At 41.9% G+C, this 72,089-nt stretch overlaps 1 protein-coding gene across 1 annotated transcript; it reads left to right on the forward strand.

Moving 5' to 3' along the window:
• The first annotated feature begins 1,904 nt into the window (after window positions 1-1,904).
• Window positions 1,905-52,615, forward strand: LOC110491876 (chemokine-like protein TAFA-5). The gene is made up of 5 exons (XM_021565697.3): window positions 1,905-2,208; window positions 19,172-19,321; window positions 27,957-28,084; window positions 48,306-48,352; window positions 51,284-52,615. Exons 1-4 carry the CDS (start codon window positions 2,124-2,126, stop codon window positions 48,327-48,329), a joined length of 387 nt encoding a protein of 128 aa, XP_021421372.1. The 5' UTR covers window positions 1,905-2,123; the 3' UTR covers window positions 48,330-48,352; window positions 51,284-52,615.
• The last annotated feature ends 19,474 nt before the right edge of the window (window positions 52,616-72,089 follow it).

Below are 72,089 nucleotides of genomic sequence, written 5' to 3' on the forward strand. Positions count from 1 at the left end.
CAAGATCACTTAGTAGCCGTCGCTCCCCACCCAACATTTTTAAAAAGACCCGACGAAGCTCATTGCCTTCTTGAATTATGCAGAGATGGGCATCATGAAGGTCTCGTCATTAATCTTGTTGGAAAGGGGAGAAATTGTGCTTTACATAGGTATTGATATTACAGTTGATCTGGAAGTATTACATTTTTTGGGCGAAAAAATAAGGTCAATTGTACGGACCAAGGCAATGTACAAAAGTGAGTGAGTTTACGTTAGCTAGGTAAACAATGAATCCCAACGCATGATGTAACATTAGTTAGCGAGCCAGCCAGCTATCGTCAGCTAGCTAGCTAACAGCACACTAACTTGAAATGTAAATACCTAGAATACTAGAACCAGGTTCTATGGCTATAACTGGTCAAGCAAATGTGTCTGAGATACGAAGAATAAGATCATACGCATAACATTAGCTAGCTAACAGTCCACTTGAAATTAAACCACTTTCTTTATCAGCCAGCTAACATAGCATCCCTCTGTTTGAGCAGGGTGTTTCAGTAGGCTAAACTAGCTAGCTGCATTTGCTAGCTAAATTAAACTGAAAGTGAAAAATACAATGACGGAATCTGTCTCTCTCTATTTCTCTCTTTCTTCTCCTTCATTTAGGAAGAAATTAATTTGTTCAAAACTGTTCAACTATTTTCTTTCTCTCCCTTTGAGTCAACTACTCACCACGCTTTATGCACTGCAGTGCTAGCTAGCTGTACATTATGCTTTCAGTACTAGATTCATTCATTCATTCATTCTCCGATCCTTTGATTGGGTGGACAGTTCATGCTGCAAGAACTCTGATAGGTTGGAGGACGCTCTCCTGAAGTTGTCAAAATTACTGTGTAAGTCTATGGAAGGGTGTCAGAACGATGAGCCTCCTAGATTTTGTATTGAAGTCAATGTACTCAAAGGACAGAAGCTAGCTGTCCTCCAGCTCTGCTACCCTACAGAGTGCTGTTGAGGCTACTGTAAACCTTCTTTGCAAAATAGTGTGTTTTATCAATTATTTGGTGATGTGATTATATTTAGTAATGTTTTATCTAAAAAGGATCACTTTTTAAATGTTGCATTTTTATTCCCTGAGGAGGATGGACCCCCCCTTCCTCCTCTGACTCTACTGAAATGTGATGATGTTGAATCAACCTGGAAAATGTATTGGATTTGCAAAAAGTAATCAACTTGATTTTTTTTTTTCTGATTTCACGTTGAATTCATGTTAGTTGACAACTCAACCAAATGTAAATAAAAACTAGAAGTTGAACTGATGTCTGTGCCCAGTTGATAGAGATGGAGACACCGATAGCCTAATTTTAATGATCAATCTTGTCCAAATAATTCCAATAACTGACCAATGCAATACGTTTTGTATGTGTACAATACAAAACGAATCCAACAAATGAGCTATTTTATAAGCGGCCTTAATATGTTGAGTTGTGGTGTGCAAGCGACTGCAATTACAAGTTACCTTGCAGAAATGTATATCCTGTTTTGATTTTCACGAGCCTCACTTTTATTTTTATTGTTATTGGGCTGAAGGAACAGTCAGTGGGTACAGGTTCCGTCGTCTTCGGCTATTCACGTTCAAGCGCAAAGTTGCTTACAATTCTTGCGGAGATCTTGGTGTTCGCCTCCGCGTCTTGCAGAAGGCAGATCTTTCCATCGGCAGTCAGTGGATGGATAAACCTTACGGTCTACATGGGATAAACCTGTAACCTCCACCGGGATGAATGGTAGGCTATTTCATATCGCTGATGTTTCATTACAATATTGTCCTGTATTTGAATGTGTTTAGAAACTTGCCAAATTGACATCTAATTTTGATTCAATTTTGGGCTATGACGCTTCTACCGGTGTTCCACTCCCGACAAATCATCGACAGACAGTCACAGGACAAGATAAAAGGGGCATTTTGTAATAAGGGATCCTGTCAATCATAATCTTTTGGATTTTCCTCCATTAATTTACCGCGCAAGATGGATGCCAGCGACGGGCTATCAGAACACCACATGAATAAGTATTCACCCATTTGAACGCCACCTTAAAAGTGGGAATAAAGAGGGGGACACGTCGAGACGGGGCTGCGGTCGGGAAAGGGAATGAAGAAGCTCTCGGCAGGTGGAGGAGCGTCACTCTGCTGTCTGCTGCTCCTGTGGGTCATCCACTCCCATCGCCTGAGAGAGGGTAAGTGCATAGCCTACATGCATGCCACGGTTACTCTACTTACTTACATGCCACGGTTACTCTACTTACTCTACTTTATTCATGCAAGGAGATGGATCATTGTCTTGATACTGCTATACTGATATCTCAGTGTATAATTATAATTACAGAATAATGTTGTTTTGCTATGTTTTATTGGTTTTTACATAAAAATTACCCTCTCTTAGGGTTGGTATTGTAGACCAATTGTATGGGTTTGTTAGGGATTATTTAAGCAGTAAAACCCGAGAAGGTGGTATATGGCCAATATACCACAGCTAAGGGCTGTTCTTTCACAAGACCCAACGCTAGTGTCTGGATTCAGCTAGTGTCTGGATTCAGCCCTTAGCCGTGGTATATTGGCCATCTTCACTCTTTGAAAAAAAGGTGGTATTTAGAACCTAAAAGGGTTCTTCGGCTGTCCCCATAGGTAGAACCCTTTGAAGAACCCTTTTTGGTTCCAGGTAGAATCTTTTTGGGTTCCATCTAGGACCCTTTCCACAGAGGGTTCTGCATGGAACCCAAAAGGTTTCTACGTGGAACCAAAAAGGGATTTCCCTTGAACCAAAAAGGGTTCTCCTATGGGGACAGCCGAAGAACCCTTTTGGAACCCTTTTTTCTAAGAGTATATCACAAACCTAGAGGTGCCAGTAAATAAGTAAATAAGTAAATAACAGTAAATAAGTCATTTTGCATCATACCTGTGGTATATTGTCTGATATACCATGGCTTTTAGCGAAATCAGCATCCAGGACCCAAACTACCCAGTTTATAATTGTTGTTAGGCTACTCAAAAGATGAATATGGGAAGCACTACTACTGTCATGTATGCTTTGGACTATCCTTGGCTATGATGTAGCCTTTTCATTTTGCTATTAGGCCTACACTATTATTCTTCATCATGTGCCTTGTGATTTCATACTGGTTTGTACTCATTCCTTGCCATTCCATGACAGTAGTAGTCTTCTGTGTTGAATTATGTATGCACTAGTGCAATTACACCTTCACTCGTCCACAGAATGGAAAGCAAAACCATGTTTCTCTCCGTTACCTCGGCAACGATTTGGAACTCCATAGTCATGTCTAACGGAGAAGGACACCAACGCTTAGGAACTTGGTTATTCACTTATTACTACTGTGTTCATTTTCTTCTCTCTTCTCACAAGGCAAATGCATACTATGTCCTCCTCAGCTCCTCGTCTCTCAAACCAACAATATTTTATCCCTATATTCATTTCTTTGACCCGAAACGATTGACAAAAGGATGCTGTGTATGAGTCTGTTACAATCCTATTGTTCATTCATTTCCTTGTTACGGGCTGTAGAAACGAACCGATCAATTGAGTTTATTCTTTCACAACCCACTCTAAAGACTTTATAGAGTATAGGCCTACATAAAGTCTGCATATAAACTATTATAATACTATATGCCATTTAGCAGATGCTTTTATCCAAAGCAATTTACAGTCATGCGTGCATACATTTTATGAATGGGTGGCCCCAGCAGTGGTCGAACACACAACATTTGCCATTGCAAGCGTGCTCTACCAACTAAACCACACAAGACCACCACATAGATCCTTCACAAATAATCTATATACTTTATTCAGACTCTATAAAGCCCTGAACTATGGAATACTATGCCCTACGATGCTGATCAAACCTGCAACTTGACCTTTTCTCTATGTAGCCCACAGTAGTTCAGTTTTGGGATAAATTACTAGAATTCTATTCTCAACCAAACAAGAAGGATCCATAGTCACAAAGATGAGGACATCCTTGGGCAGCCATGTTGATCTTTTGGAAACATTCTTTAGAATAAAGGTAGACAAACATTTTATGCCCACTGACTTCTCTTTCCTTTGATCCCAAGTCAACCACTTGCCTCTATCTCCTATGCACTTGTGGAGATCTGAAAGGATTAGATATGATATGGTAGTAGCTCCTAGCCTGGCTCACGTGGTACACAGCGAGGGAGGGCCGTGACACACTGGACAGGAGTCCGTTTGTTGGTGCAATATTCCCACAAAAAACTGTCTTGAACTTTGATTGGTTCTCAAAAAAAAATATCCTGGGGGGTTGAGACTAGAGGTCGACCGATTAATCCGAATGGCCGATTAATTAAGGCCGATTTCAAGTTATAACAATCGGTAATCAGCATTTTTGGACACCGATTATGGCCGATTACATTGCACTCCACGAGGAGACTGTGTGGTAGGCTGGCTACCTGTTATGCGACTGCAGCAAGGAGCCAAGGTAATGTGAAATTAATAATGAAAAAACAATAAATCTTAACATAATCACTAGTTAACTACACATGGTTGATGATATTACAAGTTTATCTAGCTTGTCCTGCGTTGCATATAATCGATGCGGTGCCTGTTAATTTGTCATTGAATCACAGCCTTCTTCGCCAAACGGGTTATTTAACAAGCGCATTCGTGAAAAAAAGCACTGTTGTTGCACCAATGTGTACCTAACCATAACCATCAATGCCTTTCTTAAAATCAATACACAAGTATATATTTTTAAACCTGCATATTTAGTTAATATTGTCTGCTAACATGAATTTCTTTTAACTAGGAAAATTGTGTCACTTCTCTTGCGTTCTGTGCACGCAGAGTCAGGATACATGCAGCAGTTTGGGCCGCCTGGCTCGTTGCGAACTGTGTGAAGACCATTTCTTCCTAACAAAGACTGTTATTAATTTGCCAGAATTTGACATAATTATGACATAACGTTGAAGGTTATGCAATGTAACAGCAATATTTAGACGTATGGATGCCACCCGTTAGATAAAATGTGGTTCCGTATTTCACTGAAAGAATATACGTTTTGTTTTCGAAATGATAGTTTCAGGATTTGACCATATTAATGACCTAAGGCTCGTATTTCTGTGTGTTATTATCATTAAGTCTATGATTTGATAGAGCAGTCTGCCATTCAAATAGCACTTTCATGCATTTGCCAGCAGCTCTTCGCTGTGCTTCAAGCATTGCGCTGTTTATGACTTCAAGCCTATCAACTCCCGAGATTAGGCTGGCAATACTAAAGTACCTATTAGAACATCCAATAGTCAAAGGTATATGAAATACAAATGGTATAGAGAGAAATATTCCTATAATAACTACAACCTAAAACTTCTTACCTGGGAATATTGAAGACTCATGTTAAAAGGAACCACCAGCTTTCGTATGTTCTCATGTTCTGAGCAAGGAACTTAAACGTTAGCTTTCTTACATGGCACATATTGCACTTTTACTTTCTTCTCCAACACTTAGTTTTTACATTATTTAAACCAAATTGAACGTTTCATTATTTATTTGAGACTAAATTGATTTTATTGGTGTATTAAATTAAGTTAAAATTAGTGTTCATTCAGTATTGTTGTAATTGTCATTATTACAAATATATATATAAAAATTGGCCGATTAATATCGTATCGGCTTTTTTTGGTCCTCCAATAATCGGTATTGGCGTTGAAAATTCATAATCGGTCAACCTCTAGTTGAGACCTCTCGTTGTTCGAAAATGCAACAGTTGTATTGGAAGGGGGAGGTGCTTGGGGGCTGTGTGTGGTTGTCCATGTGGTTGTTTGAATGAGAGAGACATAGAGGAGAATCAATCAGTAAAAAAGCCCAGCCCCCTTCATTATCGATGCATTATGCCAACAACATCAAGGAGCCTTTCTGGACTCCGAAGTCAGGAAGACTTAAGAGTTTGAAGTCAGCCAGTCTAAGTAGCTCCAACTTGCCCTCTGATTGACTAGAACTCTATCCATATCCAATCCTCTCAGATCATCACACGTCCATAGAGGCTAGTATAGAGGTTGATTTGATTTGGGATTAGGGCGCTCCTCCAGCATTTGAAGTCTTCTGAACTTTCCCATCAGTCAGATACCTCTTAGATAGTGTGGACATGAATTCACCTCCACTTCCCTATTGTTAGAATGTGCACAAACACTACATAACTAAAAGTATGTGGACACCTGCTCGTTAACATCTCATTCCAAAATCATGAGCATTAATATGGACCTCTGGCAGTCTCTATGGGGGTGCCGCAGGGTTCAATTCTTGGACCGACTCTCTTCTCTGTATACATCAATGAGGTCGCTCTTGCTGCTGGTGAGTCTCTGATCCACCTCTACGCAGACGACACCATTCTGTATACTTCCGGCCCTTCTTTGGACACTGTGTTAACAACCCTCCAGGCAAGCTTCAATGCCATACAACTCTCCTTCCGTGGCCTCCAATTGCTCTTAAATACAAGTAAAACTAAATGCATGCTCTTCAACCGATCGCTACCTGCACCTACCCGCCTGTCCAACATCACTACTCTGGACGGCTCTGACTTAGAATACGTGGACAACTACAAATACTTAGGTGTCTGGTTAGACTGTAAACTCTCCTTCCAGACCCATATCAAACATCTCCAATCCAAAGTTAAATCTAGAATTGGCTTCCTATTTCGCAACAAAGCATCCTTCACTCATGCTGCCAAACATACCCTTGTAAAACTGACCATCCTACCAATCCTCGACTTTGGCGATGTAATTTACAAAATAGCCTCCAATACCCTACTCAACAAATTGGATGCAGTCTATCACAGTGCAATCCGTTTTGTCACCAAAGCCCCATATACTACCCACCATTGCGACCTGTACGCTCTCGTTGGCTGGCCCTCGCTTCATACTCGTCGCCAAACCCACTGGCTCCATGTCATCTACAAGACCCTGCTAGGTAAAGTCCCCCCTTATCTCAGCTCGCTGGTCACCATAGCATCTCCCACCTGTAGCACACGCTCCAGCAGGTATATCTCTCTAGTCACCCCCAAAACCAATTCTTTCTTTGGCCGCCTCTCTTTCCAGTTCTCTGCTGCCAATGACTGGAACGAACTACAAAAATCTCTGAAACTGGAAACACTTATCTCCCTCACTAGCTTTAAGCACCAACTGTCAGAGGAGCTCACAGATTACTGCACCTGTACATAGCCCACCTATAATTTAGCCCTATCAACTACCTCTTTCCCAACTGTATTTAATTAATTTATTTATTTTGCTCCTTTGCACCCCATTATTTGTATTTCTACTTTGCACATTCTTCCATTGCAAAACTACCATTCCAGTGTTTTACTTGCTATATTGTATTTACCTTGCCACCAAGGCCTTTTTTGCCTTTACCTCCCTTCTCACCTCATTTGCTCACATTGTATATAGACTTGTTTATACTTTATTATTGACTGTATGTTTGTTTTACTCCATGTGTAACTCTGTGTTGTTGTATCTGTCGAACTGCTTTGCTTTATCTTGGCCAGGTCGCAATTGTAAATGAGAACTTGTTCTCAACTTGCCTACCTGGTTAAATAAAGGTAAAATAAATAAATAAATAAATAAAATAAATAAATATGGATTAATATGGAGATGGTCGCCCCTTTGCTGCTATAACAGCCTCCACCCTTTTGGGAAGACTTTCCTCCACATGTTGAAACATTGCTGCTGGGACATGCTTCCATTCAGCCACAAGAGCTGATGTTGGGAAATTAGGCCTGGCCTGCAGCTGTGTTCCAATTCATCCCAAAGGTGTTTGATGGGGTTGAGGTCAGGGCTCTGTGCAGGCCAAGTTCTTCCACAACAATCTCAACAAGCCATTTCTGTATGGACCTCCCTTTGTGCATTGTCATGCTGAAACAGGAAAGGGCCTTCCCCAAACTGTTGCCACAAAGTTGGAAGAATCATCTAGAATGTCATGCTGTAGCGTTAAGATTTCCCTTCGCTGGAACTAAGGGGCCTAGCCCGAACCATGAAAAAAAAATATATATATTCCTCCTCCACCAAACTTTACAGTTGGCACTATGCATTCGGGCAGGTAGCGTTTTCCTGGCATCCACCAAACCCAGATTAGTCCGTTGGACTGCCAGATTGTGAAGCGTGATTCATCCCTCCGGAGACCATATTTCCACTGCTCCAGAGTCCAATGGCAGCGAGCTTTACACCACTCCAGCTGATGCTTGGCATTGCGCATGGTGATCTTAGGCTTGTGTGCGGCTGCTCGGCCATCGAAACCCATTTCTTGAAGCTCCCGACGAACAGTTCTTGTGCTGACGTTGCTTCCAAAGGCAGTTTGGAACCCGGTAGTTAGTGTTGCAACCGAGGACAGAAAATTATTACTCGCCTCCCACCTTAGCACGTGGCAGTCCCATTCTGTGAGCTTGTGTGGTCTACCACTTCGCAGTTGAGCCGTTGTTGCTCCTAGACAACTTCACAATAACAACACTTAAGGTAGACCGGGCAGCTCTAGCAGGGCAGAAATTTGACGAACTGACTTGTTGGACCGGTGGCATCCTATGATGGTGCCACGTTGAAAGTCACTGAGCTCTTCAGAAAGGCCATTCCACTGCCAATGTTTGTCTATGGAGATTGCATGGAGGTGTGCTCGATTTTATACACCTGTCAGCAATGTATGTGGCTGAAATTTCAGAATCCACTCATTTGAAAGCGTGTCCACATACTTTTATATATACAGTATCTCAACCACACCTGACTTACACAGCTACTCAGTGCTCCTACGGCCCATCTCCAACTCCCCCGGAGGCCCCTGGAAGCCCCTAGATGCCTAACAAAGAGAATGTTAGGGAAAAATGTCATATTCACCTTATTTGTTGGATATGTAACAATTATTTACTTAACGAACAGTAAGATATTTCTGTCCTGCTAATGCTGTGTTTTATGGTCTCCACTCTAGCACCCTGCAGCTAGTCTGTGTGTTGAGGACATGGGTTCTACTAGAGAGCTTGAAGCTGACAATTGACTTGTGTTGGTGATAAAAACCTAAAAGCTAGCATTCTATAGACAAGATGTGGTGTGTGTGACACAAGATAGAGAGAGCCTGTAAGAGTTAAGAACAATGCCTCGTTGTCTCATCTTCCTGGCATCTGGGACACTAAGTAAAATACCATCCTGTGTAGATAACCAAGGTGGCTTATGGGAAGGTTAGAAGTCACTGACGAAACAATCTTGTTATCAGCTATATAAAATCTGTGCATCGTCTGTAAAGGCTAGACTCTCAGCCTAACAGTCAGTCAAGACTGGTGGGCTGACGGTCCCATTATGGCAATAATCAATCAAGATTAAATAAAGATGATTGTTTGAAGAAATGACCAAGACCGAGTCTCTCTCAGTACTGAATTTCCACGACAAGAGGTATTTGGTCTTGGGTGCCGGGCCGGTCATGAATCCTGCCACGACTGGCTGCATTGCCTCCCCTCTATAACGGCGCCATCCGTCACAGTGGCAGCGACAGGAAATCAAAGTGCAGTAGCCTGTCCGGCTCACACGATTGGGCCCCAGCCCCACACTAATGGATTGCCTGTCAAGCCTCTCTCTACCCTCGCCAGTTTATTCAACGATACATTCTGAGATTTCTGTATTTCCGGAGCCAATTCCTCCAGTTGGACCAGCAGCTCCCCTCTCTTCATTTTGTTAACCTCAGCACCTTTGTTTTGGACGTGGGTTCGAGGACAGGGTGGAGATAGAGAGATGTTCTCTGATTAATGAGGTGGAGGTAGTTGTTGTTCTGACTATATCGGCATCGTATGGTGGTGATGATGGAATGGTAAGTTTGTCACTTTAGCTGTGTGCTGTAGCCTACTATGTCCAGCCTACTAAGTCAATGTGAAGCTATCAGCTCAATGGAAAATGGTTGTAAAGTTTATAGAGAGATTTCAGTCTTCTCCGGCAGCTCAGTTCAGTGGTGACAAGTCACAGTGAGGATGATTTTGATGTAAGTAAACCACTTCTCCTGTTTTGAAGTCGTATACCTAGGGGGATGTTTATGGAAAAATGAAAATGTTTTTACAGTAAAATCAATCAAGGCCCATATTTTACAGCTCCCTGAATAGGAATTCTATTTTGCAGCAACTGTTTGCCTCCCTTGCGGTTGAGTTTGTAGTTATTTTCTACGTGGAGTGCATTGGAGTTTAAAATTCTTGATGTTATGTGGGTGGAAAGTGTAAATATTATCAGTAATTGTCCTCATCTTTTCCTTCCATAGTATTTTTTTAATAATTTTATTCCACGAGAGCCACTCCTTCCTGCATTTTAAAGGGTTAGTTTACCCAAATTACTAAATCACAAAAATGCCTCCTTACCTAAGAAAAGTAGTGTATTACAATCCACAATCTGGGCTTAGACTACTTTTCAGAAACAAGCATTGATGACCAAAAACCAAAGAGAATGAATGGCCCCAGCATGCTCTTGGGCGTTATGAGTAGGGGTAAATCCCTTTGAATTTAATCACGTTTTGACAACACTCCTTTTGATTTGAACAAAACCTTTGCCCATTGTAGACGTGCACTTAAAGTTACTTTTTGGACCTGAATGCCAAAACATTCAAGAGATAAATGTACTCAAAGTTGATTCCTTTTATCCATGTCTTCATCACTGGAAAATATAAATGTTGAGATTTATGTTATTTAAAGCTTACAAACAGGGTTGTCAAACTATCTTATAATTTCTTGAAATAAACAGATGTTTTTCATATTTGCATATGTTGTAGCTTGATCCTATTTTATCTGATGTTCTTGACTAAGATGGTTGGAGGTCTAGACATCAGAGAATGTTGACTTGAATGGGAATATCTGTTGTTTTAAAATAAACTGTCAATCCTCTATAGGAAACCTGTTGAAATCACAGAAATATAGATAATAGATAGACATTAACATTTAAGTTGACATTCAGCAATGGATGGACTGATGGCCATCTTTGTGGCAGTAATTAGAAGTTACAATTTCAATGGTGTACCAGCTAAATTGCAGGGATAGGTCCATTCTATGAATTATATTTCTATGATTGAAATGACACATTGCATTCAACAACATGTTGTGTCTCAACCGATGGTGGCAAAACACAAAAACCTCAGATGATGTACATGCTACAACACATGAGAATATGAAAAAATCAAAGCCTGCACATTTTTTTTTATAACTGCCCATACCATAACCCCACCGCCACCATGGGGAATTCTGTTCACAATGTTTACATCAGCAAGCCGCTCGACCACACAACGCCATACACGTGTTCTGCGGTTGTGAGGCTGGTTAGACCTACTGCCAAATTCTCTAAATTACGTTGGAGGCGGCTTAAGGTAGAGAAATTAACATTTAATTATTTGGCAACCACTCTGGTGGACATTCCTGCAGTCAGCATGCCAATTGCACGCTTCCTCAACACTTGAGATTTCTGTGGCATTGTGTTGTGTGATAAAACGGCACAATTAAGCGTCACATTTTATTGTCCCCAGCACAAGGTGCATCTGTGTAATGATCATGCTGTTTAATCAGCTTCTTGATATGCCTGTCAGGTGGATGGATTATCTTAGCAAAGGAGAAAGGCTCACTCACTAACTGGGATGTAAACAAATGTATTCATAACATTTGAGAGAAATAACCTTTTTGTGCAAATGGAACATTTCTGGGATCATTTATTTCAACCGTGGTAGTATGGGGTATGCAAATGGTCAACTTTGAGCACCTTTATCTCCTTAATATTCTGGCATTCAGGTCCAAAAAGTAACTTGCTGACAACTTCTTCTATGGGCAAACAGGTATGGAAAGTTTTGTTTAAAACAAAAGGGATGCTGTCAAAAAGTGATTGACTTCAAATGGATTTACCTGTAGGCTATGAGAACATGCTCTTATTTTCATTCACAAATCACCCCAAAATAAATTCAGTGACCCAGCATCAATCCAGTGACTCCCCAATATCCCAATTTTTGCCACCCATGAGTGAGAAACCTACATACCAAGTATAGGCCATATATTTGTGTTCATTTTGTATAAAATAGCAATAGTGTTGAACATAGCTGTTCAGATCCCAGTCCCAACTACTTACAGGACAATTTGTGATTTTGGTATTTGTCCAGTAGGTTTCCTCGATGAGAAAGCCCAAACAATTCCCAACTCAGCAAGTAGAGCTCTTAGGACCAACTAAAACACTCAAAGATATAGGTTATGCTACGTACTCCAAACTGTATCAGACATGCGTTGTGTCCTGTTCTGGACTATTCAGCAGGAGTGTGGGGTGTTAAGAACAGAGCAGTACGTTACTCTTTAGGTGTCCATAAGTTTGCACCTATTCTTGCAATAACTGGGGACACGGGCTGGGAACCCGGTGAGGTGAGGTGGAACGCATGTATGGCAGACTTTGGTATAGACTGTTGGATATGCCAACTGCCAGAATAGCTAGTAAAGTTTTTCAAAGAAATAGAGAATGAAACACATTTGATCCTCTATTGACCTTTCTACCATGATATACGCTTGCTCTTATTCCAGAAAGCACACCAGATATACCCTAGCATTATGTGGCTCTTGCTCAGCGCAAACGGGCTCTAACCAGAATAGAAAGAGTGGGAGGCCCCGGTGCACAACTGAGCAAGAGGACAAGTACATTTGAGTGTCTAGTTTGAGAAACAGACGACTCACCAGTCCTCAACTGGCAGCTTCATTAAATAGTACCAAAACACCAGTCTCAACGGCAACAGTGAAGAGGCCACTCCAGGATGCTGGCCTTCTAGGCAGCAAATGTACTTGTCCTCTTGCTCAGTTGTGCACCGGGGCCTCCCACTCCTCTTTCTATTCTGGTTAGAGCCAAGTTGTGCTGTTCTGTGAAGGGAGTAGTACACAGCATTGTACCAGATCTTCAGTTTCTTGGCAATTTCTCCCATGGAATAGCCTTCATTTCTCAGAACAAGAATAGACTGATGAGTTTCAGAAGAAAGTCCTTTGTTTCTGGCCATTTTGAGCCTGTAATCAAACCCACAAATGCTGATGCTCTAGATACTCAACTAGTCGAAAGAAGGCACATTTTATCGCTCCTTTAATCAGCACAACAGTTTTCAGCTGTGCTAACATAATTGCGGTTTTCTAACGATCAATTAGCCTTTTAAAATGATAAACTTGGATTAGCTAACACAAGGTGTCATTGGAAAACAGGAGTGATGGTTGCTGATAATGGGCCTGTGTAGATATTCCATAAAAAAATCAGCAGTTTCCAGCTACAATAGTCATTTAAAAAATTAACACTGTAATTCGGATCAATTTGATGTTATTTTAATTGACAAAAAAGTGCTTTTCTTTCAAAAACAAGGACATTTCTAAGTGACCCCAAACTTTTGAACGTTAGTGTAGGTGTATATATACAGTGTGTATGTATGTATATTATTTTACTGCTCTAGGGATGTAATTATTGTTTGGATAACATTATTTACTATTGATTTTTTTGTTTCACTCTATGTGATGTGTAATGCAGAGAAAGCCAGAAGAAGAATGATCATTTAATTACCATAGTGAATTGTAATGTTTGTTTGTGTCAATTAATCCCATAAGGGATGGGTTGCCAAATGGTGATTTGACACGAAAACAAAATGTCATTCATTCATAAAATTTAATTCAGTACAAAATTATAATAATATGTTTTTTTAAGTTTATAAAACAAAAAGACTATTACTAAATACCAAAGGTGAAAGTAAATGTAATGTATTGTGCACCAAAACATTTTATTGGCCTACTCCTAGAATTTCATGTAGAATCCCTATTAGTTCAATAGGAGCTCTTTGGGCATAGTTGTAAAGATTTGCCATTTTACTTTTAAAATGTATTACCTTTTATTGTGGTATAAACACGAGTCATGATGTTTTATATCTGATATAAAACATCCTACCCACACACGTTCATCCACTCACATCCACCAGCCTCCAAACAGTGATGAATGGAAATATCTGTTACACAAAACACCAAAAGGTGCAATGACGTTTGGCAATTGTCATTAGGGCAGAATGTACAATGGCAAGAAAAAGTATGTGAGCCCTTTGCAATACCTGGATTTCTGCATAAATTGGTCATCAAATTTGATCTGATCTTCAAGTCACAACAGACAAACATAGTGTGCTTACACTAATAACACTCAAATTATTGTATTTTTCTTGTCTATATTGAATACATCATTTAAACATTCACAGTGTAGGTTGGAAAAAGTATGTGAACCCCTAGGCTAATGACTTCTCCAAAATCTAATTGGAGTCAGGAGTCAATGAGACAAGATTTTAGTTTTCTAAACACAAGAAGCATTGCCTCATGTGAACCACGCCTCGAACAAAAGAGATCTCAGAAGACCTAAGATTAAGAATTGTTGACTTGTATAAAGCTGAAAAGGGTAAAAAAAAAAAAAAGAATCTCTAAAAGCTTTGATGTTCATCAGTCCATGGAAAGACAAATTGCATATAATTGGAGAAAGTTCAGCACTGTTGCTACTCACCCAAGGAGTGGCCGTCCTGCAAAGATGACTGCAAGAGCACAGTGCAGAATGCTCAATGAGGTTACGAAGAATCCTAGAGTGTCAGCTAAAGACTTACAGAAATCTATTGGAACATGCTAACATCTCTGTTGATGAGTCTATGATACGTTAAACACTAAATAAGAATGGTGTTCATGGGAGGACACCACGGCAGAAGCCACAGCTGTCCAAAAAACAGCAACATTGCTGCACATCTGAAGTTCGCAAAAGAGCACCTGGATGTTCCACAGCGCTTCTGGCAAAATATTCTGTGGACAGATTAAATTAAAGTTGACTTGTTTGGAATGAACACACAAAACTATGTGTGGAGAAAAAAAGGAACAGCACACCAACATCAAAACCTCATCCCAACTGTAAAGTATGGTGGCGGGAGCATCATGGTTGGAAGCTGCTTTGCTGCCTCAGGGCCTGGACAGCTTGCTATCATCGACGGAAAAATGAATTCCCAAGTTTATCAAGACATTTTGCAGGAGAATGTAAGGCTAACTCGAGAGCAGTTCACACCAGACAGCCTAAGAATATTGTTGAACTGAAACAGTTTTGTAAAGAGGAATGGTCCAAAATTCCTCCTAGCCGTTGTACAGGTCTGATCTGCAACTGCAGAACATGTTTGGTTGAGGTTATTGCTGCCAAAGGAGGGTCAACCAGTTATTAAATCCAAGGGTTCACATACTTTTCCCACCCTGCATTGTGAATGTTTACACAGTGTTCAAGAAAGACATGAAGACATATTCTTGTTTGTGTGTTATTAGTTTAATAAGCACACTGTATTTGTCTATTGTTGTGACTTAGATGAAGATCAGATCAAATTTTATGACCAATTTTTGCAGAAATTCAGGTAATTTCAAAGGGTTCACATACTTTTTCTTGCCACTGTATGTGTTCACTGCTGTCTGTGTGCCTCTCGGTGTCGGTCACCTGCCTTGGCAAAATTTCTGTGTTCTCCTCGAACCACATCGCATTTTGGAACCTAAACTATACCACCTGTTTTCAAGTTCATTTGCTCAGTTTTCATGCCTCTGACCTGTGGGAATGATAAATAATGGTGTAATAGACTACACTTTTCTTGATATTTTGTTTTGATTGTTGTAATAGGCTCATGTTTTACCGGTACAGCTTACCCCCACTATTTATTTTGCCGGAACACCATACTGGACCTTACCATCTTACTTTCACACCTGGTAAATAAGTATTTTACAGTAATGTCCAAAAAAACACTACAGTAAACACTACCGTATACTGCAGTAATTTCTGGCAAATAATACAGTCATATCCACAAAAATACAACAGTAAATACTACAGTATTCACTACAGTACCGGTCAAACGTTTTAGAACACCTACTCAAAGATTTTTCTTTATTTTCTACATAACACATATGTAATCATGTAGAAACCAAAAAAAGTGTTACATAAAACAAAATATTTTTTATATTTGAGATACTTCAAATATCCACCCTTTTCCTTGAGGACAGCTTTGCACACTCTTGGCATTCTCTCAATGAGCGTTACCTGCAAAGCTGTCATCAAGGCAAAGGGTGGCTATTTGAAGAATCTCAAATATGAAATATATTTTGATTTATTTAACACTTTTTTGTTTGCTACATGATTCCATATGTGTTATTTCATAGTTTTGATGTTTTCACTATTATTCTACAATGTATAAAATAGTAAAAATAAAGAAAAACCCTTAAATCTTTTGACCGGTAGTGTATATATTTGTTCTGCACAACCACTGCAGTGAATAATAGAGTATCTAAATATAGTAATACTTCTATAGTATTATATAGGTTATTTTCTTCATGTGTGCTGCCCTTCTTTATCAGGCTTTCGGAAAGGTTTGTAGTTGAATCTGTGCTTGAAATTCAATACTTAACTGAGGTATCTTACAGATGTTGTATGTATGGGGGACAGAGGAAGGCTTAGTCATTCAAAAATCATATTTTCTCACAGAGTGAGTCCGTGTAATTTATTATGTGATTTGTTAAGTCACATATTACTCATGAACTAATATAGGCTTGCCTAAAGAAAGGTTCTGAATAATTACTCAATTACTATATTTTAGTTATGAATGTTGTATTTATTAACGAGAAAAAATAGAAGGGTCTAAATACTTTTGAAAGGCACTGTATATTGTCTAAGTTACTGTATTCATCAGCTCAGAAAAAATACTTCTGGTTGTGGGTGTGTGGTTTTGATTGTCTTACTTTTACATAACATCACATATTCATCAACTCAGAAAATGCTTCTGGTTGTGGGTGTGTGGCTTCAATTGCCTCACTCAAATAACATCACTGCAACTACATTGCTGAGTCCCATGATTTCAACATAGGAATGAGAATAAGATATTGTCACACATGCAGATTAAGGTACTTAGTGCTAGTTTGAACTGCAGCCAGCCAGGTCAAAACTAAAATATATGCATTAATTAAAATATCTGAATTTAAGCCATAGTTAAAACATGTTTTTGATCCCATACCTTTTGCTTGGAGTATACAGTATTTACAGAATATTGAATTATTGAAACTTAAAAGTCATACAATAAGTTTACACAAAAATATTGCACATTTGAAATCACACTGCGCTGTGAATTTGCTTTGAGGTTTGTGTGTGTGTGCATGTGTGTGTGTGTGTGTATATGTATCCATGCATCTCTGTAAGTGGGTACGTTTGTTTGTGTGTGACTCAGTGATAAGGTCATTTTCCCGGGAAGAGCTAGTCACTCTACTCGGTAGCGGGTGCCAGCGCCTGTAGATGTCATCTGTGATGGAAACCAGAGCGTGGGCGACCCCCCCCCCCCCCCCCCCCCCCCACCATCCCTCACTCTGTGGCCCACCGTAAGTGCATTTCATAATCTGAAATAGAGGCGAGACCAAGCTTCTCCGTGCCACCGAGTGACGGAAACTCCCTGTCATATGAATTAACTTCTGCTCCTCGTGACGGAATGGGCTGCAGTGGCTTAGGGCACATTAAGAAGCCTGTAATCCTCCGCACTGTCTCCCTCCATCTCTCCCTCCATCTCTCTCTCCCTCCTCCCTCTCTCCTCTAAGCTTATCATGTGGTCCCATTCATCTGGTTGCTGTTGAATCATGGGGAGAACATTGATATCAAATGGCACAGCCGTAACCTCCAGGAGTGGGGGACTTGCTGGATGTGTGTGTGTGGAGGGGGAGGGGGGGGGGGGGGGGGGTGAGACTATTATGTGTCCAAATACTCATACTTGCATCCTAAATAGTAGGCCGTTTTAGTATGCAAAATATTTAGTTTAATAGTATGTGACATTTAGAAAATTAAGTCTACTTTATGTAGTGTTTGAGATATAAGCAGCAAGTTATTATGCACTCCTGGTTAAAATGGTATGCACGTGTTCAGTACGTTATATTGGAAATATGTATCTGATTGGATGCGCATAGTTTTATTGGCAGGCCTCATTGGTTGTTGGCCAAGGTATTCAATTGTGTTTCCTTTGAGCGGGTGCAGATGGACTCGGCCTGGAACCTGCTATGTAGTATCTACTGTCATCTTGGAAATAAACCTCTTCGTGATGTTAATGCTTTTTACTGTCGAGTTCCTCTTTACAACAACTAAAAATAACCCGCTACCATTACCCGGGGATGCAACACTTTAAATGCCCAGATGTCATAATCATTTCGGCTTTGACAACAACTGATCAATTAGATATGGGGGTGCAGCACACTGCATTCCAATGCATTGGAAGAGGGGCTGCGAGTTTTGAAAGCTAGATCTCCAAGTAAACAACAAAACAACTTGGAAGATGGCGAATAGCTTCTGTGGTGGTGTAAGTCGTTTTTATTTGTAACTATTATTTCTTTATTTTTGGTCAAGTCCTTTTTTAAAACCAAAGTGGATTTCTTTTCTAATTGAAAAGTGTTTTTTGTTTACATGATATTTTGTACAAGTTATGTTGGTGTGTGTTTTACATTCTACAATTCAACAACAAAAAATGACACTCGCGCATCTGAGCTATCTTGTTGCAGGTGCATAGTAACAGTTTATATGCATAGATTTTTTTTTTGACCTGCTCTTGCTAGTATCACTTTTTTATTCAAGCTTACGTTTCGGCCTCTTGGCCTTCATCAGAGCTTTCTGCTCTTTGCTCTCTTATGAACGAAATTAACCATCTTTGGTATAGTAATAATATTAACTTTTTACCGGTACCGCATACCCCCACTACCCCTGTTTGAACTGCATTGTGGGATGAGCTGAAATAATGCCTCAAGCCAGGAAGTAGAGCTGGAAGTTAACCTTCATGGAGCAACCTTGTTCATCTTAATATTTCATTTCTGGCAAAGACATAAAGAAGCACCCATGACCTAAAATTTGAGCAAGGGAATATTCCATTGATTCCGCTGTGCCAGGCAGCTCAATCATGCGCAGCTGAAGTATTTTGAAATAAAACAAATGCTATTTGAATGCAGGTCTGGATGAGAGCTTCTGCTGAATGACTGTAACGTAACATAGACGGTGTCTGAAATTGCATCTTATTCCATTCAACAGTGAAAAGTAGTGCACTGCATATGGAGTGTAGGATGCCATTGAAGACAGACCATGTAATGGACTCTTCCTTTGTTGTCTCTGCAGGCCAGTTGGCTGTGGGCACCTGTGAGATTGTGATGCTCAACAGAGACAGCAGCGTGCCAAGATGCACCATTGCCCGTCAGACTGCCCGCTGTGCCTGCAGGAGAGGCCAGATCGCTGGCACCACGAAGGCCAGGCCAGCCTGCGTCGACGGTAAGTGTCAACAATTGCGGTTAGTTTTCAGAAATCCTCATTGGAGGATTTTGGATTTCATGCTTAGTCCCTCCTGGTTCTAGGAATCTACCAACTGGGATTTCTGGAAAAATAGGTAATTTTGCAACCCTAGCTGTATCTCTCCATGGTCATCTTCATCTTACATGGAGATCAACCACACTTGACCACCCCCCTGCCCCAGTCCGCACTGCTCTGCAGTACATAAATAACAGGACATATCTGGCGTATCTGGTACGACACAGTCTTTGTAATACTGTCTCTGGCTCCTGCGATGCTAATTAACTAAGAGAGAACTATGATTATAGAATAAGGAAATTGATTATTATTGGCTGCTAGAGTATTAATGGTTCACCGTGCTGGCGGTGCAGCTGCTCCAGTTTCAACTGTTCTGCCTGTGATTATTATTATTTGATCATGCAGGTCATTTCTGAACATTTGAACATCTTGGCCATGTTCTGTTATAATCTCCACCCGGCACAGCCAGAAGAGGACTGGCCACCCCTCATAGCCTGGTTCCTCTCTATGTTTCTTCCTAGGTTTTGGCCTTCCTAGGGAGTTTTTCCTAGCCACCGTGCTTCTACACCTGCATTGCTTGCTGTTTGGGGTTTTAGGCTGGGTTTCTGTACAGCACTTTGAGATATCAGCTGATGTACGAAGGGCTATTTAAATAAATTTGATTTGATTCAACAAACCCACGGTTTGGTACGTATTGCGGTTTTGGGGTCACGGTTCGGTTTCAGTACAGATGAAAAATTAAATGCCAATGTTCAGCATTCACAATGTTCCTTGCATAGTCTGTTGTGACCAGATTGTTATGTTGGGCCTCACAAGTTTCCACTCTGATGCTGCATTTGTAACAGCATTCACAATGTTCCTTGCATAGTCTGTTGTGACCAGATTGTTATGTTGGGCCTCACAAGTTTCCACTCTGATGCTGCATTTGTAACAATGTGGGAGGTGGGGAATTTACCAGTTGTGAAGTCTTAAATACCAGTTGGATGCATTCATGTGATTTGAACTCTTTGGGAAATGCTGATTGGCTAATTGCCAACAAGCTGTGTCAACCATAAACTAAAAGTACAGCTATCATCCTTGAAAACAATGTCACGTTCTGACCTTTATTTCCTTTGTTTTGTCATTATTTAGTCTGGCCAGTGCCGCCAGTCAGCCAGGGGCCTCCAGTGCCGCCAGTCAGCAAGGGGCCGCCAGTGCCGCCAGTCAGCCAGGGGCCGCCAATGCCGCCAGTCCCCCTCAGCCCAGAGGCGCCAGAGCCCCTCAGCCCAGAGGCGCCAGAGCCCCTCAGTCTAGAGGCTCCCGAGCTGCCCCTCTGTCCCGAGCTGCCCCTCTGTCCCGAGCTGCCCCTCTGTCCAGTGAGGCGGACAATAAGGCGGACTAAGACGATGGGGAAGTGGAGTCTGCGTCCCGCGCCAGAGCCGCCACCGCGGACAGACGCCCACCCAGACCCTCCCCTATAGGTTAAGGTTTTGCGGCCGGAGTCCGCACCTTTGGGGGGGGGGGGGTACTGTCACGTTCAGACCTTTATTTCCTTTGTTTTGTCATTATTTAGTATGGTCAGGGCGTGAGTTGGGGTGGGCAGTCTGTTTGTTTTTCTATGATTTGGGTATTTCTATGTTTCGGCCTAGTATGGTTCTCAATCAGAGGCAGGTGTCATTAGTTGTCTCTGATTGAGAATCATATTTAGGTAGCCTGGGTTTCACTGTGTGTTGGTGGGTGATTGTTCCTGTCTCTGTGTTTGCACCAGATAGGGCTGTTTAGGTTTTCTCACGTTTATTGTTTTGTTTTGTCTATTCATGTATAGTTTTCTTCATTATAGAACCATGAATAGAAACCACGCTGCATTTTGGTCCGGCTCTCCTTCACCTCAAGAAAACCGTTACAAACAAATTATAGAGTTCAAAAACCACATTAATAGATTGCTTTTTATAAATAATGTTTTGTTGCATTTAACTGTCGAAAATGCCGATATCGTGGCCATTTCCTTAGTAGGTGACGTCAGAGGTCACTGTGGGAGAAGTGGATGCTCAGGATGATCGTTTCAAGTTTTAATGTCAGATGCACAAATACAGTGAAATGCCTGTCTTGCAAACTCAAAACCAAACAATTCAATAATCAAATAACAATGGAATACTAGAAAAATGTGGAAGCTCACCCCCTACCCCTTACCCTAACCCCCATCCTTAAACATAACCAGAGACAATCCTAGAGAAATGAACGACACTCGGGTGTGTCCCTTTTACTCTTTGTGATTTCCCTGTTAAAAGAGGTGCGTTTTCTGTTCTACTTTGCAGAAGCTTGACTTGTTTATCGTGTGTGGTTTTTTCCTGAGCGAGTGTTTGAGACTTAGTGTTTGTTGTTTTTCAAGTGTACTGTGATCCTGCAACTACCGTTTCTCAGTAAAGTATTATGTTCATCCTTAACCACTGATTCCTCATCTGGTCTCTCCTCTACTCCCGGGTCCAACCTCACCACATCACAGTAAGCTTCTGCCTCAACATGGTCCCAGCAGAGATCACCCAGATCCAGAATGCTAAAACCCACCAAGGAACACCGCTGGCGCGGCAGCAGGAACAACTCTCCCAAATATCGGAGACCCTTCGGGCACTTACAGATTACCTCTTACAGATTACCTGGCCCAACCCAGGAGGAGCCAATGCCCAAGTCTCATCGCCCAGTGCTAAAAGCGTCGCCGTAGTTCCTCCAGAGAACCTGCACCGGGAACCCAAGATCCCAGCCCCCGAATGCTATGGCGGCCAGCCGGGAGGATGCAAGGGGGTTCCTCACTCAGCGCTCTCTGGTGTTCGAGCTATCGTCTCCTCGTTCCACACCGATCGAGCCATGATCTCCTACATCATCACTCTACTCTCGGGCAAGGCCCTTGCGTGGGCAACGGCGATGTGGGAATAGCAGCCACCATCCCACAGTTCCTATATTAGCCTTCACTGCTGAGCTGCGACGAGTCTTCAACCACTCAGTCGGCGGAAGAGAAGCGGCAAGCAGACTGTTCAACCTCCGCCAAGGGTCCAGACAAGTGGCTCACTTCACCATTGAGTTCTTCACCCTCGCCGCAGAGAGTGGGTGGAATACTGAGGCACCAGGGTCTGTCTAACTCCATCAAGGATGAACTGGCCACTCGGGAAGTGGGAGAGGACCTCGACTCCCTGATAATGCTGAACATCAGGATTGACAACTGCATCCGAGAACGTGTGAGACAGCGCCTTTTTGACACCAAATACTCTGGTTTCCGGAGCACCCCAGCCCAGCATTTAGGAGCCCAGGCACCTGGGACGCACAAGTCTGAGCCAACAGGAACGTGACAGGTGCATGCGAGGCGGCTGCTGCCTCTAATGCGAAGGTCTTGGCCATCTCCGTTCTATATGCCCAGAGTTGACGGAAAATGCCGGGGCTCACCAGGACAAGCTGTGCAGTTAGACCCCAGCTACCCGTTCACCGTCCAACACTACCCACAACCCTCCATTGGGACAACCGTCAGCACCACATTCGAACCTTTGTGGACTCCAGGGACGTGGATAATTTCAATGACCAAGACTTCGCCAGATAATTACAAATCCCCTGCGTGAAATCACCCATCCCTCTGTAGATTCAAGACCTCGATGGATGCCCCATCGGCTCCGGCCAGGTGGAATATCAGACCAAGCCCATTCCACCGCAGTTTAGGGTGAACCACTCTAAGACTCTTAGTTTTCTGTTGATTACTGCTCCCGAGAACCCCCTTATCCTAGGGTACCCCTGGCTAGTGCTACATAACCCACTATTCTCCTGGTCAATGGGACACCTACTAGATGCCTAAGACCCCCACCAAGAGCATCGCTGTGTTCCCCGGCATCCATTGAAGACCAAGACTTTTCCCCTCTCCCTCCCGAGGACTTCGACCTCTGGGTGGCCTTCAGTAAGAGGCAATCCACCACCATCCCTCCTCATCCATATTACCTTCCCCGGGGCCGTCTGTAATCCCTCGCGACCCCTGAAGCAACAGTCATGGACAATTACTTCCGGGAGTCGCTGGAGGCAGGTTTCATTTGATCGTCTACATCCCCAGGTGCTGCAGGCTTCTTCTTCGTGGGAAAGGAGAATGGAGTTCTGCGTTCCTGCATCGATTACAGAGGGCTGAACAGGATTATGATTAATCTTGAAACTCTAGGGGCAGTATTTCATTTTTGGATGAAAAACGTTCCCGTTTTAAACAAGATATTTTGTCACGAAAAGATGCTCGACTATGCATATAATTGACAGCTCTGACGTTTCCAAATCTGCAAAGATATTATCTGTGAGTGCCACGTTCTGTTTGAAATTTCATCTTGGTTTCGCCTGTAGCATCAGTTCTTGATGCTACATGCGAAACCAAGATGAAATTTCAAACAGGAAATGCCCCAGATTTTGGAGGCGCTGTGTTCCAATGTCTCCTTATATGGCTGTGAACGCGCAAGGAATGCGCCTAGACTTTCTGTCGTTTCCCCAAGGTGTTTGCAGCACTGTGACGTATTTGTAGCCATATCATTGGAAAATTGACCATAAGAGACTACATTACCAGGTGTCCGCCTGGTGTCCTCCGTCGAAATTGGTGCGCAATCTCCAGCTGCATGCATTTTTCCACGTCGTTCAGAGGAGAAACCAAACTTCCACAAATGATATATCATCAAATAGATATGTGAAAAACACCTTGAGGATTGATTCTAAACAACGTCTGCCATGTTTCTGTCGATATTCATTTGGAAAAAAGTTTGCCGTTATAATAACAGAATTTTCTTTTTTTTTTCTTAGCCAAACGTGATGAACAAAACGGAGCGATTTCTCCTACACAAATAATATTTTGGGAAAAACTGAACATTTGCTATCTAACTGAGAGTCTCCTCATTGAAAACATCCGAAGTTCTTCAAAGGTAAATGATTTTATTTGAATGCTTTTCTTGTTTTTGTGAAAATGTTGCGTGCTGAATGCTAGGCTTAATGCTATGCTAGCTATCAATTCTCTTAATCAAATGCTTGTTTTGCTATGGGATGAGAAGCATATTTTGAAAATATGAGATGACAGTGTTGTTATCAAAAGGCTAAGCTTGAGAGCCAATATATTTATTTCATTTCTTTTGCGATTTTCATGAATAGTTAACGTTGCGTTATGGTAATGAGCTTGAGGCTATAATTACGCTCCCGGATACGGGATTGCTCGTCGCAACAGGTTAAGAATCGTTACCCCCGTCCCCTGATGTCCACCACCTTGGAGTTGGCCTATGGGGCCCAATTCTTCACCAAACTGGACCTCTGCAACTCTTACAATCTGGTGAGAATCAGGGAGGGAGATGGATGAATGGAAGACTGCCTTTAGCACTCCTTGTAGCCACTATGAGTATTTAGTCATGCCATTCAGATTATCGAACTCACAGGCAGTCTTCCAAGCATTGGTCAATGACACGCTTAGGGATATGTTGAATCGGTTCGTCTTTGTTTACCTCGGCGACATCCTGATTTTCTCCAAGATCCTTTCGGAACACATCCTGCACGTCCACCAAGTCCTCCTGCAGAATCAACTATACATCAAATAGAGAAGTGTGAGTTCCATGTATCCAAAGTTTTTTCCTGGGCCACATTATGTCTTCCTCAGGCATCCAAATGGACCCTGTAAAGGTGAGGCGGTCACAGCCTCACTCAAACAAGTTCAGCGATTCCTCTGGTTTGGCGATTTTTACAGGTGTTTTATACGCAACTTTGGTGCGGTGGCAGCGCCTCTCACGGTCCCAACCCGCCAGTCCCAGACCTGTTTTTGTTGAACCCCCGAGGCTGACAGGGCGTTTGGGGAGCCCAAGGGACATTTCACCTCTGGACCCTTCCTCGTCCATCCTGATCCTACCTGTCCCTTCGTGGTAGAGGTGGACACCTCGGATACCGGAACACGGGCGGTCCTTTCACAGCGGAACGAGGAGGACACGAAAGTGTGCCTTTCTCTCCAAGTGGTTCTCTCCAGAGGACGCAACTACGATGTAGGCAACTGGAAGCTCTTGGCAGTTAAGTGGGCCCTTGAGGGGTCTAGACACTGGTTGGAGGTGGCACCTCATCCTTTCGTGATCTGGATGGACCATAAGAACTTGGTCTCCATTCAAGAAGCCAAGAGGTTGAATCGCAGTAATCAAGATTTGAATGTGCACATAAGATCTAGTTGTTTTACCAGAATAGCCTGAAAAATCAGGCTATAAATTCAGCTGTTTGACTCGAAAGGCATAGGCCTACAACACAGTGTTCATCTAAATATTTGTTTAATGTATTCCTTCAGGTTGACAGTGCAGACTGAACCTGTAAGGTCCTGGGTGTCGTGAGGGTGAAATCAGGCGCAGGAAAGCAGAGAGTTCAATAAAGTGCTCCTTTAATGCACACACGGTGAACCACGGCCACCCCACTTTTGGGTGCTCAAACAAAATGCCCCAGACACAGGGAACGAAAACAGTCTAGCACTAGATACACGAACACGTTCGTCTGTAGCAAACACCAGGGTTACAATAATCAATCCCGCACAAAGAAACGGGCGGGCCGGCTGACTAATAAAGCCCAACTAATTACAACCAACTCAAAACAGGTGTTATCAATAGACACATAAGGAGGGGGAGAAAATAATCAGTGGCAGCTAGTAGGCCGGCGACGACGACCGCCGAGCACCACCCGAGCGGGAAGGGGAGCCACCTTCGGTCGGAGTCGTGACAGAACCAAAGTCCCTGAACCGGACAGTTCGTTACAAATACATTCTATGTCCTTTTTTCTATGTTTTGTATTTCTATGTCTTGGCCTGGTATGGTATGGTTCTCAATCAGGGGCAGCTGTCTATCGTTGTTGATGAATTGAGAACCATACTTAGGTACCCCTTTCCCCCACCTGTTTTGTGGGAAGTTAACTTTGTAGTTACATCTCTTAATGGAATTACAGCATAGAGTTGTAGTGAAGGGTGGTGCTGTCTAAAGGAAATACCCACCACAGCGCAAATGCAATTGATCATTACTTGTGTTACCGTAGTGGGTTTGGGAACTTTGCCTGTAAATATAATTGTGGAGGTAAATGGAAATGTAGAGGACTTCATGGTTATTCAGATTCTCTTTCTATCATTTTCTCCTGCTCCCCCCCACCTCACTGTACTTGTGCCTGTGACATTAAACTTGGAATATCATCTTGAGCACCCACTTCTCCCACATGGTGACCTCTGATGTCACCTACTAAAGAAATGGCCTCTATAATGGCATTCATGACAGTTAAATGCAGTCTGGGTGGGGAGCCATGATGACAGGTGTCACAGCTCTCCCTATGTGACTACTGTACCCCAGGTGATATTCAGTAGGACACAATGTTCGAAAACATTTTAAATGGAAAAAGAAAATGACCGTAGCACCACCCCGTTTCACTCTGTTTAATAACGTTTTTTCCTATTGGACACGACCCAGCTGATTCAGTCCGTCTTCCATCCAGGCTTTGCTATAGCGCTCTGTTGGTCCCTCTGATGCACACTTTTTTAGCCCTTCAGCAGTTGGATTTGGCTGTCACATAATATAATCACATCTACGTTTATGAATGACTGATCAATCTATGCTTTGTTATGTCTGATGGGTCGTGCTGACAATCCAATTCGCAGAGGGAAATTGGAGTGTTGGGCTGGATAGCTGGACTTTTTCAGCAGGTGAAGGAATTGAGCAGTAAGCTAAAGGGAATTTTGAATGCTTTTGTCATTAAAGCTAGGTCTATGTGGTCTTTGAATCCCTCTTTTTACCCTTTTCCATTTCTAATGTGATATTGGAAAACAATTGGTGTTCAGTCAGCCGTTGTTCTGTGTGTGTGTGTGCGTGCTGGTGTGCATACTGGCATGTGTGTCCCATGGAATGACAGATCTATACAGGACAGCAGTATCCAGCTCAAAGGGCCAACCTGACACACCCAATTATTGAAAACATGGACAAGGGGTTATCCTTTACTGACATCATGTCACAATCACTAGGGACACAAACTCATTCACTCTCATGGGGGACATGTGCCACTGTAGTCCATCTCTTTCAATTTGCCCACCATCATAAAGTCAGAAGGACCTTTTGGTAAACCGAAAGGAACAATAGTTCATGCCAGGTCCTGAGAGGACCGATTTAATCTTTGAACAGACTTGAACACACACAAACATACACACACACACACAGACACACACACCCAGTGTGAGGAACAATCAGTGTTAATTAGCGTCAACAAAGACTAATGCTAATTCATTCTTTTCCGGACAGATTATACGGCGAGCACAAGAGTGGCCATCATTACATTACATCTAGACTGATGACATTCAAAGGATCTAATCAAGAACCCCTGATTGTGAAATACTTCTTTCACTCTCTCCTCATCTTTCTCTATCTAGATGTCTATCATCTCTCTCTCTCTTCACTCTCTCATACTCTCCTTGCTCTCTGGTTTTTATTACTGTTAAAATGCACTAAAGTGTGAATTTAAACGTTGATATACAGTAGCTCAATTGAGCTTGGTTCTAACTCTTGGTCCCACCCTCTCTCTCCCTCTTTCTGTCTCGCTGTACCTCTCTCTCTCTCCCTTCTCTCTGTCTCCTTAGTGCGTATCGTAAGGAGTAGACAGTGGTGTGAGATGGCACCCTGCTTGGAGGGAGAGATGTGTGGCCTCCTCTTCAACCGCTCTGGTTGGACCTGTACCAAAGGAAGTGGCCACATCAAGACAGTCACGGTAAGACGTAGCCTTACAGAGTCATGTATGGAGTACACATTGAAACATGCAACTGCCATTAGCATTGTAACAGGAATGGAGATTTACATGGATTTTGAATAATGTGGATCTGTAACTGTGCTGTTATCATTGGTTGTAAATAACTTTGAAACACAATTATGATACAATAAGTGAGAGACAGAGAAAGGGAGTGTGTGAATGTGCATGCATAAATAAATAAATAAATCATATTTCTCCTGTTTCCAAGTCCAAAATGTACCTACATTTGGTGTATCATTTTACTGCCTATTCGCTATTCGCACGGGACTAGTTGGTTATGTAGCCTATTTATTGCCCCAGAATGTCTGTTATTCCAGAGGACGATTTGGATGTGACGCATTTTTTCTGCCCCCTGTAATAAAAAAATATATTTTCTAGATGTGAAGATATTTCAACTAGTCCAGATGATAACAGGCTGCACTGATAACATGAGCTTGTTTCCCAAATGTATATACCGTAGTCTTTGGTATAATGTGGCCATAATCATAATCATTTGGATAGTTTAGCGATCCACCGTAGAAGACGTCCCAAAAACATCCAAGATGGCACAGCAGTCAGACGTCTTTGTCCTTCGTCTTGTCGTGTCCCATGTATATATATATATCTTTATGTTTTTCTTCGCATATCTTTTTTATATTTTTCTAAACCTCAACTTCAAAATACTCTCCTGCAACCCACCTCACCTAATGTGGTGTGGATCTGTTTTTTCTAAAGTATTTTTCTTTACCTCGGAACTGGAATCCCCCAACAGAAGCTAGCCAGCTAACTAGCCACTAGCTAGTAGTCAGCTAACCACTGCTAGCGGTCATCAGCTAACCTTTAGCTCAGAAAGCTCTCACCAGTTTGTACAACGCGACTCAAACCAGAGCGTACCAGACCTATTTTCTCTCCATATCCCCAGATTCCCACCGCAAGCTCTGAACCTTTTCACCGGATCATCACAGCTAGCTAGCTGCAATCCGAGTAGCCCAGGAGTGGCTAACCTAGTCTCGAAGCAAGCACCAATTAGCCTGGAGCTAACCCATGCTAGGTCCATTCTCCCGGCTAGCTGAAGAGGCCCATCAGCCGCTCCTGGGCTACAATACCCGGACCCCTTATACTGCCGGTATGAGGCACGGAACCCCGCCGATCCTTCACGACTGGATTAACGACGTAACCTGCTCGAGGGGGTACTGAACTGGCCCCTATGCAGCGACGTCCCCTGAATGCCCATCTGCTATCCACGGCTCGCTAACTGCTCGTCGAGGACCGCTAGCTGTCTAGAGCATATTGGACTGTTAGCTGAATAGATCCATCAGCCAATTTCTTGGGCCACTATACCTATTTTGCCAATTGGACTTGGACCCCTCTGCTACTCGGAACCCTACTAATCCATCACAATTAGTCTATCGATGTCACCACACGCGGAGGCTAAAACAGACTTTCCTCCTTCGCGACGTCCTTCTAAGGCCCTTCTGCTAGCTTGCTGGCCCCGGCCTGCTAGCTGTCTGAATCGCCGTGTCTTCAGCCAGCCCAACCACTCACTGGACCCCTATGATCACTTGGCTACGCATGCCTTTCCCTAATATCAATTTGCCTTCTCCATTACGGTCCTGGTTAGTGATTATGGTCTTATTTCACTGTAGAGCCTCTAGCCCTGCTCAATTTGCCTTAACCAACCATTTAGTTCCACCTTCCACATATATGGTGACATCACCTGGTTTAAATGTCTCTAGAGACAATATCTCTCTCATCATTACTCAATGCCTAGGTTTACCTCTAATGTACTCACATCCTACCATATCTTTGTCTGTACATCATGCCTTATTCTATCGCACCCAGAAACCTGCTCCTTTTGCTCTCTGTTCCGAACGTACTAGACGACCAGTTCTGTTAGCCTTTAGCCGTACACTTATCCTACTCCTCCTCTGTTTCTCTGGTGATGTAGAGGTTAATCCAGGCCCTGCAGTGCCTAGCTCCACCCCTACTCCCCAGGTGCTCTCATTTGTTGACTTCTGTAACCGTAAAAGCCTTGGTTTCATGCATGTTAACATTAGAAGCCTCCTCCCTAAGTTTAATTTATTCACTGCTTTAGCACACTCTGCCAACCTGGATGTCCTAGTCATGTCTAAATCCTGGCTTAGGAAGACCACCAAAAACCCTGAAATTTCCATCCCTAACTACAACATCTTCCGAAAAGATAGAACTGCCAAAGGGGGCGGTGTTGTAATCTACTGCAGAGATAGCCTGCAGAGTTCTGTCATACTATCCAGGTCTGTACCCAAACAATTCGAGCTTCTACTTTTAAAAATCCTCCTTTCCAGAAACAAGTCTCTCACCGTTGCCGCTTGCTATAGACCACCTTCTGCCCCCAGCTGTGCCCTCGACACCATATGTGATTTGATTGTCCCCCATCTATCTTCAGAGCACGTGCTGCTGGGTGACCTAAACTGGGACATGCTTAACACCCCCGGCCATCCTACATCACTATCAAACGCTCCCTGAAACAGTTCAGCGAGCAGGCCTTTCTAACCGACCTGGCCCGGGTTTCCTGGAAGGATATTGACCTCATCCCGTCAGTAGAGGATGCCTGGTTATTCTTTAGAAGTGTCTTTCTTCATCACCATCTTAAATAAGCATGCCCCATTCCAAAAATGTAGAACCAGGAACAGATATAGCACTTGGTTGTCTACAGACTTGACTGCCCTCGACCATCACAAAAACACGCTGTGGCGTGCTGCACTAGCATCGAATAGCCCCAGTTGATATGCAACTTTTCAGGGAAGTAAGGAACCAATTTACACAGGCAGTTGGGAAAGCTAAGACTAGCTTTTTCAAGCAGAAATTTTCATCCTGTAGCACAAACTCAAAATCGTTCTGGAACTCCGTAAATTCCATGGAGAATAAGAGCACCTCCGCCCAGCTGCACTGAGGCTAGGAAACACTGTCACCACCGATAAATCCACTATAATTGAGAATTTCAAGAAGCATTTTTCTACGGCTGGCAATGCTTTCCGCCTGGCTATCCCTACCCCAAACAACAACCCTGCACCCCCCAAATACACCGGGGCCTCACTGCGGTGGCGGTCGGCACTCGCCTTTTGCCTCCGGGCCGTTGTAGCCGCACATGGGCAGCGTTCCATGTCTCCTCCGAGTGCCGAAACCATTCATCCACCGCAGGAGCCTCGATCTGGCTCTGATGCCATTGTGCCAGGACCAGCTGATAACCCAGCACACGCTGAAACTGTGATAGGTTGGTAGAGGAGTGGCGGAGGGAGTTTTTGGCCATCTCCGCCCAGGGGATGTAAACCGCCCACTCCCCCGGCCGGTCCTGGCAATAGGACCGCAGAAACCTACCCACATCCTGGTTGACTCTTTCCACCTGCCCGTTACTCTCGGGGTGGAAACCTGAGGTAAGGCTGACCGAGACCCCCAGGCGTTCCATAAACGCCTTCTAGACTCTAGACGTGAATTGGGGACCCCGATCAGAAACTATATCCTCAGACACCCCGTAGTGCCGGAATACGTGGGTGAACAGGGCCTCCGCAGTTTGTAGAGCCGTAGGGAGACCGGGCAAAGGAAGGAGACGGCAGAACTTAGAAAACCGATCCCAACGACCAGGATCGTGGTGTTACCCCGCGACAGGGGAAGATCCGTCACGAAATCCACCTATAGGTGTGACCACGGTCGTTGTGGAACGGGAAGGGGTTGTAATCTCCCTCTGGGCAGATGTCTAGGTGCATTGCACTGTGTGCATACAGAACAAACAATTTGAGCTTCTACTTCTAAAAATTCACCTTTCCAGAAACAAGTCTCTCACTGTTGCTGCTTGCTATAGACCACCCTCTGCCCCCAGCTGTGCCCTCGACACCATATGTGAATTGATTGCCCCCATCTATCTTCTGAGCTCATGCTACTAGATGACCCTCAATCTCACACAAATTATCAATGAACCTACCAGGTACAACCCCAAATCCGTAAACACGGACACCCTCATAGATATCATCTAACTAACTCGCCCTCCAAATACACCTCTGCTGTTTTCAATCAAGATCTCAGCGATCACTGCCTCATTGCCTGCATCCGTAATGGGTCTGCGACCAAACGACCACCCCTCATCACTATCAAACTAAAACACTTCTGCGAGCAGGCCTTTCTAATCGACCTGGCCGGGGTATCCTGGAATGACATTGACCTCATCCCGTCAGTAGAGGATGCCTGGTTATTCTTTAAAAGTGCCTTCCTCACCATATTACATAAGCATGCCCCATTCAAAAGAAATTAGAACTAGAAATAGATATAGTGCTTCACTCCAGACCTGGCTGCCCTTGACCAGCACAAAAACATCCTGTGGTGTTCTGCATTAGCATTGAATATCCCCCGTGATATGCAACTTTTCAGGGAAGTTAGGAACAAATATACACAGGCGGTTAGGAGAGCTAAGGCTAGCTTTTTCAAGCAGAAATTTGAATCCTGTTGTTCAAACTCAAAAAAGTTCCGGGACACTGTAAAGTCCATGGAGAATAAGAGCACCTACTCCCAGCTGCCCACTGCTCTGAGGCTAGGAAACACTGTTACCACCGATAAATCCACTTGAATTGCTTTCCACCTGGCTAGCCCTACCCCGGTCAACTGCCAGGCACCCTCCACAGCAACTCGCTCAAGCCTCCCCATTTCTCCTTCACCCAAATCCAGATAGCTGATGTTCTGAAAGAAGTGCAAAATCTGGACCCCTACAAATCTGTCGGGCTAGACAATCTGGACCCTCTCTTTCTAAAATGATCTTCCGAAATGGTTGCCCTAACCCCTATTACTACCCTGTTCAACCTCTCTTTCGTATCGTCTGAGATTCCCAAAGATTGGAAAGCTGCCGCGGTCATCCCCCTCTTCAAAGGGGAGACACTCTAGACCCAAACTGTTATAGACCTATATCTATCCTACCCTGCCTTTCTAAGGTCTTCGAAAGCCAAGTTAACAAACAGATTACCGACCATTTTGAATCCCACCGTACCTTCTCTGCTATGCAATCTGGTTTCAGAGCTGGTCATGGGTGCACCTCGGCCACTCTCAAGGTCCTAAACGATATCATATCCGCCATCGATAAGAGACATTACTGTGCAGCCGTATTCATCGACCTGGCCAATGCATTCGACTCTGTCAATCACCACATTCTTATCGGCAGACTCAACAGCCTTGGTTTCTCAAATTATTGCCACGCCTGGTTCACCAACTACTTCAACTATTCCACCTTTATTTAACAAGGTAACCTGCCGAAATGACTACCGACCCGTAGCACTCACGTCTGTAGCCATGAAGTGGTTTGAAAGGTTGGTCATGGCTCACCATTATCTCAGAAACCCTAGTCCCACTCCAATTTGTGTGCGGCCGCAACAGATCCACAGATGATACAGTCTCTATTGCACTCCACACTGCCCTTTCCGACCTGGACAAAAGGAACACCTACGTGAGAATACTATTCATTGATGACAGCTCAGCATTTAACACCATAGTGACCATGAAGCTCATTACTAAGCTAAGGACCCTGGGACTAAACACCTCCCTCTGCAACTGAATCCTGGACTTCCTGACAGGGTTTGGAAAGGTTTGGCATGGAACCTCAGATCCTCAAAATGTTCTACAGCTACAGACATACCCACTCATTCAAGGGTTTTTCTTTATTTTTTACTATGTTCTACATATAATAATAGTAAAGCCATCTAAACTATTAAATAATACATATTGAATCATGTAAACTCGGCAAAAAAAGAAACATCCTCTCACTGTCAACTGCGTTTATTTTCAGAAAACGTAACGTGTTAAAATTTGTGTGAACATAAGATACAACAACTGAGACATAAACTGAACAAGTTCCACAGACATGTGACTAACAGAAATTGAATAATGTGTCCCTGAACAAAGGGTGGGTCAAAAGTAAACATAACAGTCAGTATCTGGTGTGACCACCAGCTGCATTAAGTACTGCAGTGCATCTCCTCCTCATGGGCTTCACCAGTTTTGCCAGTTCTTGCTGTGAGATGTTACCCCACTCTTCCACCAAGGCACCTGCAAGTTCCCGAACATTTACAGTGCCTTGCGAAAGTATTCGGCCCTGTGAAGTTATTTGGATTTTTTCTAATTATCTTTGAAAGACAGGGTCCTGAAAATGGTTTCTTTTTTTTCTGGGTTTATTTTGATTTGTTTAACACTTTTTTGTTTACTGCATGATGCCATATGTGTCATTTCATAGTTTTGATGTCTTCACTGTTATTCTACAATCTAGAAAATAGTAAAAATAAAGAAAAGCCCTGTTATGAGTAACTGTTCCCAAACTTTTGACTGGTACTGTATATATTACCACAGCGTACCGGTGCCCCCGCACATTGACTCTGCATTAAGTACTGCAGTGCATCTCCTCCTCATGGGCTTCACCAGGTTTGCCAGTTCTTGCTGTGAGATGTTACCCCACTCTTCCACCAAGGCACCTGCAAGTTCCCGAACATTTACAGTGCCTTGCGAAAGTATTCGGCCCTGTGAAGTTATTTGGATTTTTTCTAATTATCTTTGAAAGACAGGGTCCTGAAAATGGTTTCTTTTTTTTCTGGGTTTATTTTGATTTGTTTAACACTTTTTTGTTTACTGCATGATGCCATATGTGTCATTTCATAGTTTTGATGTCTTCACTGTTATTCTACAATCTAGAAAATAGTAAAAATAAAGAAAAGCCCTGTTATGAGTAACTGTTCCCAAACTTTTGACTGGTACTGTATATATTACCACAGCGTACCGGTGCCCCCGCACATTGACTCTGTACCGGAACTCCCTGTATAAAGCTCATCGACTGTTATTTTATCGTTGCTCCTTAATTATTTAATATATTCTTTTTTTCTTAAAACTGCATTGTTGGTTGAGGGCTTGTGAGGTAGCATTTCACTGTAAGGTCTACTCTTGTTTATTTCGGTGCACATGATAAATACAATTTGATTTGATTTGAAATGTGTTTCATGATGTTGCAAGGGCTAGGGGAAGCTGCAGTCATAAAAGGTGAGCCCGTAAAAGGTGAGCGCCTTGAAATAGTGGAGGAGTACAAATTCCTTGGACTAGTCATCGACAACAAGCTATCCTGGGATCAGTGCTCTGACGCTTTTTTTAAGAAAGGCCAACAGAGACTGTATTTCCTACGGAAATGGAACTTTTTAAACGTTGATCTAATGGTTGCTTGACCTGCTGGTTTGGGAACATCAAGGTTGCACAGAAAATTAGGTTGGGCAAGATAGTCAGGTCTTGCGGAAAAATCATCTGGCAGCAACAGCAAGAACAGTCATCTCTCTACCTGGGTAGAGCCCTACATGAGGCAAATAAAGTGGCGGTTGACTCTTCCCGTCCACTCCACCCTAAATTCCAGCTTCTTCCCCCTGGACACAGGTACAGACTACCTGAGGTTAAAAATAATAGGACCAAGTTCTATTTTATTCCTAATTCAATTCTGCAACTTAACAAATGTTGGACTAATCGCACTTGCACTCTGAAATTGCACTTTGCCCTGCTGATTTGTTTGTAAATATCCTCTGCTATTTATTGTACATTTTTAGATGTTATATGTTTTATGACTGCTGCAAGATGAATTGCCTCTTTGAGGACATTCTTAATCTGAATCATGCATTTTGATGAATTGCCTCTTTGAGGACATTCTGAATCTGAATCATGCATTTTGATGAATTGCCTCTTTGAGGACATTCTGAATCTGAATCATGCATTTTGATGAATTGCCTCTTTGAGGACATTCTGAATCTGAATCATGCATTTTGATGAATTGCCTCTTTGAGGACATTCTGAATCTGAATCATGCATTTTGATGAATTGCCTTTTTGAGGACATTCTGAATCTGAATCATGCATTTTGATGAATTGCCTTTTTGAGGACATTCTAAATCTGAATCATACATTTTGGCTGAAATCCTTAGCGCTCTATAAACAGAACAGCACACACAGGACGACTCAATGGGTCACAAACAATTGTATTACAATTCAAAAATGTTTCTCCTGCTGCCCTGATGGCTTTCTGCCAACTGTTCCTTCTCCCTCCAAGTTGTTAGCCAACATAAAATGATTGTAGGACCCATTTTCTGGACCCTGGACTAAAAAGCACTTTCAATGAAGAATCTCCATTGAGTATGTTTTTTTTGTCCAGCAGTTGACTTAATCTTGGTCCGCAAAACCAGCCCTATTTTTACAAGCCTATGCATTGAAAAGCATTGCTTTTGAATTTAAGCCTTCGATCAGTTAATCTGACCAACTAAAATACTGAAGTGTTGATAACGGCATCTTGTAAAATATGTTTTACTGTCGCTGACTATGCAAACCAGCGTGCCTAAGTTCTTAATGCCCAAAGTTATTTTGATATCCCCTGCTCAAAGTTGGAGGAGACAGACTTTGAGCCCAGTGCTCAAATGAAGGAAAAAGACCCTGGATTTCCCTTTAGTTTTCATACAGGATGTAATTGATTGTAATGTATTGACCCCCCCCAGTTGTATAAGGAGTAACAAACTATTTAATTATATATATTAAAAAAAGTATGCTTAAATGAGTACACAGAGAGCAAGAGGAATACTGTGTGTTAACAAGGAAAGAAGGATAGGTTTGGTAGGTATGAAACAGTATGGATAGATGGAAAGTATGAAACAGTATGCTATAGATGGAAACAGATGTAGAAAGAAAGATGACTTAAAACGAAAGAATGAAAGCTGACTGCTGAAATAATTTCAATATGATTCCCCTATTTGTTCCCTCTTCTCTTTGACGTTCCAATGGCCTTTATGTTTTTAGCTCCATTTTAAGAGCTAGTGAATTTCATGACTTTATGTCCCTGGGCACAGCCCCTTGTAGGTATAAATACTCCTCTGGTGCTGCCCCACTCTATTAATTCATCTATGTTTTCCTTTTATATTCTCCTCGGTGTATGTTACCCCTCTCTCGTTCTTGTCAGAGCCCCTCTGAACACAGTCTTTTCCCCTGTCACTTAGCGCACTTTTAGCCCGCTTCGCATTTCAACTTCTGTCATTGACTACTTTTTCAACTGACATTTTTGTTTTACACAGCTCTGTTTTTTTTTCCACAAACCATTGTCTGGTGGAAAAAAAAAGAAGACCTGTGTTCTGTTGGGGTGTAACATTCAGAATGTTACATTGCTCTCGATTCCATGTGTAGGGTATCTTCTATACACCTAATTTTTATCGGCAATGGTCTGGATTGTGCTCCCTACTAAGTATGGAATGAGGCACATCAATTAGTTAAAATTAGTAGGTACGTATTGTGGCAGACGGCAGGGAGAGGTGAGGGGTGATTGAAAGAAGATATCGTGCAGCCCGCTGGCTCCACCCCCAAGCCTTATATGGATTTCCTGCCGATGGATCGTTAAGCCATTGCGTGCTTGAGGATAAAAGAGGAAGCGGGCTGCACAAAGAGGGAGAGGGCCGAGAGGGAAACGCGTATTGTGGAGAGTGTGAGAAGCGTGAGAAATATCTGTACCCTTACCCATTGTGAACTGGTTGCTGGATTCCCCCTTTCCCATGTGTGCAAATATCTCTAATAAACTCATTCATAGATGCTACCTTTATTAATGGGAGTATCTTCTGGCTGGGGGATTTTTGTTAAATTATGTTTAATAATAAACTACATTCCTCAATATGACTCCATTATTATGTGAATAAATACTATAGGCCCATAAGCGTATTCGATGGGTATAGTCAAGGTAGCGAGCCTTTTTTCACCACTCAGATTAATATGTGTCCAAGATAAATGTTATGCAATTATTAAGAGGCTGAAAGACAAAGAGCTAATATCTTGCGATCAATGTCCTAGCATAAAATTATTGAGTTAACCTTAGCTCTGAGCTGCAGAGTTAGAGTCCAAGCATAAATGCTTTGTGTGAATAACATTTACCAATAGACCTACTAAATTATGAACGTAAAGTCAATCAAATAATTAGAAGTGCATTTACTCAATTCAACCAGTACGATTTATTAGTCATGAAAGACTTGACAATTACAGTTGTCTTGTCTTTCCCTCCTGGGTGAGGATCAAAGAGAGCCCCTACCCCCCCTCTCTCTTTCTCTTTCTCTCCCTCTCCCTCTCCCTCTCCCTCTCCCTCTCCCTCCCACCAGAGAGGAAGGGGGGAAAAAATTGGGCCAGTTGATGACTTTAACGACCGGTCGTAAAAAATCTCTCTCTGGCCCTTTGCAGTATGGAATGTCTGAGGGAAATGGTCGGGGGGACTTAAAGAGCAATCATGTCAGATACTTTATTGTTTGGTGATATCATTAAAGGCTTTAAAACGGAAACAATGTAACTTTAAGAGCTTTCACAATGTATATGTCAGAGTTACATCTACATGTTGTAAAACATATAGGAGTAAATATAAAACTATTTGTGAGAAGATTAAATGTGATTTTAGTCTTCTAAATTATAATTGTTTTTCATGTAAAGTTTTACCCAGTCAGTAACCACACCCACGTGAGCACAGACATTATGTGACATTATGCCAAAAGGATGGAACACCCCCTTTGACCAGAGTGCTTAATAAGGACTCCTAACTAAATTTACATCAGACCAGTATACGGACGGTAAGCTGGATGTGACAAATGGTTTAAAACTATAAGACCAGACAATGTGGAGTGGTGGCTACACGTTCAAATGGTTGCGATTTAAAAACTGACCAAAACATGCCGGCTTGCTGCCGGTGTGGAAAGTGGTCTTAGCTGTACCTTGAATAATCAACCACTAGACCAGAAAGCGTGGAGTGGTGGCTACATGTGGAAATGGTTAGACTCCACCAGACCAGAGAATGTGAAGACCAGCTTGACCAACAGCGTGAAGGTGAAGACTAGACATTCACAGTCTACAACCTTGACCAAAGACACGAGGGAGATTCCATAAAATGACCATTGGAACGTCTGAAGGATCCAGTCTAATGGACAACCATAGACTTAAACAAACAGAGACTTTCTGTCGAATTACTTCCCATGTAGACGGACCGGACGATTTCAACAGAGAGATGACAAAGATATCCAGTGGTTGCTCAACTAAAAGTTTTGCGATAAGGCTCCGGGACTTAGAGGTAATTTGTGGTTTAGTAAGGTACCCTGCATCACCACTTCATTGCTCCAGACCATCGCAAGGGGGAGTTAGAGCACTGATTATGCTTTTGGGTCCCAAGGCGCTGGTCTAAGACACTGCATCGCAGTGCAAACTGTGTTGCTACAGATCAATTCAAGTTCAATACCTGTGACTGGGAGACCCATGAGGTGATGGTAGGCTTTTGATTTCTCTCCTTCTAAAACCAGAAATAAATATTTCCAAATAACAAACTTGCTTTATTCACAAATTAGTAACAATGTCTCACCCCATGTTCAAGAAGGGTCTTTTTTCTTGCTCACTTTCCATTATTTGAAAACGAAATCATATCCAAAATATCGTTATTAAAAAAAAGCTATTATTATTATTAGTCATTTAGAATGATATAAAAGCCCCTTAGATATTGTCACAGATATAATATTAACCATGTTTTCCTAGGCGTAGCAGGCTGTGAATTCTGCAAACAACGTTTCTAGCAGGACAATATATATTGAACATATTGGTCATGGCTCGTACAGTGCCTTGCAAAAGTATTTTGTTGCATTACAACCTGTCGTTGAAATTGATTTATATTTGGATTTGATGTAATAGACATACACAACATTTCACAACAAGTGAAATTTAAAAAATTACATATTTAAAAAAAATCTAAAATGGAAAAGTGGTGCTTGCGTATATATTCACCCCCTTTGCTATGAAGCCCCTAAATACGTTCTAGTACCTTCAGAAGTCACATAATTAGTTATATTGCACACAGGTGGACTTTATTTAAGTGTCTCATGATCTCAGTGTATATATACACCTGCACCACCAAGCAAGCGGCACCATGAAGACCAAGGAGCTCGCCAAACAGGGCAAGGATAAAGTTGTGGAGAAGTACAGATCAGGGTTGGGTTATAAAAAAATATCCAAAACTTTTAACATCCACGGAGCACCATTAAATCCATTATTAAAAAATGGAAAGAATATTGCACCACAAAAAATCTACCAAGAGAGGGCCTCCCACCAAAATCTCACAGAACAGGAAAGGAGGGCATTAATCAAAGAGGCAACAGAGAGACCAAAGATAACACTGAAGGAGCTGCAAAGCTCTACAGCAGTGATCGGAGTATCTGTCCATAGGACAACTTTAAGCCGTACACTCCACAGAGCTGGACGTTTGGTGTTCGGCAAAAAGCATGTGGTAGACTCCCCAAACATATGGAAGAAGGTACTCTGGTCAGATGAGACTAAATTTGAGCTGAATGGCCATCAAGGAAAATGCTTTGTCTGGCGCAAACCCAACACCTCTCATCACCCCTAGAACAGCATCCCCACAGTGAAGCATGGTGATGGCAGCATCATGATGTGGGGATATTTTTCATCGGCAGGGACTGGGAAACTGGTCAGAATTGAATAAATGATGGATGGCGCTAAATACAGGGAAATTCTTGAGGGAAACCTGTTTCAGTCTTCCAGAGATTGCAGACTGGGACGAAGCTTCACCTTCCATCAGGACAATGACCCTAAGCATACTGCTAAAGCATCACTTGAGTGGTTTAAGGGGAAACATTTAATTGTCTTGAAATGGCCTAGTCAAAGCCCAGACCTCAGTCCAATTGAGAATCTGTGGTATGACTTAAAGATTTCTTGAAGGAGCTGGAGCAGGTTTACCTTGAAGAATGGGCAAAAATCACAGTGGCTAGATGTGCCAAACTCATAGCGCAAAAGGTGGCTCTACAAAGTATTGACTTTGTGGAGGGGTGAATAGTTATGCACGCTCAAGTTTGATTTATTTATTGTCATATTTCTTGTTTGTTTGTGGTAGGCATGTTGTGTAAATCAAATGATACAAACACCACAAAAATCTATTTTAATTCCAGGTTGTAAGGCAACAACATAGGAAAAATGCCAAAGGGGGTGAATACTCTCGCACTGTATTTGTTGCATTGTTGTATCGTCAATTTATCTAGCTAAAATGTCTTGATGCCCTTGATCAGTTCATCTTTGCTTGTAGGCTTGGCAGAGTTACGGATTAATGTTTTCAGTTGATGCCAAAAAAGTTTGATTGGGTTTAAATCAGGAGACCTACATGTAGAGAATTGAAAACCTTTTTTTTATATAATTTAGGCCTACCGTAGGTGTTGGAGATCTCTTATTTATTTTTATTTTACCTTTATTATACCACATAAAGTTCCACTTACTCTGCTGGCGTCTTGACCCAGTTCATGCCCTCTTTTGCAATGCAAACCCGGGCGGCAGTATGTTTTGTGTCGTTGTCTGCATTTGGAGAAGAAAAAAATCCATTTAGCCTAATATATGTTTTGTTCTTTAGAAATATTGTTTTGGCCTTTATTCAGATTAAAATCGCTCACTTTCATTTAAAAAAAAAAAACTAAATAAACTTAAATATTGTTTTAGATATATATTGTTTTAGATTTTATATATATATATATATATTTATATATATATATATTTATATATATTTATTTATATATATATATATATATATATATATTTTTTTTTTTATATTTATATATATATATATTTTATATATATATATATATAAAAAATCAAGTTCATGGCACTGTCATATAGCCCCGGCACCTGCATAAAGTTGAGTGACTCATTCATCGCTTTGGATGTAAATAAATTAGAACCAACATTCTTTCTGATAGTCTTTAATAAAGAAATGTTTTGGTTATCCTGACCTGGACACCATGTACAGTATTATTAAACCCATTATGACAATTAGCAAGACAATATACCTTTACCAACGACTCTCTGTATTTTAATACTTAGTGCATTGCAATTGAACAGCATAAAAAACATTGTGGATGGGGCCTCCCAAGTGACGCAGTGGTCTAAGACACTGCATCGCAGCGCAAGCTGCATTACTACAGATGTTGGTTTGATAACTGTGCTGGCCGCCACCAGGAGACCCATGAGGTGGCTTTTGGTTTCTCCAGAAATAAATAATTCTAAATAACAAACTGGTTTTATTTACAAATTAGTGAGAATGTCTCATTGCATGTTCAAGAATGGTATTTTTCTTGCTCACTCTAGTTTAAATGAAGACGAAATCATCTCCAATATATTGTTACTTTTAAAACAAAGCAATCATTATTATTATTAATTCATTTCAAATTATATAAAATTAGAACATTTTCCACATTTTCAGATATTCTCACAGATCCTCACGAAAAATTCCCCTTAGATATTAATTTAGAAACCTCCAATCCTCTAAATGTAATTATTGGTGGAGAGTCCCGTCATTTGTCAGCATTAAAAACATTGTGGATTGGGCGTAGAGCCCCGTCATTGATCAGCATTAAAAACATTGTGGATGGGGCGGAGAATCGCGTCATTGATCAGCATTAAAAACATTGTGGATGGGGCGGAGAGTCCCGTCATTGAAAAAAATATCTTTAGATAAAGCATAAGCATATTGAGCAATATCCTACAACTATTTTAGCACCTTTTCGCAGTGCTCTGAGACAAACTCTGCTCTGTGACAAACTCAAGACTGGTCTTGATAAATCAATGAGATTTTTATTTTCACTGAATCACTGTTTTGGTATTGGTTACACTACAATTAGAGTGTGGAAAATGTATACATTAGATACTGATTTAGAATCTTCCAATCCTCTAATGCTGTAACCTACTCCCAACCGTCACGTTGTACAGCGTCTATGGTTGCCTAGATTGGTTCTCAATTAGAGGCAGGTGTTTATCGTTCTCTCTGATTGGGAACCATATTTAGGCAGCCATTCTCTTTGGGTATTTCGTGGGTTATTGTCAGCGAGGTGACAAAGAACCCGATGGTCACTATGACAGAGTTCCTCCCGAGAGATGGAAGAAACTTCCAGAAGAACAACCATCTCTGCAGCACTCCACCAATCAGGCCTTTATGGTAAAGTGGACACCAGCTAGAGTTAGAGTTGTCCAAACCTTTGTCTGAATTCGCAGTTTCAGACCCTTGGAGATTGTTTAATCCATCTGGAAAAGCATACTATTTTTTTGTCATCGGTTCATAGACTACTTCCTTGTAGATGACAGACTTCTCCATTCCATATATTCATGTTCATTTAAACCAATTGTTGTATCTGACCACGCCCCTGTTACTATGGAAGTAGTCTTTCAAACTGTTGACAATCTGTGACGGCCTTGGCAGCTAAATACTCAACTGCTCTGTAATGAACACTTTATCAACTTTGTTTTGCGTCAAGTTGACATTTTCATGAGTACAAATAGAACCCCAAACATCTGTGTCTACTCTCTGTGAAACTTTGACAGCTTAAATCAGAGGTGAAATTATTTCCTACGCCCCACATTTGAACAAACTGAAAAGGGATAGGCTACCTATGTTAACACACTGCATTTCCCAATTAGATTCCATTTCACCATCTCCGGATATTTATAAGGAGCATTTAACTTGGCAAGCAGAATTTGACACATTATTAACAGACCAGGTTACTGAACTGCTTGTCAAGTCTAGGAGCACTTACTATGAACAAGGAGATAAAGCCAGTAAATTATTAGCTCACAAGTTAACTTCATCATCATCATCATTTCAGATTCCTAAAATCCGTACATCGTCTGGGATATCATTAGACCCTAGGGTGATCAATGATGAGTTCAAGAGATTTTACCAGTCTTTATATACTTCTGGAAGTAAAGCTACATTGGAATTGGATGATTTCTTCCACTCACTTGCTGTGCCTTCTGTCAGCCGGGATTTCATAAAGAAAATTAGAGTAGCCGATCACTGTTGAAGAATTGTCTAATGCGGTCAAATCCCTTCAATCCGGTAGAAGCTCAGGGCCAGACGGCTACTCGTCAGAGTTTTGTAAGACGTTTCTCTCCAAAATAGCCCCTATTCTAATTAAAATGTACAATGAAGCATTTGTAAATGGTGCTCTCCCACAGACTCTCAGTCAGGCAATCATTTGTCTTATTCTTTAAAAAAAACAAGACCCTCTTGACTGTGTATCATACCGTCTAATTAGCCTGCTAAATGTTGACTATAAAATTCTACCCAAACTCCTGGCAACGCATCTGGAAACAGTCTTCCCATGAATCATCTCTCTGAATCAAACAGGATTTATTGAAAATAGACACTCATTATTTAATAATATATATAATCCTTCTGTCGCCAATACATCTGAAGCCATTATATCCCTGGATGCGGAGAAAGCGTTTGATCGGGTGGAATGGACATTTTTTACACTCCAAATAAATTCGGCTTTGGATCCAAATTCATTACTTGGATAAGACTTATGTACTCATCCCCTCAAGCCTTTGTCAGGACTAATAAAACTCAAACAGACTGCTTCCTTTGCAACGATCGACACGCCAGGGTTGCCCTTTAAGTCCCTAACTGTTTGCCCTCGCCATAGAACCCCTTGCAATAGCACTTCGCTCCAACCCCCTCATCAAAGGTGTAGTCAGATACGGACACAAACTGTCTTTATACGCAGATTATTTATTATTATATACATCCAACCTTTCTATTTCTGTTCCTGCTGCCCTTGACACTTTCACATCCTTAGGTCACTTATCAGGGTATAAACTGAATCTCAGTAAAAGCGAATTGATGCAGCTTAATATGGCCGCAAAAAATTCCCCTTTACATAACTTGCCATTTAAAATTGACGGATGTAACCCGTCAGAATGCTCTCGATGGTGCATCTCTCTTTTGTTACGTCTCGTGGGTTTCATAATCAAATCTTTACAACAATTCAATAATGATGACCCTCATTATGCGCTGCGGCACAACCCCAATACACAACAATAGCAATTCTAGCAATAGGCCTAGAAGGTGCTATAGTATGTTTCACGGCTGATCTCATCCAACAAATAATGTACAGAGAAATGGGACCAGCAGGCTGTTAGATAGCGACTGTTGTTCATCTTCCTTAGCCATTAGATTGAATGATAATGTGTGTTGCCTGGATAAGTACACAAAATCCCGCCCTGGTCTGATTGCATGCACTTTGGCATGTTGTGTATTCGGGGCTCTGCCGAGGCAGAATAGTAGCAATTCTAGGTGTTGTTAGTGGTTCTGAGCTTGATGAGTCTTTAGATGGTTAACCCCACCCAGCAAAGGCCACCCCAGGATGCTAGCACATTACTGTGCAGTCCTCTTGCGATACAATTTGTATTTTTTTGTCATTGTGCTCGCAGTGTCTACAATGGCTGGGAACTCTGACGGTGAGAATTGGTGTCTTTGTCTGAACTACCGCAAGTGTTAATATAGTGTTGTCTCAACTCCGGTTCAGTGTACAGTATGCAACCAAGCTGCTGGGGTTACTTGAGTAAATCGTTTGTAACAGTGGATTTTATATATGTAGCAATGTTTGTAGAGCTCTTGTTTTAGTGGCACAACTGGGGACTTTTCATTGTACATTGTCAAGTGGGTGGTCATGATGTGTGTTAGTGGTCAGAGGACCACTGGTTCAAGCCCAGTAAAGGGACCGGGACAGTGGAGGAAGCGAGGCTGTTAGCAGCACAGTGAAGCCAGTTACATAGAGACACATTCTTTTTTAGGGTTCGATCAGCACTCCTACTTTAAGAAGCTTGACACATACAGTCTCTGGAGCTCGTGGTCAGGGTTTATGCCTTTCAGTTAAACAAAGAATAGCTAGTTAGTGAAACACTCGATACCTTTGTTGTATCCCTCTTTCTCCATCCCTCTCCCATTCTTTTTTTCTATCTTTCTCTTTGTAGCCTAAGGAGAGGACATAGTCTGCGATGTCCTTAGGTTTCTTGTCCTGTGAACACTAGGCATTACTCAGCTGTTTGTTTGACTGGCAGTGGTACAGGCCACTATGTCTCTCCCACACCTCCTCCGCTCCTCGACCCAACTCACCTTGTTAGTGTCAGCATTTAACAGTGCCACTGCCTCCTCAGCACATTGGCCTGAGTTAGTATCCCCACAATCGATATCTAAGAGAAGTAGCGAGAGAAGGGCACTTAAATGTTGGAGAAGTACTAGCTCAGTCGGGACTCGAATTTGGGGGGGAGAAATCCCTTTTTCTTTGAGAGCGAACGTAGGAAAAGTGCCAAAGTTGGGTATATTCTAAAAGCCAACACTTCCTTTGGCCGCCGTTCCTTCCAGTTCTCTGCTGCCAGTGACTGGAATGAATTGCAAGAATAACTGAAGCTGGAGTCTTATATCTCCATCTCTAACTTTATGTGTCAGCTTTCAGAGCAGTTTACCTATCACTGTACCTGTACACAGCCAATCTGTAAACAGCACACCCAACTACCTCATCCCCATATTTTTATTTATCCTCTTGCTCTTTTGCACCCCAGTATTTCTACTTGCATATCATCATCTGTACATCTTATCACTCCAGTGTTAATGCTAAATTGTAATTATTTCCCCCCTCTATGGCCTATTTATTGCCTTACCTCCCTACTCTTCTACATTTGCACACACTGAACATAGATTTTTCTTTGTTTGTTTATGTGTAACTCTGTGTTGTTGTTTTTGTCACACTGCTTTGCTTTATCTTGGCCAGGTCGCAGTTCTAAATGAGAACTTGTTCTCAACTGGCCTACCTGGTTTAATAAAGGTGAAATAAAAAAGAAATTAAAATATCAATACCTCGCCTTCTACTCAGTTATTGTAGTTTATAATAGATAGCAAGGTCTTGGAACTCTTCTCACACACCACCAGTAGGGAAAGTTCTAGACATTCAGCCTTCAACTGAAGAAAAAAATGAAATCATGAAAACTTGGGCGTGCTCGGAAGATTCTATTGTGGTCATTTAAGATTTCTTATTTTGATATAAAGATGCAGCAGAAGTACTTAGTATTTAGATGGGTGTGGTGTTACAGCACCGCTCCGAGGAGTGTTTCTCTGATAGCGCTTGGTAGGGCACTCGGACAGACAGAACAGACACAGCAGGCAGACAGACAAACAGACAGACCAGGCACCGACAGGACAGACAGACAGACACAACACACAAACGAAAGGACCAGACACAGAAAGACTGGCGGGCGGGGAGACCCAACATACAGAGACACGACTGAACTACCGACTGACCAACAGATGGGTGGGAAGTGGAATACCAAACTGTGCCCGTTGTTGCTGCAGGATCCCCCCGTACAGCAGTGAAGAGGCTCCTGGGAATGCCAATGTGTTTACCATTCCCCACTGTACCATGGCCTTGATTGGCTGCACAGACTATTAGCTTCCTGATTATGAACAGCTTAGACATTAGCTTCATGGAAGTAAGTTATTCATTCCCCACAGCTAGAAAGCACTGGCAGTTGTGTCCGTCCTTCTGGGCAAAAGGCAAACAGTTGTTTTTGATGCCTTACCAGTTTAAATGCCCTGACGAGTTTCTTTGAAAATGTGAGGGAAACAACAGAAAGTGTTCTGGGAAATGAATGAGAAACACAAAATATTAGTGATTATTCACAGAGAATAGATAATGAAGTGGAAATAAAGTATTCCTTTGCTACAACATGCAGCGAGCATATAGTTCAATTTTCACTGGACACACAGTATATTGTAATTGTTCTATTGTGACCCTGGAAGGTAATGCCTCAGGAACCATGGCTGAGTCGCCCATATGGACCCACCTTACCTGCTAGTATTTCCTGGTATTGTATAGTTCAAAGGTCAGAAAAAATGCAACATTTGACAAGTAAGCCTAACTTTACGTTTTGGGCTCCCGAGTGGCACAGCGGTCTAAGGCACTGCATCTAGAAGTGTCACGACAGACCCTGGTTTGATCCCGGGCTGTATCACAACCAGCTGTGATCGGGAGTCCCATAGGGCGACGCACAATTGGCCCAGCATCGTCCTGGTTAGGGGAGGGTTTGGCCGGGGTAGACGTCACTATAACATAAGAATTTGTTCTTAACTGACTTGCCTGGTTAAATATAATAATACGTTTCCATCATCTAGCCCTTAATAAATATAATTGAATGTCTTTCCATCTGTGCTTCAAAAGGAACCTCTGTTATATGCTCCTTGACATTTTGCTGGACTAAAGCGTGATCGTATACTTTGATAGAAGAGAGCTGTGGTCTGTCCTGAAGTTTCTGCCTTTCAATATTGTCTTTTATCTTCTTTCTAGCCTTTGCCTAAGGAACCATCATAAGGAGTTTAGAACACAGTGGGTAGGTGAGTCTGGCTCAATCCATTCTCTCAAAGTGTATGTTTCTTTTTTGCACTGCCAGCTGTCAATCACATTTTTATATACAGTGGCAAGAAAAAGTATGTGAACCCTTTGGAATTACCTGTACTTTTACATCAATTGGTCATATAATTTGATCTGATCTTCATTTAAGTCACAACAATAGACAAACACAGTGTGCTTAAACAAATAGCACACAAACAGAAATATGTCTTCATGTCTTTATTGAACATACCGTGTAAACATTCACAATGCAGGGTGGGAAAAGTATGTGAACACTTGGATTTACTAACTGGTTGACCCTCCTTTGGCAGCAATAACCTCAACCAAACATGTTCTGTAGTTGCAGATCAGACCTGTACAACGGTTAGGAGGAATTTTGGACCATTCCTCTTTACAAAACTGTTTCAGTTCAACAATATTCTTAGGATGTCTGGTGTGAACTGCTCTCGAGTTAGCCTTACATTAATTAAGATAGCCTCCTGCAAAATGTCTTGATAAACTTGGGAATTCATTTTTCCGTCGATGATAGCAAGCTGTCCAGGCCCTGGGGCAGCAAAGCAGCTTCAAACCATGATGCTCCCTCCCTCCACCATTGTTTACAGTTGGGATGAGGTTTTGATGGTGGTGTGCTGTGCCTGTTTTTCTCCACGCATAGTGTTGTGTGTTCCTATTAATCAACTCAACTGTAGTTTCATCCGTCCTCAGAATATTTTGTCAGAAGCGCTGTGGAACATCCAGATGCTCTTTTGCGAACTTCAGATGTGCAGCAATGATTTTTTTGGACAGCAGTGGCTTCTTCCGTGGTGTCCTCCCATGAACACCATTCTTGTTTAGTGTTTAACCTATCACAGACTCATCAACAGAGAGGTTAGCATGTTCCAATAGATTTCTGTAAGTCTTTAGCTGACACTCCAGGATTCTTCTTAACCTCATTGAGCATGCTGCACTGTGCTCTTGCGGTCATCTTTGCAGGACGGCCACTCCTAGGGAGAGTAGCAACAGTGCTGAACTTTCTCCATTTATAGACCATTTGTCTTTCCATGGACTGATGAACATCAAGGCTTTTAGAGATACTTTTGTAACCCTTTCCAGCTGTATGCAAGTCAACAATTCTTAATCTTATATCTTCTGAGATTTATTTGTTCAAGGCGTGGTTCATGTCAGGCAATGCTTCTTGTGAGTGTTTTTTAAAGGGCGGGGCACCTCTAACCAACTTCTCCAATCTCGTCTCAATGTTTGTACTCCAGGTTTGCTGACTCCTGACTGTGTTTGTCTGTTGTGACTTGTGATGAAGATCAGATCTAATTTTACGACAAAGTGTTCACATACTTTTTCTTGACACTGTATTTCTTAATTCCATTATTTTACTTTTAGATGAGTGTGTAATGTGAACCGTTAGATACAACTGCACTCTTGGAGCTCGGAACACACGTTTTTAGCTATACCCTCAATAACATCTGCGAAATATGTGTAAGTATGTGACCAATAACATTTGGTTTGATTTGAGATGAGCAGAAGTGCAGATCTGAGACCATCTTAACATCTACCAATTCTAACATTAATCGTTGGATTTTAAAGGTTAAACTGGCCTCTGCGCTTATATATTGTAAGTGAAACATACACCCATTCAAAGCAAAAATGTTCTCTTTTTCACAGAAAATACATAATTGGTGGTTGCATTTTCCTCTGTGAAAACGGCTTTGATGAAAAAAGTGCATAGGACCAATCTAAAGGCGCTATACTGCTTGAAAATTACTTAATGCAGAGGGTTACAAATTAATAAAACCCTTAAGAGGCTGCTTCAAAGGACCAGGCTACTTCAAATGGCTGTGTTGTTTAAGAAGACTAAGGAAATATACTGTGGTGTTGAGAGAGTGCGCTATGAATAACCAAATTAAGTCAAACCCGCACTGCAGAAAACCGTAAACTCCTTTCTTTATTTCTTATTCACAATTCATTTAGTGAATTTCTGAAGCAATAGGAATATTATTTATCCATAGTGCAGGGCTGTGTGAATCCCAGCCTAGAAAAACTATGACTGTAAAATTGGGTGATATTGCAGAATCTCAATGCCTCCAAGTCTCACAGCCAATGTTGTAAGATTGATTTTCCTTCTTCCACAGAGATAACAAAATGTATTGCATACATACACAAATTACCAGAGATGGGGAGAAAAAGGAAATTGGGTGCGTCGTAAATATTTATTTTCCGGGTAGCCTCAAATTCATGAATTTCTTTGCAGATTTCCAGACTCATATTTAAATGTATGAAAGCTTCATATGAGCCGTCTAGGGTGTCTAATTTGACGATTGTCATGGTGAATAATTTATATATGTGGAAATTCTCCATTGTAATGTATGGCAATTTTTGATATGGTTTTATTATTATTGAACTCAATGAAATGTTAATAAAAAGTAGCTTTAGAATAGTACATAGAATAGTGCATGAAGTATACTATTAAAATAGTATGTTTTATTTAACCTTTATTTATACAGGTTATTCTCATTGAGATAAAATCTCTTACATAGTCCTTAAACTGATAAAATCTCTTAAAAGCCTACATAGTCCTTAAACTGTCATTATACACCACTTGTTGGAATATTAGGAGTGTTTGTATAGTCAAATCAACATGCATTAGTCACATGCGCCGAATGCAGTGAAATGCTTACTTACTAGCCCCTAAACAACAATGCAGTTTCAAAAAATACAGACAAGAATAAGAGGTTAAAGTAACAAGTCAGCTGACTTGGGAAGTTGATTTCATTTTTCCCTTTTATAAAGTTCATAGTTCGCTCAATATGAAGTCATCCTGTATAAATGACAATGAACAACCACGAGTGATGAAATACATTGTTTTCTCGACTCTACTGTTTTCCCCCTTTCTCCCTATCTCTAACCCCCTACCCCCATCCCAGGTTTTTTTGTGCCAATCATGGCAGAAGGGGAACAGAAAGCAATCACCAGGCAAACACATTTTGTGTCGATTCGCCAATTTTTTTCTCAAACCACTACACACCCCCACTCCAAAAATCAGAGGAGCCCTACTATGTGACAGTGCACAGATGTCCGTACTAGCCAATGAAAGCAACACACCACAGCATCATCACCGGGACCCACATGCCACGTCACGGACTGAAATACAAAACCTACTGTATATAGCCTGGGTTGTTTCAGCACGGCAAGCAGGATATCATTGGGAGTCTATGCATGTGTGAGGAACCAATCATTTTTCTACCTATCCCTATGGAAAAAAATCTGAAGGTGTGTGTGTGTGTGTGTGTGTGTGTGTGTGTGTGTGTGTGTGTGTGTGTGTGTGTGTGTGTGTGTGTGTGTGTGTGTGTGTGTGTGTGTGTGTGTGTGTGTGTGTGTGTGTGTGTGTACCTCGTGATATACAATGGGAACAAGTTGACATAACCTTGTTCTTAAGTGTGACACATCCAGTATTGTACTTCTGTTGAGAACTTTGTCACTTTTACCTGAAGCTCACTTTCTTGCAAACTTGTATAATCATGTTTTAGGGGATGATCATGGATTTAAAGCATCATTATAACAGAATCATATCTTTTCAATACATAAATATAAATAGAAAGATCTATGTCACATAAGTTAAAAACAGTAAGTATGTCCGTCAATGTGTAGTATCAATTCATTATTTCAAAGTTATGGTTTGAATTGCCTATGTTTTAATATGAAGCACATTGCAAGTGGCATACCTCCATATACGACATCAAAGTGCTGTTGTTTATATTGGATATAATGTGTACATTCACTGTGTATACTGTTCCGTGAACATTGTCAACTTGAATTTATGTTACAAGAATATAAGAGAGCATCACAGAAAGAGTGAGATCATAAGGATATTGGAAACATATCACCCGAAATGTAGTTATTTTCCTTCGAAACACATGAGGATAAAAAGGCAGCCTCTCATCCCTGGGGCTAATGTGTGTGTGTGTGTGTGTGTGTATTTGTGAATGTAGTCATGTGTGCTTGATGCTTGATTCACAGTGACAACGTTTACATGTGCACAGTATTCCAGATAGTAGCTCATATCCCAGTTTAGGTCTTATTCAGGATAAGATGTTTACATGCACCTTTGATATCCCGCTCACGAGTATCCCTTTATCCACGAATAAACTAAATATTCCGAATTTGCCCGTGGACGGCGGAATGTTTTTTTTGACAGGGGCTGCGAGATATTTTGTTGTTGCCTCACTCAGATAAAAATAAATAATAATCTGACATTAAGTAGGCTATTTGTTTGTTTCTCCAAAATGTGATACATGCTTCTCTTTTGTCATTACTTGATACTCAATAATAATGTCATAAATCCATAGAATGATCATCAACAATCTAGTTGACATCTGTAAAGTATTATCTTTCATTTCTGCTTCTCACACGGAAGCACACAGACGTTTGGGGACCGGGGAGATTTTGCAACATTTCCAAATTACATCAGTTGTTGGCCGGTTTTAAAGGACCCCCCACACCTCTGAAGAATGACGAAGGCTACTTGAAAATATTCACAAATTAGGTGTGGGAATTTCCATGTGGAGTTGATAAGCATCAACATGTAGCTAGCATGCGAACCTGCTAACCTTATCTAACTGACTAGCTAGCAAATGTTATATGTTGTTGCTGTTGATTCTGTTTTTACCTACAACATATTCAAAAGATTAGCTAGCTGGCTCTGTGGCTGGTTATGGATTTGTCATAAGCATTGATTTAAGGAAAACATCCCCACAGATGGAAACCACTTTGGCTTTGCCATCTATTTGTTATCTATTGTTATCGCCAAAGTTTTGTCATTTTACAAAACTTGTGGAGGCGAGTCCGACATATAAATAGTTAGAAAAAATAAGATGAAGCTCCAGTAATATGGGTAACTATTGAAAGAAAGCTGATATGCGTTTTTCTACATTGTAATGGACACGGGGGAACCTTTGGTAGGTAACGTTAACTGGTAGGCCTCGGCTGCGGTAGAGCCAAGCCAGGTCAGCCCTTGCTCATGGTTCTCACAGGGGAAGTGAAATTATAGGCTACATTGACTTTAGTCTTAATCATGCACGCCGCAAATAACATGTAACTATAACATTCATATTCTTTTAATTATCTGGATAGGCACTTGTGGTTTCTAGCTAACGTTACACCAATCAAAGCATTGAAGAAGAAGAAGTTTGCACCTCCTATTCTCATTTTCTCCATGGCTCAGGCGGCCAAGTGGACACAAGGCGGTTGGGCTCATTTTAGTAATTAAGAAGAATAACTTTGCAGCTGTTTCTGATTCATTAACAATACCATGCTGGTGGGTGGTAACATTCAAATAAAACCCAGCCCTGAAACGAAACGTGGGCTGAAAATAATTGGTATGTTATATCATATCAACAGTATCCAAGGACAAGACACCGCATTCAAACAGATTTGCACAAAGTGGGCAGTTCGGATTTGTCACTTCAAGCACAACTATATAATTCTTTGTCTAAAACAAATGATTGTGCAACATCATGGGTTAGCTCTAGCCATCATCTTTCAGGTTGAAAAAGTGGATTGCTACTGATGGGAAAAGCTATAAAAACGATGTAGTATGTTTCAGAAGTATTCAGTCTTGGATACAGTAATCAGTCTTGGATACTCAGTCTTGGATAGTCCGTCTTGGATAAAGTATTCAGTCTTGGATACACAGTCTTGAATACAGTATTCAGTCTTGGATACTCAGTCTTGGATACAGTATTCAGTATTGGATACACAGTCTTGAATAAGGTATTCAGTTTTGGATACTCAGTCTTGGATACAGTATTCAGTCTTGGAATCTCAGTCTTGGATACAGTATTCCGTCTTGGATACAGTATTCAGTCTTGGATACAGTATTCAGTCTTGGATACTCAGTCTTGGATACAGTATTCAGTCTTGGATACAGTATTCAGTCTTGGATACAGTATTCAGTCTTGGATACTCAGTCTTGGATAGAGTATTCAGTCTTGGATTCTCAGTCTTGGATACAGTATTCCGTCTTGGATACAGTATTCAGTCTTGGATACTCAGTCTTGGATACAGTATTCCGTCTTGGATACAGTATTCAGTCTTGGATACAGTTTTCAGTCTTGGATACAGTATTCAGTCTTGGATACTCAGTCTTGGATACAGTATTCGGTCTTGGATACAGTATTCAGTCTTGGATACTCAGTCTTGGATACAGTATTCAGTCTTGGATACAGTATTCAGTCTTCGATAATCCGTCTTGGATACAGTATTCAGTCTTGGATACTCAGTCTTGGATACAGTATTCAGTCTTGGATACTCAGTCTTGGATACTCAGTCTTGGATACTCAGTCTTGGATACTCAGTCTTGGATACAGTATTCAGTCTTGGATACTCAGCCTTGGATACAGTATTCAGTCTTGGATACTCAGTCTTGGATGCATGTTGAGACAGTGAAGTACAATCAGCTTTTATGGTGCGGAAATTTTTCACATTTAGGCTACGGTATATTAAATTTTTTTAAAGATGAAATAAATGCATTAAATTTCACCACACAAAATTAACATTTGGCCTATCAAGAAACACTTAATTCTACAGGAGTTAATATTATAATAGGGTACATGTGAGGTTCTACACTCAGTGTCCAGACTTCAGTTACTATTATAATAGGGTACATGTGAGGCCTACAGTCAGTGTCCAGACTTCAGTTACTATTATAATAGGGTACATGTGAGGCCTACAGTCAGTGTCCAGACTTCAGTTACTATTATAATAGGGTACATGTGAGGCCTTCAGTCAGTGTCCAGACTTCAGTTACTATTATAATAGGGTACATGTGAGGCCTACAGTCAGTGTCCAGACTTCAGTTACTATTCCAACTGTTACTGTTCCCATCTGAACATCAAAGGTGATACTAACAAAAAACCGTACGCAGACCACGAAAAACAATAAACGGGATGAGATGGTTACCCAGTCTAAGATCAGCCTATCCCAGGCATCTTATTTCAGGTTTTTCAATACCGGGATACAGGCTTATTCATGTTATTGTAAATGGCATATAATGTTTATATGTGTCAACTTAAAAACAGAGTACTTGAGTATCCCGAGGAATAATGATATGTTGGTTGGCATGTCAATGTCATCAGTGGTATGTGTGAAAAGAAAACCACAATTCTCACCCTGTTCACACTTACAGTGCCTTGCGAAAGAATTCGGCCCCCTTGAACTTTGCGACCTTTTGCCACATTTCAGGCTTCAAACATAAAGATATAAAACTGTATTTTTTTGTGAAGAATCAACAACAAGTGGGACACAATCATGAAGTGGAACGACATTTATTGGATGTTTCAAACTTTTTTAACAAATCAAAAACGGAAAAATTGGGCGTGCAAAATTATTCAGCCCCTTTAAGTTAATACTTTGTAGCGCCACCTTTTGCTGCGATTACAGCTGTAAGTCGCTTGGGGTATGTCTCTATCAGTTTTGCACATCGAGAGACTGAAATGTTTTCCCATTCCTCCTTGCAAAACAGCTCGAGCTCAGTGAGGTTGGATGGAGAGCATTTGTGAACAGCAGTTTTCAGTTCTTTCCACAGATTCTCGATTGGATTCAGGTCTGGACTTTGACTTGGCCATTCTAACACCTGGATATGTTTATTTTTGAACCATTCCATTGTAGATTTTGCTTTATGTTTTGGATCATTGTCTTGTTGGAAGACAAATCTCCGTCCCAGTCTCAGGTCTTTTGCAGACTCCATCAGGTTTTCTTCCAGAATGGTCCTGTATTTGGCTCCATCCATCTTCCCATCAATTTTAACCATCTTCCCTGTCCCTGCTGAAGAAAAGCAGGCCCAAACCATGATGCTGCCACCACCATGTTTGACAGTGGGGATGGTGTGTTCAGCTGTGTTGCTTTTACGCCAAACATAACGTTTTGCATTGTTGCCAAAAAGTTCCATTTTGGTTTCATCTGACCAGAGCACCTTCTTCCACATGTTCGGTGTGTCTTCCAGGTGGCTTGTGGCAAACTTTAAACGGCACTTTTTATGGATATCTTTAAGAAATGGCTTTCTTTTTGCCACTCTTCCATAAAGGCCAGATTTGTGCAATATACGACTGATTGTTGTCCTATGGACAGAGTCTCCCACCTCAGCTGTAGATCTCTGCAGTTCATCCAGAGTGATCATGGGGCTCTTGGCTGCATCTCTGATCAGTCTTCTCCTTGTATGAGCTCAAAGTTTAGAGGGACGGCCAGGTCTTGGTAGATTTGCAGTGGTCTGATACTCCTTCCATTTCAATATTATCGCTTGCACAGTGCTCCTTGGGATGATTAAAGCTTGGGAAATCTTTTTGTATCCACATCCGGCTTTAAACTTCTTCACAACAGTATCTCGGACCTGCCTGGTTTGTTCCTTGTTCTTCATGATCCTCTCTGCGCTTCTAACGGACCTCTGAGACTATCACAGTGCAGGTGCATTTATACGGAGACTTGATTACACACAGGTGGATTGTATTTATTATCATTAGTCATTTAGGTCAACATTGGATCATTCAGAGATCCTCACTGAACTTCTGGAGAGAGTTTGCTGCACTGAAAGTAAAGGGGCTGAATAATTTTGCACGCCCAATTTTTCAGTTTTTGATTTGTTAAAAAAGTTTGAAATATCCAATAAATGTCGTTCCACTTCATGATTGTGTCCCACTTGTTGTTGATTCATCACAAAAAAATATAAATACAATACAACTTTATGTTTGAAGCCTGAAATGTGGCAAAAAGTCGCAAAGTTCAAGGGGGACGAATACTTTCGCAAGGCACTGTAAATGTTCAGGAACTTGCAGGTGCCTTGGTGGAAGAGTGGGGTAACATCTCACAGCAAGAACTGGCAAACCTGGTGAAGCCCATGAGGAGGAGATGCACTGCAGTACTTAATGCAGCTGGTGGTCACACCAGATACTGACTGTTATGTTTACTTTTGACCCACCCTTTGTTCAGGGACACATTATTCAATTTCTGTTAGTCACATGTCTGTGGAGCTTGTTCAGTTTATGTCTCAGTTGTTGTATCTTATGTTCACACAAATTTTAACATGTTACGTTTTCTGAAAATAAACGCAGTTGACAGTGAGAGGATGTTTCTTTTTTTGCCGAGTTTACATGATTCAATATGTATTATTTAATAGTTTAGATGGCTTTACTATTATTCTATGTAGAACATAGTAAAAAATAAAGAAAAACCCTTGAATGAGTAGGTGTGTCTGTAGCTGTAGAACATTTTGAGGATCTGAGGTTCCATGCCAAACCTTTCCAAACCCCGTCATGAAGTCCAGGATTCAGTTGCAGCGGGAGGTGTTTAGTCCCAGGGTCCTTAGCTTAGTAATGAGCTTCATGGTCACTATGGTGTTAAATGCTGAGCTGTCATCAATGAATAGTATTCTCACGTAGGTGTTCCTTTTGTCCAGGTGGGAAAGGGCAGTGTGGAGTGCAATAGAGACTGTATCATCTGTGGATCTGTTGCGGCCGCACACAAATTGGAGTGGGACTAGGGTTTCTGAGATATTGGTGAGCCATGACCAACCTTTCAAACCACTTCATGGCTACAGACGTGAGTGCTACGGGTCAGTAGTCATTTCGGCAGGTTACCTTGTTAAATAAAGGTGGAATAGTTAAGGGGCTGAATAATTTTGCACGCCCAATTTTTCAGTTTTTGATTTGTTAAAAAAGTTTGAAATATCCAATAAATGTCGTTCCACTTCATGATTGTGTCCCACTTGTTGTTGATTCTTCACAAAAAAATACAGTTTTATATCTTTATGTTTGAAGCCTGAAATGTGACAAAAGGTCGCAAAGTTCAAGGGGGCCGAATACTTTACCTTTGATTCCTCCCAGCTGTACCCATGTCCTTTTCTATCTCTCCTTTGTCTTGTTTGTTTTACCCAACACAAATCAAATGCTCTTGATTGAATCTAATTCCATGGATGAAGCTATGAATCCACATCAGACATATGATAAAATGTAAGTTCTATGATGTCTTGAAGCGCAGATGTGAAGGGTATCAGTCAAAGTTAGAGAACAAGGAAGTGTAAGGAAGTCTTCAGTTCCTCTTTACATGTGGTCTTCTCGGTTACAATCATTTTAAAGGACTGCACTTTGAACAATACAATGGCAAAGGTGCATAAGGATGGTATTCCCCATATACTTACCGCTAATGCCTCATTTGCTAAGTTTGTCGCATTGCACATTACTCTCCGTTATTCCTTTTTTGTATCAGCATTAGCGCAGTATACATGATCCCAATTCTAGCTTCAAGAATTTGAAAAAAAAAGTTGTGCTGAATTACTTGTACAATGAACCATATTGCACACCATAGTTTAAGAACTGTGTGGGTAGTGTTAAAACACAATGACTTAATATCTGAATTCCTCCATCTTTATGCACTTTCGCCATTGGGAAAACTTTTAAAGAATGTATGTGGTCAAACCTTGACCTTTTGACTCAAATGCATATTTTTCCTATGACTCTTCAAATAGCAAAACAGATTTTTAAAGAGATTAATGTCTACAATCAGTGTGAGGCCCCGTTATCTTTAATGGTTGAATCCTGCCACAACACACCTAATACGAGAAACACACTTCAGAGGCCTTGGACTCTCTAAACACAGCATCGTTAAAGAGTGCTGTGGCATAGCAAATTAACTTTATGCCTGCATAAAATACCATTTACTTAGGCATTTATCTTACCATTGTGCTAATGAGAAGCGGTCTTGGTCTCATCTGATCCCATGTGACCCCACAGTCAAGTTGTGCTTTGTTCGCTCTGATGTGGCACTGTGCAGTCACAGAGACGGGTCATTTAGATCCTCTGCTCCCAGGCCAAATTGTTTTCTGCATGACGGGCCACATATCGCACACTCGCTCTCCCAGTCTCATTAATGTGTAAGATACAATGAACTGGTAAAGAAAGGCAATTTAGCCAACTGGGCATCAGTCACGCTTAAGGTCCACCACCAGCCTGTTCTAATGGGAAAGAAAGTATAGCCATTTGATTGAAGCAACATCAGCGTTTTGTCGCTTCAAAACATACAACCAGACCCATTATAGCTATATAAGGGCCTTTCCAATGTGCAGTGAGACAGGGGGAATAGAGAGAAGATAGCGGTGTGAAATTGTCGTTTTGCTTGAGCAACGTGGCTAATTTATAATTCTCCAGGGGTCAGGCGACGCTCCTTGACTCCTTGACTTTTTATAGGTCTTAATGAAGTGCTGCGAGCGTTTATGCACAGCACAACATCCTTCATTCCCTTCACTTAGTGAGGCAAGGAGGGGATGAATTTAGCCATTGTACTGCAGCATCGCAGTACTTCTGAGCATTACACACACAAAATCACACAAATTATGCTTTAAATTAAAAAACATGAACACACACAAATGAATGATGACAATTGGATTTAAAAAAACAGAAGCGCTAGTCTAAAATCCCACACCAGTCATTTAAGAAATGTAAATGTTTGTTTGTAGGTTGCTCACCATGTTAGTTCATTCTCTTGGTATACGTACCTTTGCCATCCCTGCTCCTCATCATGGTAAGTGTCTCATGCCCCCAGAAGCAGTTTCAAGCTGTAATACTTGGAGGTCGACGATGTGATGTACTCACAACATATTGGCAGAAGTGCACCCATTCTCATTTCTTGGTTGTGTTGGGGGGCCTTAAAGGGGCAATCCAAGATTGGTGGGTCCAGTTTGGGACCCAAATCAGTTGCAGGATGACTGCTTTGTTATTCTTTGAATCCCGGATTGTCTCTGTAATGGGAGAAGCTCCATCGGTACGAGGTAAGAGTCTGCCGCATAAGAGTCTGCCGCATAATGCAACAAAGTTCCAATCTAAAAGTGGTGTGATTTTCAGAGACCCGGCCAGTAGCTAAACAACATGTGTTAGTACTCTCATGTTAGTACTGTGGTACTCTCCAATGCCACCTCAAATATCCCTCATAGGTCTTCAAAAAAAAACAAGCTCAATGGAAAATCTCCAATGAAAGTGCTTTTTAAGTCCAGGGGCTAGGCATTCCTGTCCCTGTGGCCCATACTGTATGGGAACGCTGTGACATTGGTTTATGGAAGTGACTCTGATGATGTCTGAATATCTGTGTCGGACTATTCACTGTATTTTAGGTTGAGTGGCACCATTTAAAACTCAGGTCAATACATGACATGGTTGTTTCTTCGTGTGTCTATCCATCTGACATCTGTCGGTCTCTTTCACAGACACCGACAGAGATGTGTTTTTTTTTTAAATTATTAACAGACGTTTTATTCCCTCAAGGTTGTCTTAAAGGTCCTGTACAGTCATCCTATTTCCCAAATAAAAATATACTTTGAATGACCAAAACATCACCTATAATATTTTTACCCTGTTAAACTGCTCTGAATTGAAGAAATGGTACCCTTTCTCTCAACTTTAAATATCAGGAAGACTGAAAGAGTGGCGGATAGGGCATTGAGCTAATATTCATGATTTCACCTTGACTGACAGCACTTTGAAACACCAGTGTGGTTGTTGCCAGGTAACAAGATAAACAATGGGCCACATGTCATTGATGACAAAGTAAACAATGTGCCACATGTCTTGCCGAGCCAAAATAGTACTCCTCAACCCATTTTATTTGCAAAATGCTCTCATGGTCAACAGATCTGATATCAGATCAACCGTTAGATATCAGACGAACAGCAGCAATATACAATTGCATTTCTCTTGTTCCGTAACTAGATACAGAATACAGTTCACAGAGACACTTCTTCACAATAATTACTTACACCTTAGTCACATTAGAAGCTTAGGCATAAGGGAAAGTACATGACAACGTCATGCAATAAGTGTACAGGACAATTTATTGGTGCGTCTGCATTAGCATTATGCATGACAATATCTTCTGAATTGCATGACATTTATTTGATCATTTACAACATGCCAGCATAGCCAAAATATTTGTTCAACATTAAAACTCATGAGAAATAATGGTGAGACATCGATTTGACATAAATAATTAGAGCCGTAAACCTAATATAGACACCCGGCCGCCCTACAGTGTGCAGGAACCATTGAATTGATTTGTGTGTAACGATGTGCGCTGAGAGTCAGGAAGCAAGTTCAGGGAGTGAGTGTTTTAATAAAGTAAACGGAACATAATACGAACCTCGAACAACGCATAGACATGAAACAGAAACATTGACGCCTGGGGAAGGAACCAAAGGGAGTGACATATATAGGGCAGGTAATCAAGGAAGTGAGGGAGTCCAGGTGAGTCTGACGATGCGCAGGTGCACGTAATGATGGTGACAGGTGTACGCCATAACGAGCACCCTGGTGACCTAGAGGCCGGAGAGGGAGCACATGTGACATTGTGCAATTTATAACACTCATCTCCCGTCCAAATGCTTGAAAAAAACAATTCCAAATAAATAACAAAATGTGATATAATTAATTTTTAGGCTTTAGGAAACCGAGATGAGAGGGAGAGGAGGGGCACCCATGTACCCCGCTTCAATCAAGCAGGCCAGTCACCCACTTGGCTTCAGTCAGCCCCAAAATTGAAGCAGGACAAATCCATCTATGGCCTCCTAATCAAGACTCTCACACTGGGCAGACAGGGGTCCTGGGATGGACAGCTCGCACAGCTTTCCCACATACAGCGCTGGATCAAGGGTGATCTCATTGAAGAAGAGATCCAGCAGCCTGTAATGTCTTTGAAAAAATGGAAATGTTTTTTAAATGGGAAGTGAATTTCATTCAATTGTATTTACTGTTATGATGCTATCAATTTGTTGATGATGTGCTCTACTCATTCTCCAATGTGTTTTCTGGTGTTTTTGAAGAATTCCATTTTAAAATATGCAATATTTGATTGTGCACATCGGTGAAACTTTTTAATGTTTCTATTTGGAATTTGTGTGTGCTTGAAATGCTCACCTGATGCAGATTTGAAATTAATAACTGACAGTAGGGGCACAACTTTTGTTTTAGAAGTGGGGGGGGACATATTTAAATTTTATTTTAATCCAGAAGGATAAACACTCCAAACAGTCTACTTGACGCTCGGTGGTGTCCGCATGGTCCTAAAGCACACCGTTGCCTCGTTTTGTATCACATTCCAATGATAAAACATGTCCCCCCCCCCCCCCCCGTCCCCGTCCCCAGTGAAATTTGCACCCTTAACTTACAGTATATCCCCCTTCTTTGCCTGGGGAAAGGTGATTTTTGAATCACAGCATTTCTGCTGCGGTGGTTGCCTTGGAAGCCCTCCCACCAACAACTGTAAGACAACAACCCACACAATGTCACGTTTTCTCCTGCTTCTCCCCTCCGACGTCGCCGGAGTAATCACCACTGGTCCTGGGATTCATCATTAAACACACCTGGCACTCATCATTACGCTCACCTGTGAATCATTACGATTCACACCTGGACTCCATTACCTTCAAAATATGGAAGCAGCAGGACAACCGGACATCTCCCAGACAATCAATGAACAAGGTGACCTTCTTCATCAACACCATGATCAGCTGGCTGAACTGGGGACGGCCATAGAAGAGGTTCTCCGCAGTCTACTACGTCTCAACAGCGGAGGATATTCTAGAGCCAGCCTACCCAACGAGTCAGCACACCAGCCCATCCAGCAACCCACTCAGGTCAGTGATACCCGTCTATCCCTCCCGGAGAAATATGACGGGACACCATCCAAATGCCGTGGTTTTCTCCTTCAGTGCTCCCTCTATTTCGCACATCAGCTGGGAGCCCCCACCACCAACAAGAGGTCTAAGGTTGCCATGGTTATTTCTCTGCAGACTGGGCGTGCAATGGAATGGGCTACGGCCGTCTGGGAGGGAGGAACTCGAGACTTATGAGGGGTTCATGGCTCTGTTGAAATGTATTTTCGATCATCCTGCAGAGGGCAGAGAGGGAGTTGAGGTCAGCTCCAGCAGGAGAGTTAGACAGCTGCTGAGTAGCAGCTTCCAGTGGATGAAATGAGCCGGGGCTCATCAAGTTATTCCGAAGAGGTCTGAGGGAGAAGGTCCAGACGGAACTGGCCTTCTGACAACCTCACCCTGGAAGCACTCATTGGGATGACAGCCTCACCCTGGAAGCACTCATTGGGATGACAGCCTCACCCTGGAAGCACTCATTGGGATGGCAGCCTCACCCTGGAAGCACTCATTGGGATGACAGCCTCACCCTGGAAGCACTCATTGGGATGACAGCCTCACCCTGGAAGCACTCATTGGGATGACAGCCTCACACCTGGAAGCACTCATTGGGATGACAGCCTCACCCTGGAAGCACTCATTGGGATGACAGCCTCACCCTGGAAGCACCCATTGGGATGACAGCCTCACCCTGGAAGTACTCATTGGGATGACAGCCTCACCCTGGAAGCAATCATTGGGATGACAGCCTCACCCTGGAAGCAATCATTGGGATGACAGCCTCACCCTGGAAGCACTCATTGGTATGACAGCCTCACCCTGGAAGTACTCATTGGGATGAGTGTGTTTTTGGTTTCTAGCCGGCCATGGCCCGTGGACCCAGGGCCAGACCATGGCTCCTGCGATAGGTGAGTGTTTCGTCAGAAGGAACAGGCAGACCATCACCGCAGTGAGACGCCTGTGTTCCATCCTGGGGATCGCATATGGCATCTGGCTCTCTACCAGGAACCTCCCACACCACCTGCCTTGCAAGAAACTGAGCCCCCGGTTTGTGGGGCCATTCAAGGTTCTACGGAGGTTCAATGAGGTGACATACAGGATACAATTACCCAGTCACTACCATATCTCACCCTCTTCATGTCTCCCTTCTGCTCCTCCCCTCGTCAGAGTACTAACCACTGGTCTTGGGATTTGTCATTACACGCACCTGTTAATCATTATGATTCACACCTGGACTCCGTTACCTTAATCTCCTCCCCTTTTTCACTCTCCCATGTTCACTCATTTGTTGGTATTGTTCTTGTGTATCGGCGTTCTGCCTTATATTAGTGTTGTTTTCTTGGTTTTATTAAAACATTTCACTTGCTTTCGACTCACTGCCCCATCATCGTGCACAATGGAATGGCTAAATATGATTTTCAGAGTTCAATTTCAATACTATAAACACCGTAAGTCCTTTTGTGGACAACATTCCTTTGTGCTGGCAGTTCTAAGACTCAATTTAAGGGTGCTTAGGGATGGAAGAACAGTCACTATATGGTTCGGGTGTTACATAAAATATACTGTTCCCAAGTCAAAGCAGCCACAGTTGCACTAATGTTGGCTTCTGTGTCAAACTCTGATACTTTTTGGGCAGCACTTGCAGGAGCCACTGTCAGTGAAGGTACAGCATCTGTCTTCAGGATTCGCTTCCTGGCAAGACCCATCTAATGTTCTCCCCAATTGATTAAGCGTCTTCACTCAATGTGCACTGCACACACGTGACATGGTCGTAATGTCCGGCGCAGCCTGTCCACCCAAAATGAAAAGCACTGCCACTGCTGTCAGATGTCATTCTTCCAAGATAGTGGACGATTCATTTTACACTAGCATCCAGTCACAACACAGAGTGCTTTTGCTGGTAAGTAGCTTGCTAACAGTCACACCACAGATGAAAGGTTACCAGTATCTTTGGTCATACGTTCTGTTTGCGCTAGCTACTAGTACCTAGCTTACGGGTTGTAAACAAAGCCAAAGCAAGGTGTAGGTGCACATTTTTACGGCGGTACATATTTTCAATTAGATGTATAAAGCTGGATGTAAATCCTTGGCAATGCCTCCTGAATCCAGGTGTTTGACAATGGGTGGAGGGGACCAGCAACTTCATGATCAAACTTGACCAATGTACCAACTACAGCCATTGTTCGTACTTGGGTCACCCTACTTTGAACTGGTTTTCACCAAATATAATCAAATTGATAAACATTTTCACTGTTTGGGACTTTTAACACTAGGGCCAGAGTTCAGACTGGAAATGCACATTTGTTTATGCATTTATTAGAAAACTAGAAAAATAGGTGGCAATGCAGACAATTCATAAGGCCTTGGTTGTCTCTGCTCGTTCAGGGTAGCTCACTGCCATAGTGTCAATTATTACCATTATTAATAAACTACAGGCATTGAGCGAGCTATAACCCCCAGACAGTAACAAAAAGCAGAACCAAATAAGTGGAGGGCTGCGGTGAGGGTGGGCTAGTAGAAAACAAATGCAGCAGCGATGTTACAGCAGCCGTAATAATAAGCAGCAAAGAAAAGCCAATTGCATAGCAGAGGATGGGAGTACAGAAATCAAAATCAAAAGTTTATTACACTGATTTTATTTTTACACTTAGCAGACACTCTTATCCAAAGCAATTAGGGTTATTTGACTTATTCAAGGGCAAAATGACAGATTTATCACCTAGTCGGCTCTGGGATTTGAACCATATACTTTTCAGTTACTGGCCCAATGCACTTAACCGCTATGCTACCTGCCACAGGTATAGCAGAATGCTTGTGTTTCTAACAGTGCACTAGTAATGCCTAGCAATTCAAAACAATACTCACATAATTCAAAAAGTAAAAAGAAAGAAAGAAATATCACAAAAAGTCCGGAAGTGAGAGAGAGTGTGTGTGTGTGTGCATGCGGGACAGTATATGAATAGAAAAGGTGTGTACAGCAGTAGTTATATAGGATGAACCATGACTAGAATACAGTATATACATATGAAGTGGACAGCAGGATGAACCATGACTAGAATACAGTAATAACATATGAAGTGGACAGCAGGATGAACCATGACTAGAATACAGTATATACATATGAAGTGGACAGCAGTAGTTATATAGGATGAGCCATCACTAGAATACAGTATATACATATGAAGTGGACAACAGTAGTTATATAGGATGAGCCATCATTAGAATACAGTATATACATATGAAGTGGACAGCAGTAGTTATATAGGATGAGCCACCACTAGAATACAGTATATACATGTGAAGTGGACAGCAGTAGTTATTTAGTTTGAACTAGAATACAGTATATACATGTGAAGTGGACAGCAGTAGTTATTTAGTTTGAACTAGAATACAGTATATACATATGAAGTGGACAACAGTAGTTATATAGGATGAGCCATCACTAGAATACAGTATTTACATATGAAGTGGACAGCAGTAGTTATATAGGATGAACAATGACTAGAATACAGTATATACATATGAAGTGGACAGCAGTAATTATATAGGATGAACCATGACTAGAATACAGTATATACATATGAAGTGGACAGTAGTAGTTATATGGGATGAACCATGACTAGAATACAGTATGTACATATAAAGTGGACAGTAGTAGTTATATAGGATGAACCATCACTAGAATACAGTATATACATATGAAGTGGACAGTAGTAGTTATATAGGATGAACCATCACTAGAATACAGTATATACATATGAAGTGGACAGCAGTAGTTATATGGGATGAACCATCACTAGAATCCTGTATATACATATGAAGTGGGTTAAACAGTGTCGTGTCTTCAGCTTATCGTTAAATGAGAATACGTATTTTATTAAATCAATTATCTTTAATTATTACATGATTAAACTAATCATGTACATTTAATTAACTAGGAAGTTAGGCACCAAGGAAAATCTTCAGATTACAAAGTTATAATTTTGCTAATACAACTCTTCAGATATTTGAATATCTGATTAATTAGCCTTCTATTAATTAATTATTCTTTACCTCACGTCAGTCTCATTCCAAACATCGTAAATCGTTGGTTATCTGCACGAACCCAGCCTAAACTATGAATCATCCACACACCAATCATTGATTTACTAACTAACGTAATAATCACAGAAATGCATTAACAAACAGTAGATATTGGTTACTAACGATGATAGTGAAGATTCCCTAGTGGGCTAAACTGATTTGACGGCTTGGTGGACAAAGGGAATGACAGCAGAAGGGTCTGATGACAGCAGTCTTAAATGCAGGTGGGACACTGCCAGATTGGAGGGGGTGGTTCAAAATCTGGGTTATCAGAGTGCAGGGTTGCATGATTTGAGCAGGGCTGTTGGAATATGATGCAAGGTACAGGAGGTGGTTTTAATTATGGACATAGTTTTCTCAATACCTCCCTGGGTGACTTCTGTAGGAGAGAGGCTGAGGTGGCGTTGGTGGATGATTGAAGGCGGGAGGAGACAGAGTAGTAGAGCTGGACATGAGAGATCTGATGTTGCTGACCTTTGTTTTTAAGAAGTCAATGAAGCTGTTGCACTACTCTTCCGTTGTCTCAATTGGGGACAGGGACTGGAGTTTCAAAAGATAGTTTTGGTGAAAAACAGGTGCTTTGAGTTTCCAGGATTTCTATTGATGAGGTTGGAGCAGAACATCGACTGTGCCTTTCTCAGGGCCTTGGAATAGGGCCTTTGGTGATCTTGAGGGCTAGTTTGTGCATGGTGTGGCCTGAGTTTCTGAGATGCCACTCCAGGATGCGTCTAGTGGATTTCATGTTCCTCCATTTTGGAGTAAATCAGGTAGCTGAGGGAGCGAATTCAACGTCCAATGTTCTTATGGGGGCATGGAGGTCAAGCACACTGCTCAGGGATTAGTGTCATGAACTCCACCATTTCATCCACTGACAGGAAAACTGAAAGTAACCAATTATGGAATTATTTAAAGGGCAGAAGTCTCAAAGGTGCAGGGTAGTAAAAGGCTAAGCCAATATATGGAATTGTTTTAAGATGGTCATACCATGGATCATTTAGAATTTTAGGACCCCTTTAGGTATTAAAAGGGATACTATTGCCCATAGAAACGCATTGAATAACACATGAATGGAAAAAAATACCATAAGGAATAAGGTTTTGAAGTGTCTGCCATCTATAGGAAATATTCAGTATTCACATCTAGGAGATATAATGAAGCTCAGGAAATATTTTTGTTTTTTGGACACATATTTGGAAAGAGGGCACCAACAGACATGGCAGCTCTGCTTCTAGCTCCGAAGAAACTTTGCAGTATTATTTTTTTGTGTGTGTTATTTCTTACATTAATAGCCCAGAAAGTTTTTTGTGTTTTTACATACAGCCGGAAATAACGCTTGGATATCAGAGCGGCGGTACGTTCCCGAATTGGATCCTTTGTTCGTACCCCCCAGGGCAATTGAACTTATACCAAAAGATGCTCCAAGATGTCGCCTGCGGAGAAGAGGTATTCGGAGTGGACTCAGGAGGGGTGCACACCATCCACTGTTCCCGAGTATATTACATGCTAATTTTCAGTCCCTGGACAAAAAAGTAGATGAGCTCAGATTGAGGCTCTCCTTCCAGAAAGACCCCAGGGACTGTAACACTGTTTCACAGAATCATGGCTCTCTCTGGATTTACTATCCTCGTACATACAGCCAGCAGGGTTCTCAGTACATTGCGCAGACAGGAATAAAGAACTCTACGGGAAGAAGAAAGGCTGATTAACTACTCATGATGTGATTGTGATAAAGTACAGGAAATCAAGAACTTTTGTTCACCCGACTTAGAATACCTAAAAATGAAATGCCTACCGTATTACTTCCCAAGAGCATTCTCTTTGGTTATAGCCACAGCCGTGTATATTCTCCCTCAAGCCATGATGGCCCTCAACGAACTACACTTTGTGCAAACTGGAAAACCACATATCCTGAGGCCACATTTATTGTAGCTGGGTATTTCAACAAAGAAAATTTGAGAAAAACACTAAAGAAGTTCTACCAACACATTGCCTGTAGAATTCAGCTTCAAAACCTCTCTCCCTTCCAGGATGGCTACAAGCCCAACCCCCCCCCCCCCCCCTTTGGAAAATCAGATCACAAATCCATTCTGCTCCTCCCTTCTTATAGGCAGTAACAGAAGTACCCGTGCCAAGGTCTATAAAAAGCTGGTCTGAACAATCGGAATCCATGCTTCAAGATTGTTTTGATCACACGGACTGGGATATGTTCTGGGTAGCCTCTGAGAATAACATTGACATATAAACGGACATGGTGACTGAGGATGTTGTTCCCACTGTGACTAAAACCCACCCAAACTAAAAAGGTGGATAGATGGCAGCATTCGTGGAAAACTGAAAGCGCGAACACCAGCATTTAACCATGGAAAGGTGACTGGGAATATGGTTGAATACAAACAGTGTAATTATTCCCTTCGTAAGGCACTAAAACAGGCAAAACTTCAATACAGAGACAAAGTGGAGTCGCAATTCAATGGCTCAAACACGATACGTATGTGGCAGGGTCTACAGACAATCACAGATTATAAAGGGAAAACCAGACACGTCGTGGACACTGACGTCTTGCTCCCGGACAAGCTAAACACTTTCTTTGCCCGCTTTGAGTACAACACAGTGCCACCGACGCGGCCCGCTCCCAAGGACTGTGGGCTGTCATTCTCCTTGGTCGACGTGAGTAAGTCATTTAAGTGTGTTAACCTTCGCAAGGTTGCAGGCCCAGACGGAATCCCTACCCGCGTCCTCAGAGTATGCGCAGACCAGCTGGCTTGAGTTTTTACTGACATATTCAATCTCTCCCTATCCCAGTCTGCTGTTCCCGCTTCCTTCAAGATGAACACCATTGTTCCTGTACCCAAGAAAGCAAAAGCAACTGAACTAAATGAGCATTTCTTCTTATCTTTTCACCAATATAGTCCATCCACCTGACAGGTGCAGCACATCAATAAGCTGATTAAACAGAATGATCATTACAAAATGTGCAGTTTTGTCACACAACACAATACCACAGAATTCAAGTTGAGGGAGCTTGCAATTGGCATGCTGACTACAGGAATGTCCACCAGAACAGTTGCCAGAGAATTCAATGTTCATTTCTCTACCATAAGCCACCTCCAATATAATTTTAGAGTATTTGATAGTATGTCAAACCGGGCCTCACGATCACACAACACATGCCCAGGACCTCCACATCCGGCTTCTTCACCTGCGGGATCATCTGAGACCAGCCACCTGGACAGCTGATGAAATTGTGGAGTAGCACAACCAAAGAATTTCTGCACAAACTGTCAGAAACCGTCTCAGGGAAGCTCATCCGATTGCTCGTCGTCCTCACCAGGGTCTTGACCTGACTGCAGTTAGACATCGTAACCATCTTCAGTGGGCAAATGCTCACCTTCGATGGCAACTGGCACGCTGGAGAAGTGTGTTCTTCACAGTTTCAACTGTAGCCGGTCAGATGGCAGACAGCGTGTATGGCATCGTGTGGGTGAGCAGTTTGCTGATGTCAACGTTGTGAACAGAGTGCCCCATGGTGGGGTTATGGTATAGGCAGGCATAAGCATCGGACAATGAACACAGTTACATTTTCTCGATGGCAATTTGAATGCACAGAGATACCGTGATGAGATCCTGATCCTGAACCTGATTGTCGTGCCATTCATCCACCGCCATAACCTCATGTTTCAGCATGATAGTGCACGGCCCGCCCCCATTCCGCAAGGATCTGAAACTCAGCTGAAACTGTTGCAGTTCTTCCATGGCCTGCATACTCACCAGACATGTCACCCATTGAGCATACTTGGATGCTTTGGATTGACGTGTACAACAGCATATTTCAGTTCCCGCCAATATCCAGCAACTTCGCAGAGCCATTGAAGAAGAGTGGGAAAACATTCCACAGGCCACAATCAACAGCCTAATCAACTCTATGCAAAGGAGATGTGTCACGCTGCATTAGGCAAATGATGGTCACACCAGATACTGACTAGTTTTCTGATCCTTACCCTTTTTTAAGGTATCTTTCACCAACAAATGCATATCTGTATTCCCAGTCATGCGAAACCAAAGGTTTAGGACCTAATGAATGTATTTAAATGGACTGATTTCCTAATATTTGAAATTGCTGCATGTTGCGTAGATTTTTTTTCAAGGTTGGTAGACTTTTTAGAAAAGCAAGCAATTACTAAATGTACTGAATTCCTTTCAATCTTTGACCCAGATTTTAGCGGAGATGCAGAGAAGAATATCTTGTTTCTTTAAAAAAAAAAACACACAGATCAGGAGGATACAGACAGGGCAAAAGGTATGCTTAGATATGCAGAAAAATATGTTTTACATAGAGTTAAGCATAATGATTATGTCTGTAGATTGCAGGAAAAAGCTGTTTCAGCGGTTTGAAAAATGCCGTCTCCAACTTCCAGATGGGGGAGCCTAGTCCCCCTGGGGACCGCCCCCTGGTATCCTCACGTATTTTGTGCCCCCTCACATTTTGCGTTGCATGACGCCCCTGCTTGCCCTCTGGGACATTGTTTTTTCCTGTGCCTTAAACCCAAATCAAATAGATATCCTCCACTTTAAAATGTCTGAAAAGTAAACAAAGTTACTATTCCAGGCGATTTGACATAGCCTATCTCGATTAGCTCAACTCTCAGTTCCATGCTGTCCCAGCAGTCTGAGTTGCTGGTCCCTTGTGTTTCGACTGTGACAGATTGAGGGTGTCAAGAGTGTGGATGGGGGCACTCACTGACTACTGAGGCGGGAGCCCGTCTGCGAATCTCAAGTCTCCCACCTTCTCCTATCAATACCGTTAAAGGGCCTCAACAGCAACACAATTGACCGAGAGAGTGATGGCGAGAGAGTGACAGAAGATGCTGAGAAAGGGACAGAGAAAGAAAGAGGGAGACAGACAGAGTGAGATCGAAAGAGAGCGGTGGAGAGAAAGACAGAGAAGGAGAGAGGGCCAACATGAGTTG

This window comes from Oncorhynchus mykiss, chromosome 16 (genome assembly GCF_057628025.1).
Source record: "Oncorhynchus mykiss isolate SJ-2025 chromosome 16, ASM5762802v1, whole genome shotgun sequence".
NCBI classification, from domain to species: domain Eukaryota; kingdom Metazoa; phylum Chordata; class Actinopteri; order Salmoniformes; family Salmonidae; genus Oncorhynchus; species Oncorhynchus mykiss.

Coding starts and splice junctions, on each gene's coding strand:
- LOC110491876 (XM_021565697.3), top strand. CDS start 2,124: ATGAAGAAGCTCTCGGCAGGTGGAGGAGCGTCACTCTGCTGTCTGCTG. Junction 19,322..27,956: donor CAGGCCAGCCTGCGTCGACG/GTAAGTGTCAAC, acceptor CTGTCTCCTTAG/TGCGTATCGTAAGGAGTAGA. Junction 28,085..48,305: donor GCCACATCAAGACAGTCACG/GTAAGACGTAGC, acceptor TCTTCTTTCTAG/CCTTTGCCTAAGGAACCATC.